This window comes from Chenopodium album, chromosome 5, assembly GCF_948465745.1.
Source record: "Chenopodium album chromosome 5, dcCheAlbu1.1, whole genome shotgun sequence".
In the NCBI taxonomy this organism is placed as follows: Eukaryota; Viridiplantae; Streptophyta; class Magnoliopsida; order Caryophyllales; family Amaranthaceae; genus Chenopodium; species Chenopodium album.
The window spans coordinates 19058647-19130735 of NC_137838.1; the positions used below are offsets into that span (position 1 = coordinate 19058647).

The window sequence follows — 72089 nt, forward strand, 5'->3', positions numbered from 1 at the left end:
TATGATTTAAACCTATTTTTCTGTTTTTTGCTTTTTTATTTTTTTGGCATTTTCTCTCTCTTCTTCAACATTATTTCTCTTTCAATCACTTTTTTTTCCTCTTATTTATGGATGAATAATTGATTGGAGATGTTGATTGTGATAATGAAGTGCTACATTCTTCGATTGCCGAATTTGGTCGTGACTGTGAAGTTATTTGTCTCTGATTGGAGTTGTTCAATTTGATCAATTTTGTCTCTGATTTCGATAAGTGCTTGCTGGTCAATTGTTTGATTCAACTTTGTTAGCTGTTTTGTTTTAAATTATTTGCTGATTTATTCGATTTTTCAAGTTTTTTTATAATCATTTTAGCCTCTATTTTAGTTCAATTTGGTTTGGTGTTATAATTCAAGTGAATTGAAGTTTTTATTTTAATAAATTTTGTCTCTTATTTCGATTAGTATGATTTATGATTTAAGTTTGTTTGCTGTTTTTAGTTTAATGATTGCTGATTGTGATTTGTTTTCTATGAGTGATTAGATTTTTTTATATACGTTTTCGTGGTTTTTTTTAGTAGTTTTACAATTTTGATCAATTTCATAATTCTAAATGATCACTATGATTCAAACTAATGTTCTGTTATAGATGTTTTAATTATTTTTAAATATTTAGTAATTTATTTTAGTTTATTATTTTGATCAAATTGATAATGCTAAATGATCATTTATATATGTACTGTTTTGTATTTGTACATATCTGTCATTGATTATGTTCATTTTTAAAACTTATGCAGCGGGTGCTAGTGATGAAATTTTGTATGAAGAAGCAACTAAATCAGAGTTACTTTTTACATATTTTAATTCTGAACAAGAAATTTATGGCAGGTACAATGAATATGCTTTTAAGAAAGAATTTAGTATTGTCCAAGTGCATGCTCCAAGAAAAGGCCAAGTTCATTCAAGTGCTCCAAGTGATGTCCAAGTTTCTTTAAGTGTGCCAAGAAAAAAGGTTCAATTACGTCCAAGTGTTCCAAGAAATTTTCAAGTTCCTTCAAGTGTTCCAAGAGATGTTCAAAGTGTTCAACGTGGTAGCTAATCAACATATTTCTTCTAAGTAAGATAGGTTGTTAGCTTTTTCGTTTTTACACTAATGTAGCGAATAGGTTGGCAAATAATAATAAGTAAGAATTTGGATTGAAACAACATATATTTGTTCCAGCTTATTTTATTTTATTTTTTTTCTGATAAGTGATATGTAACGGAACATGTTTTGTTTTGACACTGAACATTTGCCTTTTTGGTTACGAACATTTTATTGTATTTCGTTATAACTGTTACGTAATTGAACATATAACTTCTTGATAATGAACATTTTATTGTATTTCGTTAATTTCTTGATAGATATATATATATATATATATATATATATATATATATATATATATATATATATATATATATATATATATATATATATAACAAGCACTAATGAATTAAAAAAAAATATATGTGAATATTAATGTACTCGATCATTTAGAAATCCATAAATGATCAAATAACCGAAAGAATAATATTTGTAGTAATATAAGCTTCCATAAATCTTCTTGCTCCTTTTCTATTGCCTCCTGTTTAATCCAAATAGCATCAATTGAGCAATGTATTGTATTCTCAGCTTCTTGATTTGGTGTATCTGTAAGTCAAAAAAATTACAATGTCAATGTGTGTATTCATTGTTATGAAAATGAACATTATGCTATATGTCAAATTAACTTACTTGTGGTTCAACATGCTTTTATCAAAATATGATTCCTACATATTACTATGTTGTTCATTTTTATCTTTCAATATAATTGATGGCATTATCTCCTTATAAATTTAGGCTCATAGTTTTCATCTCTAAATTATTGCAACGTGTGTTTCACTCTATATAGAACATAACTACAATATATATTGTGTTTGTAAATCAATATATATGCATAAACATTATATTGATATTACAAATTTAATAAATGTTCAATTTGCAAAACAAAAATGTACATTCTGTTTTATATAAATGAACAAATTATCACAAATAACATGAGCATATATATATCACAAATAATGTAAGTGACAATATGTGATTTATTTTTGAACATATTTTAAAATAGAATCATATTTTAAAATAGAATCATCAAAGGTTTATGATGAATGAGCAATATGTAATTTATTTTTGAACATTTTTAGACATGTGAATGAACATACATTAACATATGTGTGAATAATATACACATATCCAAATGAACATCTATGTATCAAATTCGAATAAGCATCTATCAATATTTGAGTGAAAATGTATGTAGTATAACATTCAAATGATGCTCATGAGCATATAATTAAATATGAAGTTAAACATCTATTATTATAATCTATGTAGATATTTTCAACATGAGAATGAAAATGTACGTAATTACATTCAAATAAACATATGTTTAAATACCAGTAAACATTCATCAATATGTAAAGATCATAAACAAAATTAGAGTAATATTCTCTCAAGAATGAACCCTAGTAGATGTAAGGTAAGAATATAAATGATCATATACTAGTATCATAATGAACATCTATCAAATTGAAAATGAACATTTACTGAAAATGAACATTTTTCAGCAATCGTCTTCTCCGACGGAACCTTCGAAGTATTCTTCTCTGTTTCGCTTTTACTACTTAAAAATACCACCAAATATAGTATATTTTAGTCTATTTTGCACAAAATAAGTGTAATTATAGTAGAGTTTGCTTTAGAATATCAAAACGCAAAAAAATATATATATAAAATCTAGGGTTTACATTCAAAATTCTACTTAAATGAACAAATTCTTACTCTTCTTTTTCGGAATTTATTTGCGATTGACAAACTTCATCTCGAATGTTAGACATTTTTAGATGTTTTGATGCAATTTGCAGTAATTTTGAAGATTTTTTTTCTTGAATTGTAGCGATTTTGAGTATTTGAAGAAAGAGAATATGGTGTTGAAGAGAAATGGAGAATTGACAGCAAGTTCTAACTAGTGCGGTTAGTGGGGGTAAGGGTTTTACGGTAATTTCAGGGGGGGAGTAGGTATTAATGGCTAAAGGGGGGTGTAGTGAATAGGAATTAATATTGAGGAAGTTATGGCCAATTTACCAAACTGGGCCCGGTTTGAGCTTTATGTACGGCCCAATGATCTTGGGGAGGGCCTAATATGATTTATCATTCCTAATGCAATTAGGAATGGTTTTAGTCTTCTAGAATCTTCTAGAAGGTTCTTTTCATTCCTAATTCAATTAGCATTGATAAGTTGACTTTGTTGACTTTTCAGAGTTTTAATCAAAATCAAATAGCATTTTCGAAGAAATTATATTATTTTATCCTCCAGTACGGTAAACTTATCAGATTTTTGAAAACGCGTTGAAATCAAGCTTGGCGTCCAACCCCAGGCCTTGGCGCCTGGCGCTAGCCATTGGTGCCTGGCGCCAGCTAGCCAGGGTTGGCGCCAACCTCGTTTCCTGAGCGTCAGACTCTGTTTTGTTAAATTATCTTTTTTGGCTGATTTTCTCTATAAATATCGTATCAAAAACACCGTTTTGATTCACCTACAATCAAGAATCATCAACAACAAGTTTAATTAGCATTCTTTAAAACATTCATCTTTCTTTCTTACTTTGTTTTCATACAAAATTCCGCATTCACAAGATCTAGAAACACCTAGCCATATTCGAAGTTGCCTTCGCCCTAGACGTGAAGGTTTTAATTTCTGAGGGTTTGGTCCCAAATCTCTATTTCAATTATTTAATTTAATTGTTTGTTTAATATTTTCCTTGAAGTTACTAACGTGTGTATTTTGTTATTAGAAAGAGATACGAGGCATCAAAGTAAGTTCTTTAATGGTTTTAATTGATGTTATGATGTAGATATCATGTTTACATTGTTATTATGATATTCCTAGTATCATGTCTAGGGTATTTTTAATATTAAACATGATTTCTATGATGTCTTTTGTTCTCTTCCTAATATTTATGATTGTTAGTATCATGTTAGGGTTAAAGATTTGATTTTTATTGCTTAGTGACATGCTAGGGTTTGCTATTAATCTTGTTAGTATCATGCCTAGGATCTTGCTATTATTATTATGCTTTAATATTGACATGAACATGATTATGATTATAATTGTTATAATTTATTATGATTATTTTTATTATGATTAATATAATTATAATTTATTTATGATTATTATGTTGCTTGATACATTATTTATTGTTATTGCTTGATCGCCTTTTATGCATGTTTAAAGGGAATTTGTACTTGTAATCACGCTTAATAAGATATTTAATAATCTTGTTTAGGGTTAATGTGATTATAATTCAAGTGATCGCCAATAATAGTTTATTTGTGCATTAATATTCAACCAACATAGATAAACAGGTTTAGGTTAATCCTATTGATTGCATGTTAGTCAAAAAGCGCACATGAATACGATCAGAATAAAGTAGAGGCCTATTATTAGGGCAGGTTCAATCTCTTTTAGGTTGGATTTGTACCTTCATCCCCGAACCCTTATTTGGTTCTAGACCTTATGGAGTTTACGATCTCTTGGATCGTTAAGGGGTGTAACCTTCACCTCGTGAACGGTTTACAAGTTCCTTAAAAACTTGTTGGCGACTCTTTTGCTCTATCTTCTTCCCTTTTGGACGCCACCGTACTTTAGTGTATGATCACAGTGGGGTTCAAGCTAATGGGATTTTAAAGGCTTGAAATTATTCCCTACACAAACCCTTTTTAACGGTTTACAATAATTCATGTGGTCTTTCACTGTATGACCAATAGCATCTTCTCCACCAGCTTCATTTGACATGTAATTAAAGGATTCCATAGGTCTTAGTCCAGATTCTTGCATGGCCTCAATTACTTGCCCTTTAATTCCAGTCATTGCACACTCTGAACGGTGGAAATGGTTCCATTGTGGTCTAGTGAGTGGATGATTGTGCACCAACACATGCTGAACTATCTCAAATTGCCCTTCCTCATTAAATTTTGCTATTATCAAAGCATTACAGTTTGTCCTTGTTATTGGAACTCTCCTACTTTGTCTTGTTTTTTTTAACTGAAGAACTTTCCTCTGTCAAGAGTTCTTCTGCAATTTTTTCCTTCTTTTTACCAGAATTTCTTAACCCTGCTGCAGAACATACAAAGAACTTTTTGGTGATGATATCTTTAGTTCCAATTTTGCTTGTTTGTTTTGCTTTTCTAACACTAAAACCAACTGCAGCAGCATGTTGACAATACAATTCATGTATTTCCGCAAGTGTTGCTCGAGTTTCTCCTACTAACCAACCACTAATCTCATCGTTATTACTTGCACCTGTTATTTTAAAAAATAGATCACTATACTATCACTAAAGGCAACTATGTTACTTAAAAGTGGCTTTGCATGTCAGAAAAGTTTTAACAAGCATCATATAAGTACAATGTATTTATTTTTAAAAATATATTACTATACTATTACTAAAGGCAACTATATTACTTAAAAGTTGCTTAATTATGCATAATCGCTTAATTTTCAATCAACATCAATTACACTTAATCGCTTAACTTTCACAATTACGCATAACTGCTTAATTCACAATTACGCATAATTCAATAAACATAAATTACGCATAATTACTTAATTTTCAATCAACATAAATATGCATAATCGCTTAATTCACAATTGCATAATATAATCGCCTAATTCAAATTATCAAATTAAAACCTAAATGTCTAATTTAATCTTCAAATCAAACAATTGCATAATCGTTTAATTCACATTATCAAATTCTAATATGAATTGCATATAAATATATCGTATAATACCTTGAGGTTTCATTAGAGATTGATTTTCGTCATGAACTTCATTATCATCCTCAGCTTCAATAATAGCTTGTTCTTCATCTTCAACAGCTTCATTCAGATCGAAATTGATGACATTAATATCGAAGTTTTCTATAGTGTCCTGTATACTTCGATTTAGATCCATTTCAATTGATTGTATAGAAGAATTCTCCATGAAATTTGAAGAAATTGATTGATTAAGTAGAAAATAAAACCTAGAATTCAGTAGAATTAGAAGGAGAGAGATGAAAATTCGAGCTCTATTTTAGTTGTTAATGGCGTCGAACTGGAAGGAAATTAGTAGGTTGTGGCAGAAGAAATGGCTTGTGAAACAAGTTAGTGGACTAGGCTGTGAAATAAGTTAGTAGGATGGGTTGTTCAGTGGCACGTGAGACCCTAAGGTCCACAATAAATTTATTGTGGACCAGGTCCACCCAAGAATTTTTGCCTGATATGTATGAGAATTCAATTGGGCTATATTGTTAAGTATTTATTATCAAATTCCAAATTCAAATGCCAAGGGTGAAAAGGGTTTATTTTTAAGTAGATTTATTTGATTTTTTGTGATTGAAATTTTATTATCTTTCAACTACCACTTTGATAAATTTTAATTTCTTATGGGAGGTAGCTAGATCTTTGAACTTAGATGTATAGGTTGCCCATTCTATATTCCCTGAGGAGGGAGTATGAGTACCACCATACCTTTTTTCATTAAAATTCTTGATCCTTTTCTGTATTGACATTATTACTAGACTAGTGTTGACCGGCGCCATCCAGTACTAATTGTTAAGATACTTGTTCCTTTGTACTACTTTTATTCTATTGTTCATTTGTCAAGAATGCTGCAACTAAGTGATGCAAAGTTATATATAGTGTAGGAAAAACAGCTTAATCAAACTCCAATTAGCTTAGCATGTGATGGACATAGTGCACAATTCTATTTATCATCTATATTGTTCGATTTTTTTTGGAGCATAATGTGAAAGGGTAGAAATTATCAGCTAGAAAAATGTAGCTATGATATTTCATTAAATGTACAGGGTCGTATTTTTTGTTATATGTCCTTTTACTAATAGTGATAATATATTTGTTTTGGATAAGATATTATAATGTCTTTTTAGCTACATATTGTCACTTGATGAACAACTATATTGTCTTTTTAGCTACAGGGTGAGGTTGTGGAGTGATAGGTTGTATTAGTGTATTATGTTGCCAAGATAACTTGAATCAAGTTCAATTTATAATTTTGCTTCCCATGTGATTTCTGTATATGTTGGGAGTATAATTCTTCATGCTTCTACTTAGTATTTACATAAGAAGTTTGTGAGGTCTAGATTTGTAATACTAATAAATGACAAATTCTAGATTTTTTAGAAATTGTCTCCTCAATGTTGTTTCTTGTTTTCCTTCAGAAGCCCATCTTTCTTAAGTTGTAGGTATGACACAATATTCATCTTATTTTACTTTCTGTTATGACTTGTGAGTTGTAATTATGGCCTCTTGCTTTTTTGTTATACTAGTATATTTTGTTAGTATTAATTATTGTTGTATCGAATATTAATGTTATTTATATTGTTCCTTATACTCTAGCTACTATTGGAACTCGCTCAGCTTATTATTTTTTTTTTATCTTTCTTGTTGATGATATATTTATGCCTCTAAACTCTTCTCTAAAACAAGGCAGAAGAATTTGACAACTTGATGTATTGCGGAAGTGTGAAAGAAAGAATATTTGAGCCATGGAGGAATTTGTTGAAAAGCAATTGGTGAATTTTACTAAGGCAGAGGAGTTACATATTTCTTCTTTAGTGAAGATCAGGTTGTATATCAAAAGTACTTTGCGGGATTGACAGAATAAAGGCTGATGCAGTTATCTTGATTGTTGGTATCTCTAACCTATTAGAAATCATACAAAAAAGGTCTATTATATACTCCCATCATCTGTGCTCATCAAATACACATGCTGAAAAATTTCATTATGGATGGAGAATGAAGCTGTGAAGCGCAACATAAGGAAGTTTTGATTGATCATCAACATTTAGCCTTCATGATAAATTGCTTCTCTGATCCCGACCTTTTGAAATAGTCACTGATTTTACTTTCCATCATTTGAGAATAGAAGATAGAGAGCTCTCATTTCTGTCTTAATTTTATTTTTAGATTAGTCTACTCTTTTGAGGTTATATAGCTTTGTTTTTTTCCTTAGTTAATATAAGTAGTAAATTAGTGATATTAGATTTTGTAAGCTCCATAAGGGCAACAATTTACAAACCTTCAATTTATGTATATGCACCGTGGCATTAGGTATAGGGTATAGGAAAGTGTGACACTAGGTATTATAGCTAATGCCTCAGCAAAAATATTGCTTGTTGCATCAAGTATTGATCTAACGCAACGGATCATTGATGTCATGGCATTAAGTGACATATGTCATTGCATTAGACCTATTGCAACGCCAACAGACGGCCATGGTGGTCGTGGCATTAGGCCTAATGCAACGGAATTTGATGTCTAATGCAATGAATTTAGGGGTTGCAATAGATCAAAAATGTAGTAGTGTGCGCGGTTTTTGCGGTGGGGTAGAGAGGAGTGGTGGCTGAGGGCCTAAGGCAAGGTAAGGGGGTGGTTGCTGGGTAGGGGGGCTTTATAAATTACTGTATTTGTAATTTGTTTGGAACGTTTATATGTTGACACGTATCAAGTAACCTACAATAACAAGTTTTTGTTTGGAATGAGATTGTTAGAAGAAAATGGAGGTGAAAGTTGAGATTATAATAGAAGACAATTCGAGATTGCTTTCAAGGTTGGTTCATCAAAAGTTGAGATTATTTAAAGTATATTAGGCAAAGTTAAGATTATTTAAAAGTATATTGGGCAAAGTTGAGGTTATTAGAAGTTTTTTTTCTTCTAATTTTTATACGTTACTAAAAACGATGATAAATGCTAGTATATATTAATAGTACTTCATCCAAACCACAAATGAATAAGTCTTGTGTACAACGCGTGTACATTAATTTTATTATAAAACGGTCACTTTGAGTGTAACTTTAACTATTTTTATGGTAACTTTAACCACTTAAAGGACAACTTTTAATTTGTTGTTAGTTAGAATTTTATATATGTGTAATTTCTTATAGATACGTGATCACATACTATAAAAACTAATATGATTAATTTAATACATTAGAAGTTTTTTGTCAGATAAAATTTATTACTTCCTCCGCACCCAAAACTTCGACCCTTTTGGCCTAATTTTAGTCCCAAAATGATCGACTCATTTGCATTAAAATACCCACCAATTTACAACAATATTTGTGCAAAATTAGCTTCCCGTATAAAATTTTGTTTTTTCATGTACTTTTAATACTTTATCTCTCTACTATTTTACAAACTCCATGTAAATTTATCTTTTCAATATGTTTTTATTCTTTTTTATTTAAGTTTCTTAATAACCGCAAAATTAACCCAAAAGGGTCGAAGTTTTGGGGACGGATGGAGTAATAGATAATAATAACGTTTACAATATAAAGGGTAACTTTAAGTACTTTTAACATAACTACAACTCGTTTTATCATAATTAAACGCACACCCGCCTTTTTGGAGAAATGTGTCAATAATATTGCAACAATTACCATTTTAGGAAGTTTAACTAATATTACTTTAATAATATTACAACATTTTTCTATTTGCACATGTTTTTCTCTCTTTCGACTCCATCCGTCCCACATTATAGTTCTTGTTTTTCTATTTTGAAGACCTATAAAATGTTGTTCCCATTTCTATTTTTAGATAGTATGTAAAGACTATTGTACCCTCATTTTTTTAAACTTTATTTATTGTACTTCCTAAATTATCCTTAAATGTTCCACTTGTCTAGTACTTTTTTTCCATTTTCTCTCTTTAACTTTTGTCTATAATTGTATTTTTCTATGTACTTCATCCACCTTTTCCCTCCATTTTATAAAAAGCGTGAAAAAACACAAACATGAACTATAAACGGCCTAGGGCGGAGGGAGTATATTTTTATTCCTGTCTATCGCTCTTTATGACGTGGGTCTTTATCTTTATTCCTCTTTATCTTTCCTCTTCTCAAAATTCGTGCCCGTGCCCATATGCAATATTAGAGGCATTTTAAAGGGAGGAAAGTTATGTACCTATTGGTATATATCAGGGGCATAATGGTAACTTAGTACAACAAAAAGGTGATGGGACCACATATTATCACTTTGATTTTCAGGTTTAATTGTACCATTATAGTCATTTTGATACCATTACAACTACTTTATACCATTACACTCCAATGACATAATTTCACAACGAACCTAGTGGTACATGTATTAGCTTCAAAAGTATACTATTGTAACAATCTTTAGTGTAATTTTAACAATTTACAGTACTGTTGTAATAACAATGATACATTTCGCATCTCACTGGTACTAATGTTAATTTTTAAAATATTTATGAATTGTCATGTTATGTACTAACAAATACATAAAATTCCTCCCTTTAAAATTGTCATGTTTCTACTTCCTCGCAAAATTAGAGGATGGGAGTTGAACTGGCAATCTTGACCCGACCTGTGACTCGATATTGACCCAAAAACGTAGACTCGAAATTGACTCGAACACAAAGCTAACCCGACTCGACCATACCCGACCCGAAGTGGAGTTGACCCGAAGTTGACCCGACACCCGAATTAACCCGACCCGAAGTTGACCCGACCCGATATCCGAAGTGACCCAACCCGATTTTGACTCGAATTGATTGACCAGAATGGATCGGAAACTGAACCGACCCGAACTATACCCGAAATGACCCGATCCAACATTAACAAATACTCAAAATGACCTAACCGATTAAGGGCTTAATTACTTTAACCAAATAATCAATTATTGAAATTAACCTAAATTAAACAGTAGATATAGTAGGAAAATTTGTCAAAAATAACACCACCTTTAAGTGGTCTTCCCTAAATAACACCACCTTTTGATTATTCCACAATAACACCACCTTTGATACACATCTGCCAAAAATAAAACATGACCGGTTGGTAACCTATTTAAAAGGTTACCTGTGACTAGGGATGTCAGTGGGGCGGGTCAAGTAGAAGACCCGCCCCATCCCCGCCCTAGTGGGGCGGGGATGGGTCTTGGTTTGGTGGGTGGTGGGGCGGAGATGGGGATAAAAATCATACCCGCCATGGATGATGGGGTGGGGGTGGATTTTACATTGTACCCACCCCATCCCCACCCCGCTCCACCCGCCCACTTCGTACCCGCCTTATCCCCACCTTACACCCACATCTATATATTTTATATAACAAAATTATATACTTTTATACTATTTTATATATATATATATAATATGTAAAATAAAATAGTAGAGATATAATAATTTGTAATACACTAATTTTATAACTAAAAAATGTGTGTAATATTAATAATAATTTTATTTGTTGTAATTTATACGTAGTATTAAATATGTTGGATTGTTTATTGGGAGGTGGGTCTTAGGTGGGGATTATGCGGGTCTTAGGTGGGGATTAAGTGGGATGGATATCCAAGTGGAGGGTGGGGCGGGGATGGCTTTGGAATTGTACCCGCTGGGGCGGGGATGAAGAAGAATTTTGGACCCGCCGCGGGGATGGGGATGAAAATTTTAGGTGGGGATGGGGATGAGAAGATCAACATCCGCCCCGACCCGCCCCATTGACATCCCTACCTGTGGCACGTGTCACACTATCAATAGTTAATTTTTTTGACTTTTTTTTTCTTAAAAAAAAACCTTAATTTTTTTTTAAAAAAAAAACATTAAAATTAAAAAAAAAACACTAAAAAAAAAAAATCCCTCCCACCACCGCACCTGCCAGGCTGCCACCACCGCCGGCGCCTGAAACTCGTCCCCTGTGCCGGCTTAACCAATTCGTCGGTCATCTGCACCCCCTTCCCCTCCTTAACCCACTGATATGTCCAATTTATATAGTGTTTTACCCCCGTCCTATGGTCATAATTAGTGGTGTTTTTTGCTCTTTAGGGCCACTTTTATTACTAATTTGTGTTTTCTAGTGTTTTTGTAGTTTTGCTTGAGTTTTGTAGGAAATTGCACACTTGGAGCTTTTTCCGGGTTTTTCACGAAGCAACTACGAGCATTAGGAGGACATGACCATCCTTGAAGCCCAGGACCGGTGAGAGTCGGTGATTTAGGGCTCGGCACGTGATACCTGGGCAATTGGATCGAGTAATCAAGACCCGAAGAGGAAATTCGGATTGGGCCGAGGAATCGAGCCCAATCGAAATCCAAGCCTCGAAAAAGAAGCTGGGCCCGATCGGGCAAGCATACGCCCGATCGGGCGGGCGCGCGCAAAGCAGCATCAAGAGAAAAGGCGCGCCCGATCGGGTGAGCATAGGCTCGATCAGGCGCAGCACACCAACAAGGGCGTAGAAAAAAAAGGCGGGCGCGTGTTTTTTAGGGACCTGATTAGTGTTCGTTTAAGGTTTTGTTTTAGGGATGTTTAAGTACGATTTTTGTACGTAATTTTGATTACCTTCTCTTTTAGATTTTCTCTCTCTACTTAGAATATTTTCTCTCTCTTAAAACTCTCTCAACATTGTTCTTAATTACATTTATTAATCCAGATTTCTTTTGGTAACAATTTCTTCTTTTTTTATTTCAGTTATTTTATTTAATTCTTTCATTATGTCTTGCTTTATTGATTTGATTAGTTTAGATTTAATTATGCTTGAGTAGTTTTATTTCTAGGGTTTATGGGGATCTAATAAATAATATGAAGGGGTAAATTTGTGATTGTTGATTATCAATGCTGGATTAATTTCCTATTGATTGATTTAATGCTATGCAATTAGGTTTGGCCAGATTTAATTGTATGAGTTTAGCAATATTAATTTGAGATTCGACAGATGAGAATTGATGTTTAGTCTTAGTTTCAATAGGCGGACTAATTTATAAATGGTTAAGTCGAGATTCGACAGATGAGATTTAATACCGGTAAATTAACTCTGTGATTATAATACGTAGCTGTAGGCGTCGTTCGAAGTGCGCCTACGTTAAAGCATGTTGTGAATATGCTTGACACTCATAGGAAGTGGGAATTGACATATACGATTAGGGACAAGGAAAGTAGGGAGCCGCCAACAAGTTTTTAAGGAACTTGTAAACCGTTAACGGATCATAAAAAGGCAACCACGATAAGGGACAACGATAGGCAACAGCGATTGACCCGTGAAGGTTACACCCCATTCATAATCCATGAGATTACTAACTCCATATGGTTCGGAACCACGAAAGGAGGATCGGGGATGATGGTACGAAGTGAGTCATGGAGTCACATTCGCCCGTATTGGCCTCTACTCGATTCTTTTAGTGAAAAGTGATTCCTGCGATCTCAAAGGCATACAAACAAAGATTCAATTTGCTCCAAACTATCGTTAAGCTAAATTGGTTTAATATTAATGCAACACATAATTCTAAAATATTGTGATCACTTGATTAAATAACAAGATTAAAAAGGATCCTAAACCGGTTGTCCAAATTATCTTATTAGGCGTGATTTTCAATTACATATTCCCTTTAAACATGCAATATGGTGATCATAAATAGAATAGCAGTAATAGTAAAACCAATTTAATCACAATTCCAACAACATAAAATCGTTAGAAAAATAATAAAAATAAAAGGAGCATGATCCTTACTTTGAGTCTATTTGTTTGCAACTACAAAATAATAAACGAGTTAGTAACTTCAAGGAAACAAATAAACAATAATGAAATTAAATTAAATAAAGTATAGTTGATTTTGGAGCCAAACCCTCAAACAGTTCTACCTTTCACGCCTTGGCTTAAGGATAGAACCACGAGTAAAGTATGGACTCCTTTGAGTACTTGAAAAAGTAATTTTGAAGTAGAAAAGGGTAGGCTAGTGTTTAGGCTAAAGCATAGAAGAGAGAAAATAAAATAAGAGAATTACTCGGTGCCCCGTTCATCAGAAATGAGGGGGGTATTTATAGGAAAAATGTGCTGAGGGATCACACGGAACCCTAAAATGATAAAAACCCTAAAAAAGTATCCCGTGACACGGTCAAACTGTACCGTGACACGGGAAGCTCCACCGTCAGACGGTACACTTTCCTATGACACGGTACACTTTTGGCGTGACGCGGGAAATTTTCAGAAAACGGGATAGAAAACACGTCAAGGGTTTACGCGGAAAAGACATGGAATGTCCCGTGTCACGGTAGGTACCTGCCGTGGCGCGGGAAATTCCTGCCTGTTTTTCCGTCTAAATACATTTTTAACCCTAATTTCCTTCGGCATCTTAAGTGCCGATTGACAATTTCGGGCCTTTTCTGACTTTTTATTATTCGGGCTAAAATAAGAAAATAATTAAATTAAAATAAATAAAGGGTTTGGGCCAAAAATAAATAATAAAACAATAAAATAAAAAAGGCTTGGGCTAAAAATTAATTAATAAGTTTGGGCTGAAATTAAAACTATGCTTTTACCAAACATCAAGACTAATCCATGGACTGTTCAAAAATATGAATTTAATAAAATACGATTTTTTAAGCACTCTCGGGATTAAATACTAAACCCGACCAATAGTGGCGGTGAAAGGTTGTTCATCATCGGGTTTGGTTTTGGGGAGACATATTTAGGTGTCTACAGTAGTGAAAGCCCTTTATAATCTGATTAATTGATGCTTGATGATTGCTTATTATGATTTGCCCTGGAATATTGTTTATTAGTGAACTTATGCCCTAAGTTTCCCTTTATTGATTTATACCCTTTTTATTCCTTTCCTGCTCATACTTTTTGTATTTAATTACCTTTTTACAATAAATTGTTACTTGATAATTTAGATTGCATTTAATTAATTAGGAGTAAATTGACTTGTTTCCCTGTGGTTCGACCCTTCTTCCCTATCTACATAGTTAGTAGATTTAGGTTTATTTTTTATTAGGTGAATACGACTTGAGCATGTCACCCACCACCAAAAGGTCGAAAACCCTATAACCCTAAAACCACTCGATTTTGGGGTTTTAGGGTTTTTGGATGGTGGTTCAAAGGGGAAAAGAGGTGGAGACGGCCGGTGGGGGGGCGAAGTGGTTTTGCTGGCACAGGGGAGGGGGTTTGGTTGGCAGCCGGTGAGGGGAGGGGGGGTTTTCGAGGGGAGGGAGAAGGGTTTTAGGGTGGAGGAAGGTGGTTCAGGGGAAGAGGAGGGGCTGGGTGGTCGGGCACTCAAGCTAGGTGGTCACTAGGGGTGAGCAAATCGGGTACCCGATCAAAATTTTAGGACCCGGAGTTGGAATTGGTTGGAACCGGGTCCTAAAATTTGGATCCGGAATTGGATTGGTTCATCCAGGTCCTAAAATTTAGAAATTGGTATTGGAACCACCGGGTACCGGTTCCGGTTCCGGGTACCCACTTATGTAGGTAATTGTTAAAATATAATACAAATTATAATTCTTATTTTAGTTAGGTTCATTTTTAGCGTTTAATACTTATATTTATATATGCATTAAGCTATTTGTATTTATGTTAGGTATTAATAATACATTTTTAATTTACAAATTAGATACATTCAACATATTTTTATTATTTAAAATTTATTTAGTTAGCATGTATTAGGTAACCGGGTACCCAACCGGTTCCGGTTCCAAAAAGTTGATAATTGGAATTGGTTATAACCGGGTCCTTAATTCATTACCCGGAATTGGAACCACTGGGTCCAATTCCAGTTCCGGACCCGCCGGTTCCTAACCGGTTCCGGTTCCAATTCCTGGTACCCGGATTTTTTGCTCACCCCTAGTGGTCACGCTGGTACCGCCGGTAATGATCTCTGGTCGTCGGCAGCCCTGGCAGGTAGTTGTGGGGTTGCTATCGTTAAACGGGAGGAGTTTTCCTTTTTTTTTAAAAAAAAAAAAAAAATTAGATTTTTAAAAGTTTTTTAATTTAAGTTTTTTTAAAAAAAAAAATTAACCAATCACACATGTGACATGTGTCAATTGTAACCTGTAAAACAGGTTACAAGTTTTTTGTTCTTTTTTTGGCAGATGCGTATCAAAAGTCGTTCTATTTTGGAATAATCCAAATGTCGTTTTATTCTCGGAAGATCGATGAAAGGTGGTGTTATTTTTGACAAATTTTCCTATATAGTATTGTGTGTATAATACATTAATATTGTTGAAAGGTGCGTGTACTTTAGTACTCGTAATTCATAAAGAGTTCCATTTGATTAAGAACACTAGTTATTGTTATTATTACTATTACTCTTATCTTCTTCTTTTAAGGGCCTGTTCATATTTACTGAAATGAGCTGAACTAAACCAAACTGAACTAAACAAAACTGAACTAATTGGAGCTGAGCTGAATTGAACTAAATAGAGCTGAAATGAATATTTGATGAGATAAGGAAATTAGGTGCTGAACTAAACTGAATTTTGACCAATTCACTGATAGTGATCATACATAAGAAACAATACAGTCATGTACTGTGTATATAATATTGTTGGAATTGTCTAATGAATATATTATTAATATTCAATTGTTATACTTTATCCTTATTGATAATTATAATATATAATTGGTCAAATTTCTACATCAACACAGACGAAGATTGAACTGACCCGAATGGACTCGATTCGAACTCAACCCGGCCTGAATTTGACCCGACCTAAACTTGACCTGATAATTGTACTCGAAGACTGACCCGACTAGAAGTCGACCCCAAGTGTTGACCAGATACCCGACCCGATCCGAATTACCATTGATCCGAAACTGACCTGACACTCGAATTGACTTGACCTGAACTCGACTCGAATATTGATTGACCCGACCCGTATCCGACCCAAACGACCCGTTTGCTAGCTCTAGATGGGAGAAAGTATAAACAATACTCCCTCCATTTTTATATACTTGGTTCACTTTCCTTTTTCGGGTGTTTTTAAATACTTACTCCATTTCCTTATTTGGAAAACTTTTATAATATTTAATTCATTTCTCTCACCTAATGGACCCAACATAAATTATATTTTATTAATTTCATATTTTCTCTCCACCAATTTTTTCTCCTACTTTTTTTTACAATTTTTTATTCTTCCACCCATCCCACTACCGCCATATTTTTTTTTCAAGAATCTTTCAAGTCTCATCCACTCATCTTAATTAAATACCGATCACTCAAATCGATAAATAATCAAGAATCCTCCCCAGTGGAGTCGCCAAATTGTAGGCGTCGCTCGAAGTGCGCCTACGTTAAAAGCATGTGGTGAATATGCTTGACACTCATAGGAAGTGGGAATTGACATATACGATTAGGGACAAGGAAAGTAGGGAGCCGCCAACAAGTTTTTAAGGAACTTGTAAACCGTTCACGGATCATAAAAGACAACCACGATAAGGGACAACGATAGGCAACAACGATTGACCCGTGAAGGTTACACCCCATTCATAATCCATGAGATTACTAACTCCATATGGTTCGGAACCACGAAAGGAGGATCGGGGATGATGGTACGAAGTGAGTCATGGAGTCACATTCGCCCGTATTGGCCTCTACTCGATTCTTATAGTGAAAAGCATTCCTGTGATCTCAAAGGCATACAAACAATAATTCAATTCGCTCCAAACTATTATTTAACTAAATTGGTTGAATATTAATGCAACACATAATTCTAAAATATTGTGATCACTTGAATTAATAACAAGATTAAAAAGGAACCTAAAGCGGTTGTCCAAATTATCTTATTAGGCGTGATTTTCAATTACATATTCCCTTTAAACATGCAATATAGTGATCATAAAATAATAGAACAACGTTAATATCAAAACCAAATTAATCACAATTCCAACAACATAAAATCGTTAGAAAAATAATAAAAATAAAAGGAGCATGACTCTTACTTCGATTCTGTTTGTTTGCAACTACAAAATAATAAACGAGTTAGTAACTTCAAGGAAATAATAAAACGATGATTAAATTAAATTAAATAAAGTAAAATTGATTTTGGGGCTAAACCCTCAAACAATTCTACCTTTCACGTCTTGGCTTAAGGATAGAACCACGAGTAAAGTATGGACTCCTTTGAGTACTTGAAGAAGGAATTTTGAAATAAAAAGGGGTAGGCTAGTGTTTAGGCTAAAGCATAGAAGAGAGAAAATAAAATAATATAATTAATCCGTGCCCCGTTCATCAGAAATGAGGGGGTATTTATAGGGAAAATGTGCTGAGGGAGCACACGGAACCCTAAAATGATAAAAACCCTAAAAAAGTATCCCGTGACACGGTCATACTGTACCGTGACACGGGAAGCTCCACCGTTAGACGGTACATTTTCCCGTGACACGGTACATTTTTGACGTGACGCGGGAAATTTTCAGACAACGGGATAAAAAACGCGTTAAGGGTTTACGCGGAAAAGACACGGAATGTCCCGTGTCACGGCAGACCTCCCGTGTCACGGGAAGACCCACCATCAGACGGGAAGGATTCCCGTGACACGGTGGCAGTCTGCCGTGGCGCGGGAATTTCCAGTCCATTTTCCGTCTAAATACATTTTTAACCCTAATTTCCTTCGGCTTTTTAAGTGCCGATTGATAATTTCGGAATTTTTCTGACTTTTATTATTCGGGCTAAAATAAGAAAATAATTAAATAAAAATAAATAAAATGTTTGGGCCAAAAATAAATAATAAAACAATAAAAGGTTTGGGCTTAAAATTAATTAATAAGTTTGGGCTGAAATTAAAACTATGTTTTTACCAGACATCAAGACTAATCCGTGGACTGTTCAAAAATATGAATTTAATAAAATACGATTTTTAAAGCACTCTCGAGATTAAATACTAAACCCGACCAATAGTGGCGGTGAAAGGTTGTTCATCATCGGGTTTGGTTTTGGGGAGACATTTTTAGGTGTCTACAGAAGCCCCCACTTTGACTGAGTTTGTAGAAACGTCAGTTTCGAAAACGATAGTAAAAGTAGCCGATAGGGACGGAGAATGATTTAAGACGTTCGGCGATCCTAAATCATTACGTATACGCCGATACCTGCAGAAAAATGTTAATTCCACAGATAAAAGAGTAAAGGGATAGAATGCTTATCTAACACCAGTGTATTGGTGGCAAATGAGCTTGGTAGCTTCCTATGCTTGAAGGAATCCACCGGATGACGTCTTGTTGAAACGCTTTCCATGCCTGAGGAAAGCCGACTGAGGAGTTTGGTAGTTTTCTAAGCCTGAAGAAACCTACCGGATAATACTTTCCATGCTTGAGGAAAGTCGACGTATGAATTTGGTGTCATTCTATGCTTGAAGAAATCCACCGATGATGCTTTCCATGCTTGAGGAAAGCCGACAAATGAATTTGGCGGTTTTCTATACTTGAAGAAAAATCCACCGATAACGCTTTCCAAGCTTGAGGAAAGCCGACTTGGCGGTTTTCTATACTTGAAGAAAATCCACCGATAACGCTTTCCAAGCCCGAGGAAAGCCGACTGATGAATATGGTGTCATTCTATGCTTGAAGAATTCCACCGATAATGCCTTCCATGCTTGAGGAAAGCCGATTTGGCGGTTTTCTATACTTGAAGAAAAATCCACCGGATAATACTTTCCATGCTTGAGGAAAGTCGAAAGATGATGAGATTGCAAGTCTCTGTGTATCGAGAACCTTGCGCCATGAAATGATGGTGGTCCGCTTGTCCCCGGACGTGGGCTGTAAATGGTCCGTTTGTCCCCGGACGTGGGATGTAGATGGTCCGCTTGTCCCCGGACGTGGGCTGTAGATGGTCCGCTTGTCCCCGGACGTGGGCTGTAGATGGTCCGCTTGTCCCCGGACGTGGGCTGGTTGTAAATGGTCCGCTTGTCCCCGGAAGTGGGCTGTAGATGGTCCTTTTGTCCCCGGACGTGGGCTGTAGATGGTCCGCTTGTCCCCGGACGTGGGCTGTAGATGGTCCGCTTGACCCCGGGCGTGGGCTGTACATGGTCCGCTTGACCCCGGACGTGGGCTGTAAATGGTCCGCTTGACCCCGGACGTGGGCTGTAAATGGTCCGCTTGACCCCGGACGTGGGCTGTAAATTAATTAATAAGTTTGGGCTGAAATTAAAACTATGCTTTTACCAGACATCAAGACTAATCCATGGACCGTTCAAAAATATGAATTTAATAAAATACGATTTTTTAAGCACTCTCGAGATTAAATACTAAACCCGACCAATAGTGGCAGTGAAAGGTTATTCATCATCGGGTTTGGTTTTGGGGAGACATTTTTAGGTGTCTACAACACCCGTGATTTTGACTTTTCCCATTGACACACTCCTAAATTTTTGCCTTCCCATCGGTACACCCATGGTTTAGTCTTTTTCCCAACCGTGACTAACACCGTTAAAAACTATCTCATTAAGTTAAAATAATTAAGGAAAAGATTATAATACCCCTTTTAAACATCTAATGTCTCAATTTACGTGTCGAAAATTGTTCGGTTAGAGTTTTGGGAGTCATGTTAGGCCTTACAAAACCAAATTAACCTCGAAATTAGCAAAAAAAAAAAAAAACGCAAATGTCTCATATGCGTGTCAAAAATGTCTCGATTTGCACGCCGTTACTTTTTTGTGATAATTATTGTTTGGTTAAGGTTTTAGGGGTCATTTTGACTCTTTATGGGTCTAAATCAAACTCAAAATTGTCAAAAAATTAAATTAACGAAAATATCTCATTGTGCATGTCATGATATTTCTTATTTTTTTTGTCATGACATGCAAAACGAGACATTTTCGTTAATTTTTTTTGACAATTCTGAGTTCGATTTAGGTCCATAAAGGATCAAAATGACCCCTAAAACCTTAACCGAACAATTACTATCACAAAAAAAGTAACGGCACGCAAACCTAGATATTTTTTTACACGCATATGAGACATTTACGTTATTTTTTTTGCTAATTTTGAGGTTAGTTTGGATCATTATGGACTAACATGACTCCCAAAACTTTAATCGAATAATATTCGATACGAAAATCGAGACATTAGATTTTTAAAAAGGGTATTACAGTCTTTTCCTTAATTATTTTAAATTAATGAAACACTTTTTAACGGTGTTAGTCACGGTTGGGAAAAAGACCAAACCATAGGTATATCGATGGGAAGGCAAAAATTTAAGAGTGTATCAATAGGAAAAGTTAAAACCACGGGTACCAATGGAAATTTCCAAATAAAAAATGGGTAGGATTTGAACTTATGCAATACCGTATGTAGGGGTGAACATGGTCTGGTTTGGTGCAGTTTGAGTCTAAACCAAACCAAACCGCAAAATACGGTTTGGTCAATTTCCAAACCAAACCAAACCATATTAGTATTGAAACCAAACCAAACCAAACCGTAATGATGCGGTTTGGTACAGTTTGGTTTGCGGTTTATGATGAGACGACATTTTTTCCTAAAAATTGTCAAATATTAATAAACTTATAATAAAGTTCAAATAATTAGCCCAAAGGGATTGAATTATACTACAAATTTTTAATAAAAATAACAACCGCTAAGTGCTAACACAATAACACATAATAAAAAATAATACATAACAAATAACAGTGGAAAAAAACATAATACATTTGTCCAAAAAAATAATTCATACTACATTATAGTTATATGATCTATTGAATTTTAAGTATTGATATTTGAGATTGAGTATAGTAGTATACTGACCTTATAGTCTTCTAATAATTTTTCATTTTTTTGTTTTTTATTTTTTTATAATATATAATAACTATTTTAATTTATTTAAAAATTATATAAATATTAAAATGCGGTTTACTGGTTTATGGTTTGATTTATAATTTTTGAAAAACCAAACCAAACCGCAAACCGTATTTCCCAAAAAATCAAAACCAAACCGTAAACCAAATCAAACCGCTAAAATGCAGTTTGGTCTGGTTTGATTACGGTCCAGACCAAACTGTGTACAGCCTTAACGGTATGCAATTTGTAATTTCTTATGCGGTGTTTGCAGGTAATTATTTTTTCTGAAGTGTAGGACTACTCGTCTACTCCCACTTCCCACTTCCCAATTCCCAAAATCTTCCTCTAAATCGTAAAATTCCCCTTAATGGGAAATTTAATTAAAATATTTATACTCCAAATTTTATTTTTTCTTCCATGTACACAAGTTATCCAGGCTGCTTCATACAATATCATTAAATCTATACCAGGATTTCCTGGCATTCTCCCATTTCACTTTGAAACCGGGTTATTCATCTTGTCCAATTTTTCAATTTTGTTTCTATTATAGAAGTTAATTTATTCTATAATTTTTTTTTTTTTTGGTAAACAGAGTCGTAAAGAGTAATGATATAGACGAGATCATGGAATTGTTTAATTATGGAATTTGACATAAAAGATTGAATTGCATGCAGGTATGTTGGGGTCGGAGAAAATGAAGAAGTGCAATTATTTTATTACTTTGTTAAGTCGGAAAAAGATCCTGAAAATGACCCGCTAATTCTGTGGCTCACCGGAGGTCCTGGTTGCTCTGGTCTTTCAGGAGTTATCTTAGAAGTTGGTATGTTCATCATTTACTTTCCAATGTTTAATACTCTATTTCCTTCAATTTACTTGTCATGTAACTATATTCACAAGATTTTATGCAAATTAAAATGTTAGAGAAATTGTTAGGTGAATAAGTTTGGACGTGTGGTTTCTTAGGAAACACCTCTATCTGTCCCACCATAAAATGAGTGGTTTTGTGTAAACTGTACTGTTGCATGTATATTTCATGCTCTAATAACATTTTCATAATTGTAGGCCATTGGAAGTGGGTCAATCATTAAAAATTACCAAAGAAGAAAAAGTACCTCATCCGTTTTTGAATAGTTACACTACACACTTTATCACGATATTTAAGAAAAGAAGACCTCGCATGATATAATCTGTTTCTTTATCAATTATCCCGCATTATATAATTGTATAATTTTCACCATAAAAACCTTCCTTTAATAGTGTATTGTAACATATCCATTTTAGAAAAGTATTACAAGTATAAAGAAACGGAGGAAGTATATCAATTATTTTAAGCAATATCTCTTAAAATAGAAATCGGACCAGACCATAAGACACTAGAAAACAAAATATGAGAAGTAAAATTCTTCCTCCGTTCTTATTTACTTCATCTAGTTTGACTTTTGCACTATTTACATCCTCTTCTTCGACCGTTTATTATGATTTATGTAAACGAAAAAAGCATAATTGTGTAGAATTTTGTTATAATCATCTCAAAAAAAGTATAACAACCATATCTAATTTTTATAATTTTTCCTCATTGAGAATCAAAGATTTTAATAGTTAAAGTTATGCGTTGGCAAACGTGATAAATTAACAATTTAAGTAAAAAACAAATGCTACTTAATTTGAACTTTTGGCATTGTTTTTTTTGTTTCCTTTTTTTCAAAAACAAAAAACCAAAAATAGAAAATAAGAAAAAGGTGTTTTTACTTTTCTGTTGTCAATTTTCAAAATTATTATGATTTTAATAAGTTTAATTAGCCTTTGATTCGTTATATGACATATATTATGTGATTTTGAAAAACAAAGAACCAAAAAACACAAAACCACTGTGATACCAAACAAAACCTATATAAAAAATTAATAAGTTATAAGTTTTGTTCATACATAGTTCATTGATTATCAAACTTAACAAACTAGTCTTATGCGCTTAAGGTGTTTGCTTCTAGCCTAACACTTTGATATTATATCATATTTATAATACAACTTAATAGATATTTAGATATTACAAAGTAGTGCAGTATAATAACCTACGGGTGGATTAGATATGGATGTAGAATGAGTCAAGTGTGGCCGATAGAGGTGATTTGAGCACTTATCGATTCAACTTGATCCTTGCCACTCTTAGGTACTTAAGAGTAGGTTGTTCAAATTGCAATTTATTTCCAATACCAACTATTAGAATATTAGTAAATTACTACTTCTAGGTCCTTTTTTTTTTGACCCATTTCTTATTGTGAAGTTCTCAAAAGATTTTTCCTTCCACCCTTTAAATTACCTATTTTAGTTGAGCTGAGGAGCATTGTAACGTGCATAAGATGAATGTGGCGGAGATGCATATGTTGCGATGGATATGTGGCCATACAAAGAAAGGATCGATTGAGTAATGAAATAATTAGGAAAAAAAGTAGGGGTTACATCAATTGAATACAAGATGAGGGAGAATCACCTAAAGTAATGTGTCCATGTAAAAAGGAGACGTATCGAGGATCCAATAAGGAGGCTTAAAGAGTGGCCTTGGGATCGTGAGGGGTAGGAAAGACTTTGGAGCAGGGGTGATTGAGAGTAATGTGAGTGCTTTGGGGATTGAGGAAAATATGATGCTGGATAGGTTGGAGTGGAGGGAGAAATTGGGATTGCGAAGTAGGGAAACCTTGGAGGAGGGGTGATTGAGAGTAATGTGAGTGCTTTAGGGATGAAGGAAAAGGTGATGTTGGATAGGGCCGAGTGGAGGGAGAAAATTCATGTTAAGAATGTGTCATGATTCCCTCTATATATATTTGTGTGTTGTAAACTTTACTTATTTCCTTCCCGTTAAAAAAAAAAAAAAATCCTTATTTCCTTTACCAATGTTTTGACAAACTTTTATATTTTTACTCACATGTTTTTCCTCTCCTTTATATCCCCTTACTACTCTTTTGAAACTCTTGTAAATTTTACATGTATACTCTTTCTGTTTTTCACTTTACACACTTATTTTCCAACTTTTATTTCATTTGATTATTTTGCTATGCTCTTTTTACTTTTTGGATGGTACCTTATGATGATTCATGTTAGCCAACCCCAAATCATTTTTGGGACTAAGGCTTTGTTATTAATGTATTTATTTAGATAATGTAATTGACCAAATTAACCTCATCTGAATTTGGGTATGAGAGACCTAAATCAACTCGACTTGAATCTGAATGACTTGATTGCCATGCTAGCTTAAATAGGTGCACTGCGCACCACAAACTACACTCTTAGGTGCAATTCGTGACTTAAGTAGTCAGTTTCTTGGTCATCATTTATTTCATAGCATTTAGCAATGCATTTTGTGCATCCAAGCCACAGTTAGTGTAATTGAGCCCAATTGAATATGTTTGTTTTTCTAATGAAAATTGAATTCACATCGCAGGACCTTTGATTTTCAATACTTCAGCTTGCAATTGGCACTCGAAAGCACCAACATATCAGTTAAATCCGTTTTCTTGGACAAAGGTACAAGAATTATTTTCTATAGTTTATAATCTTTATGTTTTTTCATGTCAAATTAGATAAATTTTCTCGGATTCAGATTTAGTAGCTCTTAAGAAGGCAATGACAATGAAAGTTCATCTAGAATTGGCAGACAATTGAGTAGCGACTATCGTATAATATATATCTATTCTGTTTGATCTTCAGGTGGCTAATATAATATTTGTGGATTCACCTGTTGGTGCTGGATTCTCATATGCAACAAATCCAAAAGGTTACTACACTGATGATCTTTTGTCATCAAGACATGTACATCAATTTTTGAGAAAGGTAAGGAAAAACTGTAAACTATCCACTTCTTTAACTGAAAGTTTGAATGACACAGACTCACAATTGAAGAGCTCTTGCCTGTTTGCCAAATGCATTGTCCTTGCCCTATAAATACAAAGTACTGTAGGCAACCAGTTATGTTTAATATAGGACCACTAAGCTGGTGAGTCTAGATTTATACAACTTACAAGTACATGTGACAAAGTACTGTTGTGCATCCTTTGCTCCAACAATCTCATACTAAATGCTTACCTCAGGAATTATCAAACTAATACTTCACTTCCTTATTTTTTCAAGATTAGATCTTTTTATATTTTTATCATTAGAGGCACTTAGGGAACAAGAAAACTTGGGAAATAATTGCTATAGAAAGTAGTATAAAAAATAGCCTAAATAGACAGCATATGAATACAGACGGCATAGAGCTATCCTAAATGTCATGCTATGTTCTTTCGCGTTAACAAAGAAAATAATGATCATAAAAAAAAGAATATCAAAAAGCCCCTTGTCGTCTACCAGTAAAAGGACGGAGGCATAAGAAAGGACCAAGCTTTTGAGACTGCTTCATTCAGAGAAACCGATGCACGTAGTGACGTAGGTGCTTTCCTCACCTTGTTTTTTTCCTATTACATGCTCACTGTATAGGTCAATAGTTGATTCATTTTCACAAAGAATATTGGTTGGAGCCTCTTACAGTTGCATGTTCTTATAAGAGAAACACACTTGGGGAGTTGGGATAACATTTCAACTTGTATCAATATTCAGCTGTAATAAAATTTTCAGCTTGCAAAGTTGTTTGTTTTCGTTAGTTTGGTAGACAAGGATTTCTCAACAAAAATTATCTCTTTCTATATGATGCTTGTTTCTGCTTCATGTGATGAACCAACAATGAGAGACAATTTGCAAACTCAGAAAAAGGAAGGGACAGCTATGCACTAGGAGACTAATGCAATTAACATTCCACTAGGAGAGGACGCAACATGAAATAGCAGAGATACTCCAATATAATGGGGCCAAAATACATTAATGTTAGGGTTATGGTAGTGCTTGAGTATATAAGAGAAGTAGGGTAGCAGTAGGAAGTTAGGCAGAAATTGAGTGATAATTTTGAATGTGAGACTAGTAGCCTCAAGCTATCATTGAGAGTTATAGCCTAAATCTATATTTATCTTTGTAACCTTTTGGTAGTTTCAATCAAAAAGACTCAAGTTTTCTTTATAAATCTTATAATCAAGTTACAATATTTACAGCAGCAAACCTAGTCTATAACACTTCATTCCTACAACACAATTTTAAAATTAGGTAAGATCCAATCAAAACTTACTTCAATGTAGGTAAGATCCAATCAAAACTTACTTCAATATAGTCTATAACACTTCATTCCTACAACACGATTTCTGATTTGATTGGAGAGGAAGTCTTGTTTCTTTAGACAACTCTAAGGTATGCATTATATATTATTGATTGTTTGATGTTTTTATTTTGCAAACTTTTTAATTCTGTTTATTATTTGAAGACAGGAGTTTATGGTTACAAATACTGTTATAACTAACCAGTATATTTTACTTATTCTTATTTAATCTCTGTTATATGTCTTTTCTTGCATATAGTGGCTAGTGGATCATGATGGATTCATTAGTAACCCGCTTTATGTTTCCGGGGAATCCTATTGCGGCATGACTGTCCCTATTATTGTCCAAGAGATAATTAATGGTAAAAATATCAAATTTTCCATAAATTCTTATTTTTTTACACTAATAATGTTATACCGTAGAGTTAAAAATTCCACTTTTATTTTAGGAACTAAAATTCCTAGCTTATGTCTTCATGCGGCCAAAATAAAATAATAGATAAAGTTTGTCATTTAATGCAGCCATTGTTATGTTGAAGATTAAGCCGTCAAACATTAAGAGGAATTGGCGTAACAATAACTTTTAATGGAGCTAGTGAAATCAGTCTAACAGTGGGGTTCAAGAACAAAAGCAGAAATGATATAGAAAGACTGAAGAAGTGAATAAGAATATAAATTCTAGAGGGAAAGAGAGAAAGATTGATGTTATTTCATTTGATGATCATGAAAAGGGAAGATTTTAATATTTTTAAAACTTGCATTCGGAATTTCAGCATTTTCAGTTGTTTTTAACTTCTGGGTTCAGTTGTTGTGTAGGAAAAGGGATAGTTCTGAATTTTGAGTAAAGAGACAGATAGTTTCAGTTTCCGTGATGAACATTATATTGAAGGCTTGTTAATTTGATATAAGACAAACTCTTTTTCTACCAAAATAGGCTTGAATGTCCTCACTAAAACCTTACAAATTATTCTTGAAGACTTGAAGTAGGCTTGAATGTCCTCACAAACTTATATATTTACACAAACTTTCAAGAAGGTATGAATCTGGCAGACTAAGCTTTTATTGCAGCATAAATGACTTTTAAGTTCATAAAACCAGCTGAATAAGCCTTAATAATTTCAGATTTGTAAAATTTGTTGAGATTATCAACAATAAATGCGGAGTATTGCCCCGGTGTCATCCTTAAACTTTGCATACAATCCAATCATAAAGTGAGCTTATCAACCCAACTTTTAGCCTTGTCAAACATTTGTTGTGAAGCTAGTTCTTATCTTTCGTTTTCAGGAATGCCAGTAGGTGTGTAGCAATTTCAAAATTCTCCAAGAGTGTCACAAATTCCAATATACTTGCTTCATACTTTTATCCAGTTCGTAGAATTTGAACCAAATAGCTTAAGAAATTCAGGCTTAGGTACATACCAAAAAGTCCAGTTGGATTGGTCTCTAAATAAGTGTAACTTATTAACTGGAATTTCATCTTGAACCTTCTTTTTCCTTTAACCTTCGAAACATCTCCTCAATAAATTGTATACTTTGCAAGAAGTGTTCTTCTATTGTGTCAACATCAGTAGTTTCATGCTCAATAGTTGCTTTACAGGTTAAACCCAAATTAATGTATGAGATGAAGTTTAGGACCGACATTCTAGACATTTCTTTATCATTTGACATTATAATAAATCTTCATTGGGTCAAATCAAGCCTATGTCGAAATATAGTCTAACTACATATAGGCCCTTGTAGGAATAAATTAAAACAAATTGGTTTTGGGGTATAACTTCTTTGTGAGTGGATCTAATTATCTTAATTGAACACTTTTTCAGTGAATCTTTGTATGTTTTGACTTTCAAAAAAGTAGTTACTTGGTGTGGTTGTGCTACATAGCATCAATTTCAAACATTACACTCAAAATGAATTAAGAAATCTAACAACTTTCCTTGCCATCAGGATATTGTTTGTTTGAGGCCAAGGTATGATTAAAATGTAGTGCCTTTATTAAGAACAAGATTTCCCAATGTGTATCTATTCCATTCTAGCCGATATTGATTTAACAAAAGCAGTATACATATTTCCCAATAACTCAATACTATTGTCAGTAAATATATGATTCTATCCATATAACGAAATCAAGTGATTGCCTCTTTCTCTTTCATTTAACGGTCATACAATTGATAATGGAGGCTGTTTGTTACTTTGTTTCTTATCTAGTTTACTTTGTATTCAGGATTTGTGTACATAATGATCTTATCTCCATTTATCTGCTTTTAAATCTTTATGAGAAATTGAGAATGCAACAATGCAAGTCTTTACTTCCTAGCAATTTTAGTAAATTTCTTAATTTTTGTAACCTTCATCCTTTGACTTGTTGAATTATTCATGGTGCATAGGGAATAAAGTTGGAATTCAACCTATTTTGAATCTCCAGGTAATTGTGAGAAGGTAACCTTATGTAAATAGCTACCTTGTTTATGTTGCTTATTACAACCCTTCGTATTTAAGTTTTACATTTTAATTGACTCATAGTTTTAGAAAATTGAAATTACCTTTTAAAACATTAGAGGCAAGTGGGTGTATTTGGGGTATTAATAGCGTAAAGGATGAGGTAAGAAATGTGAGATAAATCGCAAGACTTTCCTTTTAGATTCATTTTATAATAATTGCAACAATTCCTTGTTTGGTAAAGGTCCATTACTATTTTATTATTTCTCTCCTACCAACCTCACATACACTATTTTTTATTTTATTTTATTGTTTCTCTCTCCTACTAACAAATAAATATATCTCCACTAACTATACTTTATATTATAAAATTTTCCTTTTGGTCCCCACCTTATAGTTTTCTTAAAACTTTGTGCAACACCTAGTGTTGCGATTATTAGTGGGTATAAGTGGGGACGGACCATAACAAGAGAGTGATATAACATTATACTATATTGATTTGCAAAAAAAGAAGTGAAACATTTTTGTTTATTTTAAAATGGCTGGTTAAGGAATTTTTCGCTTAAAAATTGAGGGTGTAGCGTAAGTTGTTTTTTATGGAACCTTAAGCTTTCATTACAATTTTTTTATAGGGATATATTCTTGGAAATCCAACAACGTGGAAGGAGGATTCAACGAAATCAAGATATGACTTTGCTCACCGTGTATCTCTCTTATCCGATGAACTCTATGCGGTAACGTTCTAACTTACATAACTTTGGATGATATATTTTGGTTTTCATGAGAAAACTACAAAAGAATTACCATGACTTTGGATGCTCGTCACTTCAAGCGTACAAGAAAGAGAAGCCTGCATCTTAATAATATATCTGCTTGCCAATTTACATTTAAATTTGAAAACCACTTTTTACTCTATCTATTATTGATTAGTGTTATAGTTAGACTAGGTATTTTAATTTTTTCTATGCAAAAGTTGTAACTTTGTTCTTCGTTGATGTGGATCTCTAACTTATTGTTTCACTCTCATTTTGCAGTCAACCAAAGCAAGCTGCTATGGTACTTACAAGGATGTGATTATGGATGGAATTAATTGCACACAGAATCTTCAAGCCATATTAAATGTGAGTTTGGAAAGCTTTTACTTGTGAAGAACATAAAATCTGCACAACGGAGAGTATGAAATGACTTGATTGGTTAACGAATGTGATCTAATGATAAAACTCTTAGGTATAGGTTTAGTGAGCCATGACCTATAACTCAAAACTAAAATCTGCACAATTAATCTTAATTTTTGTATCTATGGATGGATTTAAATGTATTTTGATGATAGCTATTAGAGAAGTCATTATCATCATGCCTTAGTAGTTTTATATTATTTATTTGTTTTAATATGAGCTGGTTGTTTCTATGCAGAATCTTGATCCAGTGTATACTAACCATGTCTTACAACCTCGTTGCGTTTCCAATCAAACATGTCAGGTATTCTCAAAGCATGAGTGTTATATACTCCCCCGTTTCATAATGTTAGTAAACAAAATCTCATATGACTATGTTTATTCTTATATGTAAAGAAAATTTTAGAAGATTTCCTCATACTTTTAACAGTCAAGAGTAGCTAAATGGGACTAATATAATTAAACGGAGGGAGTATTTTCTATTTCTTTGGTAGTCTAAAATATTTCTTATCTAAAAATATTTTGGTCCCCTGTCATAGTTAGGTGAAAATCATATACATCGCTATAACAATCAATCTTCTTATGTTGATATAGCCAAGGAAATATTATGCAACTTTCTTTAGAATCAGATTAGGGGGATACTATTATAATGATCCTTAGCTTCTCTGTATAAGTCTTTCCCTAATTTTTTTCTCTATATAATTCTTTCCCCAATGTTTTCTCTATATAACTCTTTCAAAACTTTTTTTCTCTCGAAGCTTATATACTTTGTGTGATTTTTTTGGATACTATTACAATGATCCATATCAACTAATATATGTGCTTTTGTTTTTCCTAAACTAGTGGGTGAATTTAAGTAAATAACCAAGCACCTCATATTATTAGCTTTCCTCTAATTCATCGTTAATCTTACAAAGGATGATATTAATGTTATAGACCCACTCAGACGGCCGGAAATTATGGCGATTCAAATAACAATTAAGACTTAAGACTTAAGAGAAGGAAGGATGAATGCTTGATTAATAATAGCAGGAGGATTACAAGAAGCTTGAGGCTACTAATCTCACCAATGTGTTTACACTCAATTTCTGGATAATCTTCCCTTAACACTACTCATACTACTTATACTACAATGGTCAAGAATGACCTTAAGGCTTAACATGAGAGACTTAACTAATTCAGAAAATCATAAATAAACAACATAGAACTAGGCTGCTTTCTTTCCTTCTTCTCTTCTTAATTAAATTTGTCTTCTTCTTAATTTTAGTTGTCTAAGGCAGTAAGGCTTGGGATTGTTCTCAGTTGCTGACCTTGGTTGTCCTTGATTGACCTTCTTCTTGCATAAACCTTCATGGGTGGTTAACCCGAATTAGGACAACTAACTGGATCCATGACAATTAATCATATAATTTTCTTTTACTAAAACAAAGAATGGTCTTCATTCCTTCAACAATCTCCTACTTGAAGCTAGATTTTAATCTATTGTCACACCTTGCTCCATGCAGCACAACTTTCGCGTGTGTAACTCATGTAGACCAACTAAAGTTGAACACAACTTCAACTTGTCAATAGTTGCCGTCTTTGTTAATATATTTACCATATTCTTAGTTCCTTGAATTTTCTAACCTTTCATACTTAATCTTTTAATAGAGATCTTATGAAATGATATCAAAGTTTGATATGCTTAGTTCTAGAGTGAAATGCTGATTTCTTTGCCAAATATATTGCGCTTTGACTTTCACTATATAAAACATTATTCTCCCTAAATCCTATTGCCACATAGTGGATAGAGCAACAATTGTGACATCCAACCGATCGTCGTATTTCCAACCATGAATATATAACCCGTGGTTCTTTTACGACAATTACAAGTTCAAAGTCAACTTTACCAAAATGCAAACACATCTCTGTCAAAGATATCTCAAAATCCACTTCACTACTTCTAATTAACTTTTCCTAAACTTGCAAACAACTCACACTGCATGTCTAATATCTGGTCTTGTACAAATCATTGCGTACATTAAACTTCTGATGCCCAAGGCATAAGGAATTATAGCCATATATTCTATGTCTTCCTCCTCCGAGGAGATTGACCATTGGATAATCGAAAGTGACTTGCCAAGGGGCATAACTCATATCAAATCTATGTAAAACATGTTTGATGTATTTGATTGGGATAATTGCAAAGTACTTTTATGTTTTTCTCTTGTATTTGCATTTTTAGAATCTTCTTTGTTGGACCCAAGTCCTTCATGTCAAACTTCTTTGACAATTGCTGCTTCAACCTTCTTATATAATCCATATTCGAACCTGCTACTAACATATCACCGACATAAAGTAGTAGAATAATATAACTGGATTGGTATCTCTTAAAGTAGTCATTGCACTTTTGGAAATCTTCCTTGGTTATAAAGCTATCAAACTTTCGTACTACTGTTTTGGGGCTTGTTTTAGGCCATACAACACCATATTTTCTTTCCCAATTTCAAAGAAACCTTGTGGTTGATGCATGAACATCTCTTCATCCAAATCTCCATGAAGAAATGCATTCTTCACATTTAATCGCTCAAGATGAAGATCTCATCGCAGTCAACTCCCTTATATTGGAATCCTTTATTTGTTAATCAAGCTTTTGTGATAAACTCATGCTTGCTAGACCATCACACACACCATTAACATAGAATACGGAGGCAAAAGCTGAAATCTTTGATTGAAAATATTGAAGTGCAATGATTTGTACAAGCTAGAAACTTTAGGATGTCAATCTCTATTAGTGACTTTAGGTCATAACTCTCAAATCGTGACTTGAGGTCATAACTCTCAAAAGGATTCGCTCTAAACCTCTACCTACCCGTTTCTTTTCCCTCTCTCTGTATTTATAGTAAGGACTATTAACCTAGTTAAGTAATTACTAGAATACCCATACTACCCCTTCTTAGGTTAGTTTATTGTAGCTTTGTATCTCTTGGACTCCTTGTTCCATAAACCGGTCGCTAGTTGATCTGATCGGACTCCGGACACGTGAGAGCCCAGCCCGGGAGGAGTGCATGGTTCCCCCAGGCTCCCTCCCCCTCTAATCTAACCCTACACCTCACTCGCCCAGCCCGCTGCACAATAAGAGAATGAGGTAGCTAATCTGCTTTCTTGTGCAAGCGAGGACCGATTCGCTAGGGTGCGCCAGAGGAGCTTCCATTGACTTGTTAGGGCTGTCAAAGGCTCAAAGCTCTGCCCTTTCCTTAGCGTCGTGCTGTCTCTCACCAATTGCCAGCCATAAAGACTTTTTTCTTGCTTGTCTTTCTTACAAGTGTAAACACCATAAAAAAGGGCGATTTAGGACTAGGCTCGTTCCGGGGAGATACTACTTTAAAAAATACAGCAAAAGGAACGCGAGTACTTGAGTCTTTTTAGAGATAATATTCATCTACAAACATGGGCCCAAAACTCCGGTGGCTTCAGTTTTGTGTCTATCCTTATACCATGACTCTTTCTCTAATACGAGATCACCTTTTTTTTATACATTATCCCAGATGTCTCGTCCACGCCATAGCACATGAAAGTACATTTCTTAGAATTAGGATCAAATCTTGGAGTGAGACACTTTATCTCTTTTCTGCGCCATACCTCCTTTGGTATTTTGTATTCTAATGGAGTTGATTGCCCTTGATTAATTGAGGAAGCTTCCATGTTGATTTCCCTTCTATAAACATGATTGCGTACGAATGCTTCCGGCCAGTTTGTATTCATACGCTCTGTTACACCATTATGTTTAGGAGTACCGACTACCCGACGCGGTATTCTCCATCTTGATACCATGCTTATAGCAAAACTTCTTAAATGTGGTGTCTTCAAGCGGTTTTGTACTTTTTAGTTTTTGGACCTGGTTCATTTTCCACCATAGCTTTCTATCGCTTGAAAGCTTCAAACACTTTGGATTATTGATTTTAGAAGTAAACACATACCTTTCAGAGTGATTATAGTATAAGTGAAAAAGTAGTGTTTTCCGATGGATGAAGTAGTTGTTGGTCCCCAAACATCTTAGTGAACCTTTTCTTCTTTGGGTTCCACCACTAATTTAGCTTTCTAAGTACGCATTTGTCACACATGTCCATATCAACTAATTCTATAACCTAGGAGTTTCCCTTTAGAATGCATTAGTTTCATCTCTTTTTCACTCTATTAGCCAAGTCTTAGGTCACAATTTGGAATTTTCATTTCCTAGTGCAACTGCAATTGAATTTCCACGTTCGTTTCTTTTAATTGAATTTCTTCCTCTTGACTTGTATGTAGAATTGAAGGATGATTCACCCGACTCTCTTCACTAAGAACTAGATTATGAACGTCGTCAAATGTCAACTTCCTTCTTTACAAGAGCTATGCTAGTTGCATTCAGTAATGAAGCCCAAAAGTATCAGCTCTCGAACTTCATTTTCAAAATCAATTTCAAATAAACTCAATTTTATGATAGAAGATCCTTGAAATGAGAATTAATATAAACTAAGGGCGAGTTCTGATTTACCGTAGTGGACCGGAATGGAGTGGTCCTAAGGTCAATGTTATTTTATCTTTCTTCCTCCAAAACCCTAAAAAGATTTGTTGGGGTTACCATCAACCTAGCACCAATGTTTTACTAGTTTTTAAATCATGCTCATAATAAACCTCCATCCTCTCCATTAAAGAGTTTTTTTTATGTTAAACCTATTCGTATATTAGGTTTTATTTCTCTCATTGTGAGATTTTGGGGCTATATGTTTCGGTTCCTTAAGAAAAATTGGTTTTTTATGAGGATTTGTGTAATGCTGCAGTAGATGTCAATTTTATACCTGCAATCGATTGCATCAAATTTTAAAACTCTAATAAATCAAAAGATCCCCTCGTGGAAGACTATATTAAAAAAGCGAAGTTAAAGAGGATATTCATTAATGTCGGGTCTAATCTATAACGATCGTGGTTTTGCCTAATTTAAATATTATTGATTTCATTTTTCGTATTTGCTAGTTTTGATTTATATTGTGGATGCTCTTTCTTTTTACACTTTATTCACCTTTTTTCAAACTCTTTCAATTGATTATCTTGTTATGTCCCTTTCTTTATATTGTACTGCTCTTTATGAAGATTAATGTTAGCCGATCCTAAATTATTACGGGGTTGACCCTTGTTATCTTTTAATACTAATTAGTATAATTACAAAAAGTTAATATTCGGAAATTACATTGAGACAATACAAACAAATACCACATGACTATTTGATATGTTGCATAATGCTTAAATGGAGGTCAAGTGGTTTATGTGAACATTGGCCATTTATTTCTGAAACGGACGCTCAAGTCCTCCATAGTTAATAAAAGTTGACTTTTACTTGGGGTCATGACAATCTAAGATCAGATCATGGTTATGTATTCTGCATTACAAGTTTTAAATCAAAATCCTGTAAAAAACCTTATCATTGTTCTTTTTTCATTTTTCAAAGCCATAAAGACTTAAACTAATCACAAACCAATGAAAAATAGTTGATATCTTAGCCATATACTAGTCCAAGCAGCTCATTTGCCAATTGCCATTCATGAGTTTCTCGTATGAGACAAAGGAACTTTGATACTATTTCTTGCCTCTTGTTATTGTAGTCAAGCATGTACCAGCTCTTAAGCTATTGGGCTGATGACACTCAAGTTCGAGCAGTGCTTCACATTCAAAAGGTATACAAAGTACAAAGTCAAATAGGTTGATTTCAAGTTATATATAGTCTTCGTAGCCAATTTCTTATGCTTTCTAGTAATCTGATTGAGTAAATTTTAGTATTTACATGTTTAGGGTACTAAAGGTCCCTGGGTCAGATGTAATTATAGTACAGCATATACAAAAAATGTTGGCAGCACCATTGATTACCATCAAAATTTTACTCAAGAACACATTCGTGCCCTAATCTTCAGGTAATAAACTACTCTCATTGTTACACTTTTTTATTTACACACGACTTTACAGCTTTTTGCTTAGTGAGCTATTTTATGTCAAATTTTTTTGGGATAATCTCCCCAAATCCCAATTAATCAAATATCATTATAAATAGTTATATAGTTGTGAAAAAAAACAATTAAAAAGAACAAAAAGAATAAAAACGAAATTGGCGAAGGGGTTTTTTGCATTTAAGGTGGACTAGAAGTCGAACTTTGATGAGGGTTGTAAATGAGTAGAACTAAATTGTATTTTGTCTATGTGGGGAAAAATAAAACTATTGTTAAGGTTAATAAGTGTTGTCTAATATTGAAATTGTAGTGGTTGTCATTGTATTCCCGAAGATATTGATGATGAAGTTTTTACGTCACAAGAGATAGTTAAGGATCATGGATTTTCCCTTTATTATTAGGAATTTAGAGGTGGGTTTTCCACGTAAAGTTCTTATAAGTCTCATGTTTTTATTCGGATATTTTTTTTTTTCTTCTCGATATTGTGTTTCTTTGTTGTTTCAATCCTAATAATTATCAATTTGTCCATAAAAAAAAAAAAAACTTATCAATTTGTTCTTTGGAATTGTGGGAAATATTTAAGTGCCTATGTGGAACGAATTCATATTTTCTTGCATATTAGCTTAGCCAAAATTGTGCCCCACATCTGTAATGACATATTTTCAAACAAAAATGGATTCCCCGTCTTACACTTTAAAAAGCAGATCCTATTATAGCTTAATAATTTGTTGGGAAACATGGATTTCTGTAGTTTGGACAATATTAAAACCATCATTATCACCTCTTAAGACAACGCTGGCTAAAAAAATGAGACCAAAGTGAGATTGAGGGAATTAAGGTAACAAATTTTCACTATAAATTCTTTCCCAAATGGTACAATTAAAAAAACGGAGAAAGTAAAATGTATAAGAGAGATAATAAAGTCCTTATTCCACTATCGAATCACTTGTACCACTAGCGAGGAGATTGCTTCAATCCATAAAGTGATTTCCTGTGACAACATACCTTTATCCTCAACCGTAAATTCCTCATGTTGAAACATATAGATTTCCTCATCCAAGTCATCATGTATAAAGGTTATCTTCACATCGAGCAGTTCCAGGTACAAGACTCAACATCACTCGAATAGAAGTATGTTTTACTATCGGAGAAAAAATCTCATTGTAAACAACACCTTCTTTGCAAATCCCTTGGCCGCTAACCTAGCCTTATACCTTATTTATCTAACTTGGAAGCTTAGTTTTAAAAAGCGCGAGGCGCACTGAGGCGCAAAGGGTCCTGGAGCCTAGGCGCAAAACGAAAGCTCACGCCTCTTGGATATGAGGCGCACTTTTTATTTATTATTTATTTAAAAGTCACAAAGAGGAGCAGGCTTTAGTTATCAATTTAAAAAAAAAATGAAAATGTTATAAAGAAAAAAAAATTATATTGTAAGTGGGAAGATAACGCAGTGGAGAGAGAGTAAGAAGAAGCAGAAAATGAAAGAATGGAGAAAAGAAAAGATCGAAACCTACCTTGGTTGCTTCACCGATGTTGGCCGCCGGTATATATGCTGTTGGAAATTACCGGGGATTGATCTCCAGCAAAGTTTGCCGTAGTGGAACCCACCAAATTTTCAATTGCAAAGCAACCCACGATTAGGTTTTTTAAAAAAATTAGGGTTTTTAAACTATGGTCAAATTAAAGTGATTTTGTGCAATTACCAAGGGGCCTTTGCTCAAATTATCACTCTAAAGACCGGGTAAGCTTCAATTTGGAAGAGAAATGTTTTTTTTTTTTTTTTAAGTAAATTAATCCAAATCCCCTTTTCTCACGCTTTTTAACATAAGGCGACTGAGGCGGTGCGCCTTACACCTTGGTAGAGCCGGTTTGGAATGCACGCCGCCTAAGAGGGCCGAGGTGTTTTGGCCTGCGCCTCGCGTCACCTTGCGCCTCAACAACTCCCTTAGGCGCACTTTTTAAAAGTAATCTTGGAAGGATCCTCTTTTCTTTTATACACCTACTTACAACCTATTGCAGTCTTTCCCACGGGCAATGGGACTACCTCATATGTCTTGTTTTTATGAAGAGATTGCATTTTCTTCTTCCATAGCAACTAACCAACTTTCGCTATCCTTGTATATCTTTGATGGCTTGTTTGAAGGTGACCGACTCATCATCCTCGACTCATTATCCTCCATCCTAGGGTGAATATTCTACCAAGTTTACCTACCCATAATGCCTCATAGGTTTGTTTAACCTAAACTTCTGAACTAATTTATTATTCCTCTTTGGCTTAGTGGATGCCAAAGAATTATATTGCTGCTGTTGTAGTAAATGTGCATTTTCCTACAGAATCTCCTCATGATCACCCTCCTCTTCATCTTGAGTAACACTATTTGTAGTTATTCCAACATCACCATCATTAGGCACCATAGCTTTTGATAAAGCTACCATAGATCTTTCATCAAAGGTCTCATCCCTGCCAATTACAAATTTAGAATCCTTTACACTCCAAGCCCCTCTTGGATATCCTAAAAAGATTGCTTTCTTGGCTCTTCCATCAAGCTTGTTATCTTGAACATGATAATAAGCCATGCATCCGAATACTTTAAGCCTCTCGTAATTTGCATTTTCCCGTGACTTAAGGCGTGGCCACCATCTAAATAACAATGCGGGGATCGATTTACAATATAACAGGTTGTAGCAACCGACTCCGCCCACCATTCTTTGCCTAATCCAGAATTAGAGTGCATACACCTTACTTTTTCAAGTAGTGTACGATTCATTCTTTCCGTGACTCCATTTTGTTGTGGTGTGTCTCTAAATGTCGAATGTCTCATAATGCCTTCCCGATCACAAAACTCTTTGAAAGCTCTTTCTGTGTATTCAGTACCATATCAGTTTCATTATCAGACCGTACAGTTTTTAGTTTTCAACCTATACTGTTCTCAACCATTGCTCTCCACCACTTGAAAATGTCGAATACCTCATTCTTATGCCTAAGAAAATAAATCCAAGCATATCTAAAATGACATCAACAAATGTAACAAAATACTTAGAATCACCTTTGGAAGCAAATTTAGCCGGATCTAAACATTCGTATGCACATAGTCTAACAACTCTCTGCTCTTGGGCTTGCTTGTAGAGAACTTCACCCTATGTGCTTTTCTATACACACAATGCTCACAAAATTCCATTTGTGGTGCTTCATGTTCTTCAACAAACCTTGTCCACTATAGACCCTTTTCCGACATATGCCAAGGTGCATGTGCTATATCCTCATGCATTCTTTTTGGTCTTTACTTCTACCGATTCCAACTGCTAAATCACTTGTAACAGTTGTCCCCAAAAGAGGATTAAGATTACCATGATGAATTCCCTTCATCACTACCAAGAAACCACAAACACCTTCAAAACTTCATTCTCCAACACTATTTTGTAACCATATTTCTTTAATTGTCTAAGAGAAATAAGTTTCTTTTGCAAATTTGGGATGTGTCTCACATCCTTGAAGATTATTATTGTTCCATCATTCCATCATCCTAGGATAGTACCTAACCCGACAGTCTTACAAGCATGACCGTTTCCCATTAAAACAATACCGCCATCCAAACACTGGTAAGTTGTAAACCACTTCTTATATGGGCACATATGGTGAGATGCACCCAAATCAAGCATCCATTTACTAGATATCTCATTACATTGTTCTAAAACTAAATCAAGCCCAAGAGAAATCTAGCTTCTTGTTTTTATGTTGTTTTCCTTTGTAGTTGTCAATGTTATTCTTCTTGAATATTACCCTCTTATTTGGGCAATTACCTTTAAAATGACCAAGCTCACTACATTTGAAACATGTCTTTTCCACAAGAGGTCTAGATTTTGATCTAAACTTTTCTCCCTTGCCTCGCCCTCTTTCATTCAATAGCTTGTTTGTTGTGTTCTGTACCATTAATAGACATCATTCCACTTGTAGCAACTTTTCGAAGGTCATGTTCTAGTCTCATCCATGGTTAGAGTATCAGGTTATCACCCACAAACATTAATGTTTGAACTAGATTTTCATAGGATTTTGGTTTTAAAAGCAATAACATGAGTGCTTGGTCTTTCTAATCTACCTTCATATCATTATTTTTCAAATCTGATATAATTCTATGTACTCCTGGATTGGCCTTGTTCCATCTTGCATGTATACAATTTGGATTTTAAGTAGCTTGTTTGTTGTTTCTTCATTTACCTTGAATGCAACATCCCTCTCAAGGCATAAGATTATAGCCGCTTGTGCTTCAAGATCTAACTCTTCCTAATCCTCATCCTTCATCTCCTCGGGTTTTTATTCCTTTCCCGCTAATGCCTTATGCAACTTTTGTGATATAAACAAATTTTTCATTTGCATCCTTCAATAGAAAAAATCATTTTTACCATTGAAATTTTCAATTGCATATTTTCCAATTTTAATCGTTCCACTAGTAGATGCCATTATAATTAGGAAATGTTGACTTTTACCACATCAGAAAAACATAAAAATTGCTTTTACCACCTCCATATCCAAAAGTTTTATTTTACCACCTCATAAAAAAAATAAAGATAGATTTTACCACCACAACCTAACTCCGGTGACAGAAAGTTGCCGTGGGCCCCACTATTTTTCATTTCCCTCCACATTAAAGGGTAAAAACCCGATTTCCCTCTCTCTCTTCCTTTTCTCACTTTCCCCATTGAATTTTCTTGAAATCTTACCATCAATTTCTCACCTTCCTCCATTTAATTTTTTGAAATCTTACCTTTCTCCTCTCATTTTCTGTAAAAGTAAAACCCTAAGTCTCAAAATTCATCACTAGCCTTGCCATTGGTAATCCACATTGATATATTTTCTCTTTTGATGGTGTTATACTTATGGTGGACATTTCTTGCTGCAATTGACAAACACCAGCATCAACATTACTTCTAATTGAACACAATTATTATTCCCAAACCCTAATCACATTAACCAATTGTTATTTTAAAAAACCCCAAATTAATTGATACTAACATGAACCCTAATTTTTAAAATCTGAAATTAGGGCTCAATTCATAAGTCATATCAACAATTCCAATGATACATAACAATTGGAACATAATCATGACATGAATTGTGAAAATATACATAATAATCTATGGTATTTGCGATTGAAGTGAAATTCGTACTTTCTTCAAATTTCCCTCTCAAAGGACGTTGTTAAATGAGCACAAATTTGGAACAATTGGATGCTAGGATTGAAAGGATAGAGCGAATTTGAGGATTTGGGAAGAAATTCGCAAAAAAAAAAAACCCTGATTTCATGGATTTTTTTTGACGAAAAGTGGTACCTGGGTTATTTATACAAGATAATCGAGGAAGATTGAGCTAAATTTGAAAAAATAGCTGTTAGTGTGGGGCCCACAACAACTTTCCGTCACCGGAGTTAGGTTGTGGTGGTAAAATCTATCTTTTTTTTTTATGAGATGGTAAAATAAAACTTTTGGATGTGGAGGTGGTAAAAGCAATTTTTGTATTTTTGTGAGGTAGTAAAAGTCAAAATTACCTTACAATTAATTTCAAAATAAAAAAAATTTACCACTTAAGATTTTGACATTGGCTTTAATACCAATTGTTAGAGCTCTCGCAGTGGAAATATGGCTTGTATTAGTTAATAATTTCTACCTTGCAAATAAATTATAATATTTTGGGATAAACAAACAACCACTATGAAGGCAATAATATATATAAGAAACTAAACTTTCTTAATGCAAATAACCTTTTTGACATGAATAATAATTGAAATGTTAATACTACGTTACAACCTAAAGAATATATATTTCCATGCTCTAAATAAAGAATGGCTCAATTTCTTTTACTAAAGAAAACAACGGAGCATAATTTCTTTTCTCTTATCTCTCCTACAAATTATCTTCTCCTTTCAATTAATTTAACCTTTAATTAGATATAATTAATTTAGAACCAATTATATCCATATATTCCCACACCATCCAAGTTGATCACCCCTACCTTATTGTTTCCCACACCGCTAAACTTACATTCCAACAAGACGCGGGACTCCATAGTTCGTCTCTACAATTCCAACTTGCTTTTCACGCTTTCTTTCGTGAACAACCATCATGCACCATGGTATATCATCTTGAATCGAACTTGTCAATTCGTCCATGACTATAAAAAAAGAAAAGGACTAGGTTTAGATACTTGATTCCAATTGTAATTAAAAACTCTTCAGTCTTCCTAACAATGGTCCGTACACTGGTGCTAACTCTTTCATACATGTCCTTAATGATGTCAATATATTTCTGCGAAACGACTTTCCTTGTAAAAGCCCACCAAAGAATCTCCCTTAGTCATGGTGTAAGAATGCTGTTTCGGTCACGATCGCGGGAATGGTCGCGGTAATGCGGTAACGGAGATGATGCGTTGATCGCGGACCGAGTATCGGTCATCGCGGTAGAATTTTTGTGTAAGAGTTTTTTTAATTTTATTTTAAAAAGAAAGTTTAAATTGTAAATTAATTGTCATCTATCTAATTATTATTTATATTTGGATAATTATGAAACAATTTAAACGGAAACTAAAAGTAAGATGTAAACGTAAGTAAAGCAATGGAATTTTAAAAAATGAAAAAGAATATTGAAATCCCCTAGATCATCATGTGACTTCTTCTTTAGTGGGGTCAAAAAGTCGAGAAATAAATAAAAGAAACCACAAAATGTGGCCAGCTGTCCCAGCCAACTCCCCCTCCACCTACCCTAGTATTTTAGTCTTTAATTTTGTCCCTTTTTCTCTCTCTCTTTGGCGTCTGCAACAAGCTAACAATGGAGTCTTTGCAAAATCGCAACCATGGAAGCTGCAATACATGTTCAATTAAATGATTAAACTTGCAAAGTCAAGCTATATGCCTATATCTCGCGCGATTCGGAGGTGTATCGGCCGTATTGGTAAAAAATTTGACGTTTTTTAATACCCCGTTACAAAACGCTAAATCTCGGTTCGGTAACTTCAAATTCCGTTACATCTCGGGCGAAACGCGACATCACGGCCGAGTTTTTATATTATACCCTTAGTACCTTATCATAAGTCTTCTCCAAATCTATAAGAGAACCATCTGTAAATCCTTCTTCTTATCCCGATAGATCTCTATTGAATAGATTATTTAAGTAAGATCTACATCTTTCCTCTATCTCCTTGTCTCTATCAAGAACTCTTTGGTCAATATCCTCCTTCACACACTTGACCTCTTTGATGTCCCGCGTCTTCCAATCTCTGCCCTTTTTTTTCCTTCCTTTGTATCCAAGGTTGCGTAAAGGTCTCGATTCACTTACGTTCTTGCATCCCATACAAATTTCTTCACTTCTTTTCTAGCTTCTTTATACTTCTCATAATTTTCATCACTACTTCATTTTTCCCCAACATCTTATAGCATTTTTTGTTGTTCTTTATCGCATGTTGCACTTCTTCATCCACAAAGATGTTTCCTTTCTCGGTGGCATGCTTCCTTTGGTTTCTCTTAGGATTTCTTTCTCCAATTCCTTAATGATATGATCCATTTTACTCCACATTATATCTACATCCAAATCATTGCTACCGGACCAAATTCCTACATCTTCATTTTTCGTACAAATATTTGTTGGTTCTCCTATTGAATTTTCTACCACTTGATCTTAGGCTCCACTTGTGGTCTCCGAGTCCTTACCTATCTACGACCCTCGAAAATCAACAAGTCTGTTGAGTTACTATACTCTCAGTAGGGACCATCTTACAATCAACGTAACTCTTCCTCCAAGCATTCCTTATAAAAAAGAAATCACTTTGACTATTTTTCCCTTACTCCTATAAGTCAACCGGTGAGAGATTGACAAGGGTTGGAACTAGGTCGTTATCTAATTCTCCCTAAGTCGAACTATATTTGTAAACACTTAACAAACCTTGTACGAGTATAGGGCAAGCTAAGGATCGAACCCAAAGGAATGAATCAAAACCATGTTATAGTATAACGTTAAGCTATTTCGAAGAATTGTCAAAGGTTGAGTATGGTAATTAGGATAACAAGAATCAAGAATTCAATCAAATTGCTAAACACTAGGGATATAGGTTCCACATGCAAGCTTAACAATCATGCTAGTTGATAGATCACCCGATTGACTCAAACGTTGCAAAGGACAAACATAAATCGCAATCAAAGGAATTCAAGGGTTATCTCCTATAAACCAAACTAGGGTTCACTATGAATGATTAACAAGGAGAATCACAATCAAATTCAATCAATTAAAGCAATTCCCAAATCAATTGTTCGTATCATTGGGATTTGCAATGCAATCTAGATTAATCTTATAGGTTGATCACTCCTAGTCTAGTTAATCACATGCACAACTATGTCAACCAATTTAATTGCAACAATCAATCAATCAAGGATCATCAACTAACAATAATCATTAATCAAGCATGCTTCCCCTTCTCCCCTTCTCCCTAGCAACTAATCTACTTACTAATCATGGTGAAATCTAAAACTAGAACAAATTGAATCTCAAACATATTCATCTCAAGCTAAATAAAAAAGAAATACAATCAATCAACAAATTCTCAAAACTAAATCAAATTCCAAACCAAACATTCAAGCATAAGAGTAAATTGCAATTAAAGTAAATTCAAGGGAAATAAATCTTACTAACTTTGATTGAATATTGAAGAAGAATCACAAACTTGATTGAAGAAACAAATGTTGAGTTACAATTCAAATCCAAAGATTACAAACTCTACTTTCTCTTTAACTTCTCTCTAGTTTCTCTCTCTAAAAACTAAGCAAATGAAATATTATCTAAAAGTTAGCCTTCAAAAGGATTTACAAGAGTATATATAGGCAAAGAACAAAAGCTGATCGCCTGCGCCCTCTCCTCGAAGACCCCGCGGCCGCGGAGAAATGGGTACGGAACCCATAACTACCTCCGCAGGCAGTCTGGGCAAAACCCGCGCCTGCGGGTACTGTAGCCCGTGTCCGCGTTATAGCACCCGCGCCCGCGGCACAGGGCGCGACAAAATACCCTCTTCCTAAACAAGCAGGGGGTCGTGGTCTCTCTGATCCAGAGCGCCCTCTCCAACATCTCCGCGCCCGCGGGTAGACCGCAGGTAGGGCGCGGAGTGTTCCTGCCAAAAATCCCCTAAAAGTGCACCAAAACCCGCGCCCGTGACCCTTGGGTCCCGCGCCCGCGGCTCTGAGAAAAAGAGGAAAGCTCTCTCTGAGCCCTCTCAAGCCCTCTCCATGAGACTTGATGCTCCTTTGCTTGACTCTTTTTGCTCCTCTTGAATCCTTTGCAAAGCTAAGTCTTTAGGCACCTACAAGAGAAACCAAGGAGAGAAAATAGAAGAGAAAAAGAGCAATATAAAAGGAAAACACGAAGAAATGCACATAAAGGAAAGTAAAACACAAGAGAAGAAGAAATAGAGAAACTAGAGGAGAAATGATCAAAAGGGTAAAAGAAAAGCATGAAAAGCATAATGAAAATATCCTAAAACACTACCCTATGATCCTGTTGCACCACTTCTTTGAAGGCGTCTCAAATTTCTTGTCTAATAGAGGCATTTAATCCTATTTGTGGTGTATAAGCACTTATAATAGTTACAATTTCATCACCTATCGCAAGATTAACACTCATAATTTGATCACTCCTTATATAGACACCTCAACCACATCATTAACATCAACAAATTTCTGGTCAATGAGGATACCTACTCCATTCCTACCCTTATCTTTACCCGCATACCAAAGCTTATAATCTCATGGAGCTATTTCCTTTGCCTTGTGTCCAACCCACTTAGTGTCTTGTAGGCACATTATGTCATTTCTCTTCCTCTTCATAACCTCTACTAATTTAACTAATCTCGCAGTCAAAGAGCCAACATTCCAAGTCCCAAAATGCATCCTACTACCCTTACTATTTCCATATACTAGCTTGCTTCTTTACTTGCATTTGTTCGTCATGCGGGAACCCTTGAATACTTTGACCATCCGCGGGTGCTGGGATGGCATGTCACTTTAGGTGACAACCTAGCAACCCTTGCATATTTTCACTACACCCAGGCCTATGAAATGCAGCGCGTCTCTGAGTAGGGAACGCCCACACGATATCCAAATTTCGATTCGTGTCCATAAGATGAGACTATGTTTTATGATAGCCGTCACATACCAACCACAACTCTTTTCCTTTATCCAGGCTTGAGACCGACGCTAAATTGTGGCATTCACCGGCAAAGTTACCGTATGGGCTTAAACAAATAAGCTTAAATTCGTAAACCTTAAAAGAAAATAAAAGTTAAAACAAATAGACATAAACTCAAAAAAAAATAAAATAAAGAACATGTAATTTAAACGCAAAAAAAATGTAGCTTAAACACAAAGCACATGTTCATTTTTAACTCATAAATTAAAAGAGCATGTCGTATAGAAAAAAGTAAAAATTAAAAGATATTACTTAGGGCCTGTTCTCTTCGGTTCAATTCAGTTCCAATCAGTTCAGTTCCTAATTTCCTTCTCTCATAAACAATTCAACTCACCTTAATTCAACTTAGCTCAGTTCAATCAGTTCAGAACAATTTAAAACCGAAGATTATAAAGTTCAAAATTAAAGAACATATGATGTTATTATGACTTGGTGTATCATGAGCACTATGCACCAGGTTGCAGTAAGGTGAGCATGGGACGAGTACCTGTACCGTTAGTACTAACGATTCGGGTACCCGATAACCAAAATCACTAAAAGTGATATCCATAACCGAAACCGATAAGTTCAGGTACCCGGATTTTCGGATCGGTTATCGGGTACCCAATAAGATATCCAATAATGATAATTAAACTTAATTATGTAGTTATTATGATATAATTTACAACTAATTAAAAACAATACCATATGATCTTGACCAAATTATTAATAATATTACTAATCATTGATATTATAAAGTGATTATGAAATAAAGTAAAAGTTTAGATTTATATTAATAGATTTAAGTAGGGAAAAAAAGCAAAAAAATTGCTTATCAGATTGGATCGGGTAACCGTTAATTTTAAAATGATACCCATAACCATACCCGATAACAAATTATCGGAGCGGGTACCCGAACCGTTATGGTTATCGGATCGGGTACCCTAATTTTCGGAACGGTTACTGATCGGTTTTTCGGGTAGTTTTGCTCAGCCTAGGTTGCACCATATAATTTGCTCGCAAGTGTTATTGTCTATATAGCTAATAAAATTATGTTTTTCTTACAAAGAGTTTGCATTAAGTAAATATCAATTTGCCTTATTTAAAAACTAGACTAGATTCCATACTTTTATTGTTAAGTTGCAAGTGTGAGTTGTTGTCCCACATGGAAAAATTAAACAAAGAGCAACTAGTTTAAAACCTAAGTGAGCTACTCCTTCTATTGCCATATGGTTTTGGAATGGAACCTCACTTGGGCTTATGTGTGGGATATTCTCTCCTCCTTGACTTAGAAGGTCGTAGGTTCGACCCGTACCTGACGCGCCAATTGTTAGAAATCGGGGGAAAGATCCTGCCTGATTGCTTCTATGCAAATGCTTTTTTTTTGTGTGATGGTTTGCTAGATAATTTTATATTTAAACATTGTTTTTAAGTTATGTTAATACTCGTGAGAATATTATTGCAATGTCATCTGCTAAACCAAGTATATCTCGGTTATCATGATAATTGATAATCAGTTAAAGGGAATTGAGAGCAATTATTTGGACAACGTCTTGATATATGTTTCCGTGGGTATTTATACCTTTCTAAGGGAGCAGTCCTTGGTTTCATAACCTATAATGGTGTTCTCTATTTGGCAGCCCAATATGTGAGTGACACGCGTGCTGGGTATCTATCCTGTTGCTCTTTTATTAGCCTTCTAGACAGACTTAGGTTTGAATTCGACTTAGTTTTGATTCTTTTGAATCAAGAACAACAGCGAGTAGCACATCTATTGTGATAATATCATGGTGGAAGTAGTGAAATCAAAACAATATGAGTGTACATATAGCAAACACTCGCCACTAGATCTTGAGTCAACTTAGTTGTCATGGATTGAGATGTAGGAAATATGACTAATAGCAAATAATTTAAATTAAGCTTTGTTGCACACACGGACTCTTAGCAATCAACCTCCTGGGATACACGACTCTTATCTTCGACTAGGTTAGGTCCCGTGCCATGCACGGTTTTTCACTCTCTGTCCTCTCTCCCTTGGAGGAAAAATCAAATTGATCATTTTTTGAAGCATACGATTTGGAGTTGGAAGTCTTAGAATTAACTCCTACATAAGATTATCTGTATAATTATTTTAATGGTAGTAGTGACATCTGATCTGCAGTTTCTTTTCAATGGCAGTGGTGACCAAGACATGATTGTACCATATGTGTCAACTTTGAAATGGATTGAGATGCTAAATGTCCCAATTACTGAAGCTTGGAGGCCATGGTTTTTCAATGGTCAAGTTGCTGGGTGAGGCGCTAAATCCCTAAATGAAATCAACCGCATACTAAACTAGTTTTTAGTTGTCTAATGGTCAAATATACGTTAAATCCTTCCTAACTTCTCAAATTTTGAGTTGAATGTGCAGGTATACTACAAAGTATTCAAATGACATTTATAATTTAACATATGCTACTGTAAAGGTAAAACATTTATTTTCAAGCATGTATATTATTTGGTTTGAAAGTGTAACATGGCCAAGCATGTATTGTTAACTTGCAGGGGGCAGGGCATACTTCTCCTGAGTATAATCGCCCAGAATGCTTTGTGATGGTCAAGAAATGGTTTGAAATGCATCCTCTATAGTACGAAAGGGTACCGGGACAACCGTGAGGCTTGTGCTATATGTCAATTGTATAGGAGGGGCAAGTAGTTTTCTCCAACATGTGAGGTTCACTTCTTAAAATAGTCTATTGTAAAAGTGTAAAACAAAGACTACTAGGACAGGATTGGTAACATGGTTGACCTTTTATTTAACATTCTTCTATAGTCTATGTGTATGATGCATGAGATCTTGAAAACCGGAGACAGTGCTAAATGTTAGACATAGGTCGTTATTCCTTGTATATATAAGAGCATTTACGTGTTAATAAGGTAGAGGAGGGTGAGGGATCCTTTGTTTTTTTTTTGGTAATTTGGATGTGAATCGCCGAGGCCTCAACAGATGTGAAAACAAGTTGAAGTAACATTTTAGTGTTTAAAAAATAAAATACCTGTTTTATGCATAGATTTGAATAGCTGCAGATTGTCTAGTAGCAGTGTAGCACACAAGCATGAGAATGACCTCCAATCACACCTCATGCTTATTAAACAGACAAAAACTGATACGAAGCACATTTTTGTGTAATATACTTGGGAGGTTTTCAAGTTAGTGAATCTCTGAAATAACCGAAGCATGTGGAATCCTTCATATAGGCTGTGTAGTTAGTTCTGTTGCTCAAGAAAGGTTAAGAGACTGAGTAGTTTGAGATCAGCAGACGAGATGACTCATTTTTGATTCGTGTATGCCACAGTTTTGATTCTGTGATTGTATGCAGGAAGAACTGATTTTCGTGTTTGTCTTAATTTTGCTGAGATTGCTAACAAGGGCATGGGTCACCCAAAAATGATAGAATTGCTCATTCCATATTTCAAATTTGAATTTTCTGAACCACATATTGTGTTTTAGAACCCTCCCATGGATTTTGTAACTCAAATCTTAGTCAACAAAATGAGCAAAGCAAAGGTGATAGGAGAAGAAACTTTTATAATGTATAGATTAAAAAATGAGCAAAGCAAAGCCGAATTCATCTTTGAACAGAAGCCATAGAAGGCCCCCTCCCAAAAGAGAGAGCAAAGGAAGAAATATAGGGATGACAGGAAAAGGAAGACCTTGAGAAAATTTTATCTAGCAGAAGAACTCAATAACAGAAAGGAACGCGATATAGTGAGCTGACAAATCATACATGGTGCGGTGTTGGACCTCACTTGACAATGCCTAGAGGAACAGAGCAATATGTTCATACAGATAAAGGACGTAAATTGGTAAGAAATGTCTGCCTAAGTAGAGGAGATGAGTCATGTTCACTGGGTTCAAAGAGCACCCTTCCTAAACAGACCTTATATTGCAGCTCAGTAGTAATGTCTTCGTAAATACTATGAGATTCTTGCACTTATGCAATGTCATTATCAACAATTTGTCACCTAAAAAATGAAATAGGTGTTGATGCATACGACAAGTGAAAACCGCAACAGATACTGGAAAGATCGGCTGAAGAGGGAATAAACTATACTATAAACGAATAAAAAAGGAAACTTAGTTTATCAAACTATAAGAAAGATTGCTGTAGATCTAGACTTGTGTAGGGGCTCCTACACATTGGAATAATAAGTAATACATGCCATCTTTGCATTGCCGTTTGGGCAAACAACTTCTTCTGATATTTACACCATCATATTACCTACCAGAATTTCTGATAGTAGCATTCTTGGAGGACAGCAAAATATGTGTGACAAACTAACTATTCTTGTAGATATGTTAGAATAAAATACTTAGTTTATTGCCTGTTTATGTACTTCTATATAAGCTAACCACTTATAATTTTTGCAGAGCTTTGATGATGTTCCTTCAACCTTCTTTATACCTTATTAGGACCATTATAATACAGAGGTCCGACTAACCCGTTTAACTAACATTCTTGTAGCTTTAAACTTCTCTTGAACATCAAAAATATAAGCAGATGTTCAGAGAAGATCCATCTTCATTTGATCATTCAAGAACAAGGGAATCGACGAGTGGGCAATTGCCGGATGATCAGCAGATGGGAGCTACTACTGAATCAATGACTGGAACTGATTATTGGAAGTTTACCAGCTTGTGCTTCTTACCTAGGGGATTAAATCTGAATCCAGCTCGCATTGTATGTCTACATTATGTAGTCTAATGGTCTTATTTCGTTCTACAATTTCAGACATAAAAATGTAGCATCTTCTGTATGCATTGATACATGATCTTTTTTTACATTTATGCTGCAGGCATTAGCAGAAGGTCTCGGTACGTTCATATTGATGTTCAGCATATGTGGGATAATGGGGAGTATGCAATTGTTAGGGAACCAAGTGGGTCTATTGGAGTATGCAACTACAGCTGGTACAGCCATAGTTGTCATTATTTTCACTTTGGGGGAAACCTCAGGTGCTCATGTCAATCCTGCTGTCACAATTGCCTTTGCTGTTTTCGGTCATTTTCCATGGAAAAAGGTACGTGTGATTCATGTTTTTGTTTCCATTTCATTGTTATTCAGCAATGAAATCAGAAAGTATAACATTTGGTTGGTATATGCCACCATCCAGATACTCAAAATCTTAATATGATCTTGTGAGACAATGAATTTTACCATGTATTAATGCAAGAAATCACCTGCTCCTACAGTTTTAAGACTGATAAACCATTAAAATTTGGCCAGTGGTTAAACATTTAGCCTAGTTAAGATTGAAGCATAGGCCTACATATATCAGCTACATGATTTCGAATATTAGTAGCTTAGTGTACTTATTTAGTTATATTATTTACATATTTTGCCTTTCTTCAGTCCGAAAATTTTTAAAAATTGGGCTTGTTGCGACCTTATGTAATTGATTTCAACAGAATGCTAACTAACGTATACATTAGATGTAACAATCTAACAAACTGGTGCAAGGCTAAGTTTTTACTCTCGTTGATCTGACTTCTACCGTCTGAAGCTAATTTCTGATTTTGTCTTGTGCTTGGGCCTTAACCTATAATGCTCTTATGGCATTCAGTTGTCATTGTACAACAATTGATAACGCAAAGCTTGTAATGCATATAGGTACCTTTTTATGTGATTGCACAATTGTTGGGCTCCTTATTGGCAACGTATGTTGGGCAGCTTGTCTTCAAAGTTAATCCAGAAGTTATTATGACCGTACCTTTAAAAGATCACACGTTTGCAGCCTTCGTAGCTGAATTCATTGCCACCTTTATCGTTACATTTCTTGCTGCATCTCTAGCAAGAGATGCAAAATCTGTAAGTAAAGAGCAGAGCTGCCATTTCTGAAACTCTTAAACATACAATTTATGACTAATGAGCCAATGTGTCATTTCACAGGTTGGTAATCTAGCTGGTTTTGTGATGGGCATAGCCATTGCACTTGCAGTCTTAATTACTGGGTATGTGTCTCCTTGGTCTAACCCAAATTACACGCTTACTTATTCATCATCCTTGTGTCAAAAATTAATTGTCACGTTACATTTCATTGTTGACCCTGAGCAGGCCACTTTCTGGAGGATCATTGAACCCAGCAAGATCAATAGGACCAGCAATTCTTGCTTGGAAACTTGATCAAATATGGATTTATTTCATCGCCCCGGTTGCTGGTGCAATTCTTGGAGTTTTAATGGTTCATGCTTTGTGTCTTCATCATCAGCTTCCTCAAAGTCATAATTTATCTGCTGCAAGGAGTGTTTTGCCATAGATTTTTAAGTTTACCTTTCTTTTTAGAAGAAATTATTACTTCTTTACATGTTCTTGATTAGTTGTGATTGAGAGACAATGCTGGAAAAGTTGTTGGGTTAGAGAAATGTTAGGGTGTTGCTAGTGAAATCAGTGGCAGGAGAAGACTAATTCACCTCCAAAGCTGACTTATTGCAGCTCAGGTATTGTATTAACAATAGAGATAACATGAATGAGAAATTGAGAATGTAATTGTTATATTACAACCCACAATTAATGTATAATAAGTCTACTAACACCCTCCCTCAAGTTGGAGCATGAAAATCACAAATTTGCAACTTGTTGAGTTTGTACAAAAACAATGCCATTTACATCAAGCCTTAATAAAGATATCTACAAGCTTTTTTTTTTTTTTGGTTGATGCATGTTTAGTTCAAATGACACCTTCTTGGATCACATCTGCTTGGACTTAACTCAGGGTTTAAGCCCAATCATCGACACAATGACAAAAATACCCTTCTTAAGGATCAAGCTTTTATATATATATATATATATATATATATATATATATATATATATATATATATATATATATATATATATATATATATATATATATAATATTTTACGAGATGGATCAAGCTTATTTACAATCAAACTTATTATCTCTATATCAGCTCACACGATTTCGTTCATGAAGTATAATTTTATCACCTCTAAGTACAATTATAAAACTAAACCTGTGATTAGTATAGGTATCTTTTTCTAATCTCTTTTTCTCTCTCTTTCTTCCCCCACCTTCTCTCTCTAGAAAGTACATTTCTAACTTAGCATTTGAGCATTAAAGGGGCTTTTCTTTTCAATAGGTAATCACCGTGATAATGTACCTAATGGGTTTAATTAAATTATCACGGTTATTTTATTTTCATCATATGAGTAAAAGTGATGGAAGATCAATATATTCAAAAATATTTTACATTACTTTTAATTTTGATTTGAATTTAATTATTAAGTGCGGGTTTTTTCTAATTAACAAAAGAGAGACAAAAAAAAAGTGTAAATTTTGTAGAGAAATTTACATTGCAACTTTTGAATCATACAAAATCTAATTTTTTTTTTTAAGTACATCAGTTCTTTTAAAAAAACATTTTTTTTTCTAGCGGAGTATATAGGAATTATTCACTTTTTTTTTTTTTTTTTTTTTTTTTTGAGGAAAGCCATGAATTATTCACATTTGTGTCATAAAAAAAGTAAGGAGAAAAATTGTATTGAATAAATAAAGCACAAGGCAAATACAGAATTTCTAAAAAAAAAAAAAAAGGCTTTATTATCATAAGAGCATCTTATAAATAGGTTGGCCTTGAGAAAAGGAAAAAAATGGGGTAAGGTCACATGCATGCAGTGACTCACAAAAAATCAATAACACAATGGTAAAACAGACACTAGGAATGACACATGTCATTTCCTGGTGCTGCATTTTCCCTCCAAAATGTTTTTTATACCAACGAAGATATTTATTCAATATTTAGTTAACATATGAATTCCATATTTTTTATTTCATATCTTTTATACCTTTAATATAAGGTAATTCATTATTATTGTCCAAACCATGTGTGGATCAAAGTTTGTCAACTAATTAAATTGGTGTCTTTGTTAAATTAAGAACAATATAAAATTAAGTAATTTTGTTTATGTTAAACAAACTATAACTCTCTCTTTTGTGTAAATTATTGTTCAAGTATAACTTTTCAAAGATTGTAATAATACATAATAAAATTTTGTTAAAATACACGGGATCTAATTTAGTGTAAAAATAAGATAGTGTTACTGTGTTACACAAATATATTAGTAATAAATCCAAAGAAAATAAGTGAAAAAATTATTTGGGATGGATAGTCTCAAAGTTTATGTATATAAAAATTATCATATAAATAAATACATTATACACCATAGGAAACTTATCAAACATTTCCTAAAAGAAAGAAGTGTATTAACTAGTTGATCACAATAATAAGGTAACATATCAACAATAATTTTTATTAACTTTGATACTAGTATGAATGCATTTAGTAATTTAATTATTAAAAGAAAAATAATCACAAGACCATCCATGTGTTTGTTTTGTTTGTTACAAGATAATTGGTCAATGACAACAGGTCTTGTTACAATACTTGGACAAGTATATATATATACATACAACTATAATATGGTTCCATAATCAACCAAAATAATCTTATACTATACATCTTTTTTTTTTTTTTTTTTTTTTTTTTGTTTTTTTAAATGAAGGGAGGGAGTAGTCAAGTCTTAATTTTCTTTAGCTTTATTACCCATCTTATAATTCTATTACATGCTCAAAATACTACCTTGATCACCCAAACATGCAATCAAACACCCGACTATAATCTTTGTGTTTCAACATTAAAGTCAGATCCTAATTCAGGTAACGCAAAAGATATGAGGGATCTAGCCATCATCATGATGGCTCATGTCAATGACACCGCAATCACAACAGAGAATCATATTGTTGGTCTTCTAAAAAATCGAGAAATCATCGGTCCAGTGAGACAACTCCTTGACAAATGCGATCATACATATTTCTCAATTATAAGGAGTTCAATTATTGAAACCATAGATGGATTAAATGGCAAAGACTTTGAATATGCTCGAGGTATCATGGAAAGTGTACCAATAAATGTTGAAAATTGCGAGGAGGGCTTCAAGGCACCAGTCAAGTCTCCTATATCGAATGATAGCAAGGCAATGCTAGATCTTTCTAATGTTGCTTATGCGATTATAGCTTACATAAGTATGCATCCACCTTTTTAAATGTTTTTTATTTTGCTCCAGCCGTACTCAAATAAAAATTATGTTTTTTTTTTCAAGCGTTTTTAAATTTGTTGGGTATGATTAATAAGAAATGCACAATAAAATAATGGCTATGCCTAGTATTATTTGATTTGGGTAAAAGAAAATGGGGAATCGTCCAAGTGTCTTATGGAAAAGAAATAACAAATAAAAATGTTTTGGCATTTTTGCCTTCTTAGTGTATAATTGTATATGTATAATTACTAGTTTTATATGCACACGATATGATGTGTGTAGATCAATATATTCATATACCCCGTCGGATATTTTTCTTGCTTCCCATTTACTATTATGAGGGCAAAATTATGATAAAATTGACCTTATTTACCATGTAAAAATTACACTTAATTAATTGCCTTAGAAACTAAATAAGGTAAAAAGTTACCCTCATATAAAATTCTAATTTAGTCTTATGACTTTCGGCTACCACAATTTTTTTTTTAAATGGACGTCTGAGATTATTTGTTTTTTTTATTTATTTTTATTAGTTATTTTAAATAGAAATAATTTTTTAATAATTTTATATATTTTTTATTTCAAGATTTTGAAAACAATAAAAAATAATTTTTGGAAGATAAAATTATATTCAAAATAATTAAAAAATTATTTTTAATTAAAATTACTTATAAAAATAAAAAAAAATTAATCTCACCCGTCCATTTTAAAAAATTGTGGTAGTCAAGAGTCATATGAATATATTGGAATCAATTGTTGGGTGTAATAATAAAAAGTTCTTAATAATAATAAAAAGTTGAGAATAATAATAAAAAACAAATTTTGATTTTTAACACCACAAAAAGGCCAAAAAAATGGCTTTTAACACTACCCAAAAAAAAAAAAAAAAAAAAAAGAAAAGGAAAAAAAACCCTTTTTATTTTAACACCATTTTAAAAAATAAAATTTAGAAATTATCACCAGATAACGATTTCCGTCACAGAAAAAGTTTGTGGATCCCACAGTTATGTTTTACCTCCAAACATCAACCTTCAATTTACGATTTCACTTCCTTCATTAGTTCCTTCATTAATTTCTCACCCACCTTCTGTAATAAATATAATTGAATTTCTTCATTTACTAAAAAAAGCTTCTACAAAAATCAAATCTAACTTAATTTGTGTGGTTGAGGAGTGAAATTGAGAGGTGAGAATTCAAGATCGTACGAAAACAACAAGTCAACCATTTGTGTCATCATCTTCCTCAAAGAAAAAGGCGAAAGTTGTTGTTTTACTGACAAAGACTGGCGGAAGATTCCAAATTAGGTATTTTTTTAACCTTTAACTGCTTTTTGGGGTGTAATTGATGACAAAGTTGCAAATTGTTGTTGAATATTGGGGCAATTTTGGAAATAGGACATAAAACCCTAAATGTTACTGCTCGAATTAGGGTTTGCAGAATTTTTTTTACTGGTTTTATTGATTAATTATTTATGTTGTTAGTGCACTGTGTGTTGGAGTTGTTGATTTTGCTGCCTTTAAATTATAATTTGTTACTTAATATGTTGTGTTTTAATGTTGTTATTCAAAGATATTGGAACTTGTGGGGATGATGTGAAATAGGAGAAAAAAATAATCTTAGTTTGATAAGTTTAAGATGCTAATGTAATTGTTAATTGAGTATTGACTTGTACTATTTTTTTATTGGTTCAGTAGTTGGTAGACAATGGATAACAACAGTGATGATATAATTGATCTTTGTCAGAGAGTTGGGGGAGGGTTTGTCCCCAAAAGAGTCAGCAAAAATAGGCAGTTGCTTGTGTGGTGTGGGGGGTGGTGTTATTGGAGGAGGGAGGTGAAGGTGTCTAAGTTGGATGTTAATTTGATAAAGGAGGTTATTGTCCATGGATTTGTGAAGTATGACATGCAAGTGTCTATGCTTTATAGCCTTTGGTATAGGTAGAAGGGTAAAACATTTAACACGGGAAAGAGGAGAATAGAGGACATTGTGGATATAAGGGGGCTGTTAGAGTCAGTAAATGATGAAGGATATGTGGAAGTTTTTATTACAATAGGAAAGCAGATTAGGCCTAACAATGAGCAGGCCCAATGTACTCCTGTTAAGCCCAAGGAAAAGAAGAGTTCAGTTATGTCAATTAGGAAGAGTCCTAGGTTAAATCCAGTACAAACTAAAGTAGTTGAAGAGGACAACAGTCCACAACCTAGGACCAAACATCTCACAAAGAAAGGGAGGGAATATCTTGCTAAGTTTGGAGTATATGCATCTGGAAGTGGTGGGAAGCAAAAGGGGAAAGCTACCACAAAGGGGAAAGGGAAAGCTTTGGTATCTGAGGATGATCCTGAAGATGAAGGCAGTGGTTCTGAGTACTCAAGTTCAGAGCACAGTGAAGATGATTTGAATTGGGAGCCTGGAGAAGAAGAATTTGATAAAGAGTGATTTATTTAGAATTCAGGCCAGATTCTGGATAAGGTGAATAAAAGTTTGTCAAAGGGTCTTGGGACTGATACATATCAGGGGAAACAAAAAGCTCCAACCTCAGAATTGATTGAGGATCTGCATGTAGGCCAGATCCAGTTAAAAGAAGAAAAAGGTGAGGCTGATTCTGATGATTCCAGAAGTGTGGCTGGTTCAGATGATGAAATTGACTATGCACCTTGGTTTGATGCAACCGTGGACTTCAGCAAGTCTGTAGATCTAAAGTTGAAATAGAAGTTCAATAATTCTTCAATTTGATAAAGGCATTAAGGTTGCATGCTGTGTAGAATAGGTATCAATTTTACTATTTGTATAATGATAGCACTAGGATTATAATGCAGTGTAGGTCTAGATGTGATTGTGAGTTCAATAGCTATACATGTAGGATGCCTACATGCACTTGTGTGGATGGAGTAAAGTGTCATTTTAAGATTCATGCTAGGAAACTGGTTAAACAAAAAACCTGGCAAATTAAAAGCTTGAAACTAAAACACACCTGCATTAGGGTAAATAAAAACAAGATGATAACAGCTGAGTACATGGCAGAGAGATATTTTGAGGATTTTAGAAGTAATCCTGGTTGGAGAGTGAAACAAACCAGGGACATGATGTTGCTTGACTTTGGGATAGAAGTTAGTTAATTCAAGGCTTGGTTAGCAAGGTGCAGGGCTAAGCTGCTTATTTTTTGGTCAGCTAGGGAACAATATGCCAGGGTCTGGGACTATAGCAAAGCAATCATCAAGAATAACCCTGGCTCTGGCTGTAATGTGGTTGTTGAGGGTCTTAACAGGCCTGAGCCACCTCTTTTTCTAAGGATGTGTGTATGTTTGAGTCCTTAGAGAGATGGGTTTTTGAGGGGTTGTAGGCCAGTTATTGGTGTAGATGGTGCCACCTAAAAGGTGCATATCCTGGTCAGATTTTGGTAGCTGTGGCCAAGGATGGAAATAACAGCCTATTCCTAATAGCATGAGCTACAGTGGAGATAAAATAAAAAGAAACTTGGGTGTGGTTCCTTGAGTCTTTGTTGGAAATGCTTGGTGGGGATCAAGGAGCTGGCTTCACCTTCATGTCTGATAGACAGAAGGTATGGTTTTCTTTTCTTACTCTCAGTTTATTTTTAAGAATATCAAACAACTGTGTTCTAACATATGTGATTTTTATGTGGCAAGGTTTGGTTGAAGCCATTGCTGAAGTCGTGCCAAAGGCTGAGGTTAGTTTTTGTGTAAGACACATTTGGGCTAACTTTAAGCTTAAGTTCAGTGGGACAGTGTTTAAGGAACTGTTTTGGAGTGCAACAAGGGCTACAACTTATGTAAGTTTCCACTTTAGTATGTTCCATTATTCTATGTGTGTCTTTCTGTTTGAGTTTGATCTTTTTTCAATTACAATGTTGGATGTTAAATAAGTGTATATGTGGTAGGCTTGGTTGTTTGAGTTTAAATAAGTTTATGTGTTTGGCTTGGTTGTTAAATAAGTGCTTTTAGATTATCTCTGGTTGTTGTTGATTGTTTGTGTATGCTACCAATTTGATTTTAAGATACAAATGGAGTCAATCAAAATCACTTCTGAAGAGGCTTATGAGTATTTGCAAAACATCCCAACACATCATTGGTGTAGACATGCTTTCACACCAAACTGCAAGTCTAACATGTTGTTAAACAACATGTGTGAGACTTTCAACGCAGTGATAAGGGATGCAAGGGACAAGCCTATCCTCACCCAGATGGAATGGATGAGGAGATACATGATGCACAGAAAAAAGGACAAGTGGGAGAATTCAAAAGATACTATTGGGAACTTGGTGCCATATGTGAGAAGGCTGTTGGAGAGGATTGATTATGTAGCTAGATCATGTGTAGTGAATCCATCTAGGGGGGATACTTATGAGGTGCAGCTCAAAGATGATCAGGTGTTAGTTGACTTAGGGAAAGACACTTGCAGCTGTTACCATTGGGATTTAACTAGAATCCCATGTGTGCATGCTTATGCTTGCACATTGGACAACAGGGCAAACATTGAAGCCTATGTGCATAGCTACTACAGTTTGGAAAAGTACAGGGAAGCATATGAACCAGCTCTCCAGCCTATGCCTGGACCAAAACATTGGGATATGGTTAAGATAAGGGAATCACAGCCACCTCCAATCAAGGTTCAGCTAGGCAGACCAAAGAGTAAGAAGAGAAAACTAGAACCTGGGGAGGGATCTTATGCTGGGCGAAGCACAAGTAAAAGGAAAAACCAATGCAAGAATTGTGGTGGCTTTGGCCATTGTGCAAAGATATGCAAGCTCCCTACTCAACCAGATACAGAAATCCCAAAGCCAGCGGGCAGACCAGCTGTTATCACAGCTTGGATGGAAGAGCAGATAAAGGTGAAAGAGCTAAGGGCTGCTAAAAAGGTATAGCTATTGAACTCACATTTGTGTTTATGTTTTCTCCCCTAAACTACTTTTAACATTTCCTGGCCTTATGCATGGTTTTGACAGGCTACAGTTGGAGCAGGACCAAATAGCATAGGCAATAAGAAGTTCCCCCAAGAGCAGCCAGGTTGCCTACCTCAGAGCAAACAAGTTGCTGCTGTAGAACAGTCAAGTCAGCCACTGAAAGAGCCTTTATCTAAACAGAGAAAAGCTAAAGCAACCACCAAAACACCATCAAGTCAACCACCACCAACTGCTACACCAAGTGGTCTTGTTACTAGAGCAAAGCTCCAAACTAGGAGCAAGATGAGTCTGACTTAGTGATGTTGTGTTAAATTTAGTGCTTAGAACAATATTATCATTTTTTGTAAGGCAATGAATGCCAATTAACACATGCTTTTGAAGAACAGTAGTTTAATTGCATAGTTTTTGAACATTTGCACAACACTACTTTTTGTAAGGTATTGAATGCCACTATAATTGATATATTTAAAGGGAAAATGTTGTTTGAACAAACTGCTTTAATTTATTGGTTAATACTTTATGCAATTCAAAGCTTCAAAGTTCAAGTACACATACATTGCATTGTTCTAAGCAAATAAAACAGAGTACATAGATTAAACAACCCTTAAATTCATTACAACTTCCAACTAAATTAAACACTAAACACCCTTGAGTACTACACTTAGCCCATAGACTCCCATTGCCACAACAATAATGATGCTAACAGAAACAAGGCACCCAATGGAGGACCTCTTTCCTTGCTTCACTTCTCTGTTCATTTTCTTCCTGTCAGCAGTTAAAGCCTTACGCCTCATGTTGAGATTGTCAATTTTGTTCAGCAAGCACCTCCTTTGTCCACTGATATCATCAACCTCCCTTTTTAATTCATTTACTTCAGCCTTCAACAGCTTCTTGTCCAAAAACAGGTTGTTAATAACCTGTGTTTACCACTCTGTTCTATCAGGTTGATCAACCCATTGAAACACCTTGCACCCCATTGTTTCTTTAATTGGATCATAAAACTTACATGACCTGAACTTCCTCCCTAAATTCTCCTTTGTCCAGCTAGTTAGCTTGCCCATAGGAACACCACATTGGCATTTTGGTTCCTTTGAAGGGGATGAACTTATAATTGACATAATCTGCAATCGTTTCACACAAAAAAAAACACATTTAATGATGTATATATGAACTAATTAAAAGTCTACAACACTAATTTTGACAATAATTTAGTAATACAAAAATCCCCAATTTTGAATTTACATGAACCTTAATTCTGAAATTGTGCAAATTCACTAATATATGCAGTAATTAATTTCAATCAAATTATTTGCATACATACCTAATACCAGACACAATCTCGATTGCTAGGTTGAATTATCCTCTTTGGATTGTTGCAATTTTCGTAAGAACTTCATATTCGATGGCAAGATGAAGCGCAAAAAGGAAGAAGAAAAGAAGAATATTGTGACTACTTATAACAGAAATAAAAAAGTATCTGTTGGAGTGGGCCCTTGTAAATATTCCGTTAACGGAACTTGGATATAGGTGATAATTTCTAAATTTTATTTTTTAAGTGGTGTTAAAATAAAAGTTTTTTTTGTAGTGTTAAAAGCCATTTTTTTACCTTTTTGAGGTGTTAAAAATCAATATTTCCTTATTATTATTGTTATTGCTTGATCACGCCTTTTATGAATGTTTAAAGGGAATTTGTACTTGTAATCACGCTTAATAAGATAATTAATAATCTTGTTTAGGTTAATATGATTATAATTTAAGTGATCGCCAATAATAGATTTGTTTATGCATTAATATTCAACCAACATAGATTAAACATGTTTAGGGTTAACCTATTGATTGTATGTTAGTCAAAAAGCGCACATGAATATGAGAAGAATAAAGTAAAGACCTATTTTTAGGGCAAGTTCAATCTCTTTTAGGTTGGATTTGTACCTTCATCCCCGAATATCCAGTCATGGTTTCAGACCACTATGGAGTTAGCGATCTCATGGATCGTGAAGGGGTGTAACCTTCACCCCGTGAACGGTTTACAAGTTCCTAAAACTTGTTGGCGACTCTTTTGCTCTAGCCTCCTTCCCCTTGAATGCCACCATGCTTAAGTGTATGATCACAGTGGGGCTCAAGTGTGGGATGCTTGAAATATTCCCTATAGTACCGAAAGCCCTTTTATGATATGATTAATTGATGCATCGATAATTGATTATTATGTTTTACCCTGGAATATTGTTTATTGGTGAACCTATACCCTAGGCTTTTATTTATTGATTTCTCCCTACTTTCATCTCCCTTAGTTTATTTCATCATATCTATAATTTAGTTACTCTATAATTTAGATTATATTAAGTAATTAGGAATAGGAAGACTTGTTTCCTTGTGGTTCGACCCTTCTTCCCTATCTGCATAGTTAGAGGAACTTAGGAATTATTTTTGACTAGGTGATATGACTTTATCCTGTCATATGTTTCGACTGGTCATCAGTTGGCAGATATTCTCACCAAGGCTCTTAGACGTCAGCAGTTTGGTTTTCTGTTACGCAAGTTAGGCATTCGTGATTTGCATTCTCCAACTTGAGGGGAGTATTAGAGTCGATTTGGTGTATTTATGTTATGCTTGTATATTTGAAAAGTTTATCTTGTTAGGAGTTTTTAGGCAAGTTTGTGTATTATGTATATATATGTGATTAATATCAATACAAAAGGGGAAGCCGTTTTCTCCAGATCTTCTCAACTTTAACACACACCATATTCATGTTTCGATTAGACAAAAGATGCATCACACTTCAAACAAAATTTACCAACACACACTTCTTTTCACTAAATTATATTTCCTCTAATATTTAATTAGTGCCACAACAAAATTTAGCATATATGTCGACATAGAGCTTTTTATTTATTTATTATTTTTAAAAATAAATGTCGATCGACAAAGAGTTTCGATAAACATTTTAAATTTTAATAGCTTTAATTTACTCTTTGTATGGTTTAAATTATAATACTAGCTACAAAACATGCCCATTAATAAGTACACTTTCTAAAACGGGTATGCGAGGCAACTGGGGCACGTACTAGTATATATATAAAAGGGAGTTTTTTCCCAAGTTTAAAGAGTACCATATAGGATATTAATTTTTTAAAAATTATCAGAGCGCCACTTGTAATACCCCGTATATTCATACGTATTTTTTAAATTAATTATTTCATAAAAAGGGTATTTTAGTAAATTAGCTTACTATTTGAATTTTGGAGTCAAAATGATATATGAATTTTGGCGCCAAAAATATTTTAAAATCTAACTATTATTTTTAGATTTTAGATAAGATTTATTATCCTTTTATTTCACTTTAAAAAAGCCGGATTATTTATATATTTTCGGATATCTTAATTAAAATAAAAACTATATTTTATTAATTATTTTAAAAGGTCCGAATATTCCCCTGATGTAGCTGAGAATTTCATATTTTCTATGCATAGAAAATCTGATTTTCTTAGTTATGTAATTGGTGAATAATTGGTATTTATTTAATTATTGATTTTATACAATAAATATTATTTACACGGTTATTTTTAATTCTTAAAATCGAGCAAAAATCTTCCCTAGATACAACTATATGATCTGAAAATTTTGAGCTTCGTTCAAAATTTTCGGCCACTTGGTTGGATTTTTGAGTGATTTATTTTGAAAAATTGTATTTTTAATTATCTCCTTAAAATCTCTTATATTTCTTAATTCTATTTTTCCATCTCCTAATTATTTGATCATCTTATTTTTCTATCTTATACTTCCCTTGATTATTCCCCAAGTAATCTCTCTTACCATATTATTTTTCATGACAACACACCTTCCATATTTTTATTATGCACAATCTCCTTATTATCAAAACTTTCCACATTTCTTTATTCACTTCTCCAAGTAATTCCTTAACTATTCTTGTTATAATTCTTCCTACATTTTCCTACCATAATTCATGTCTAAGCTAGCCTATAAATACCCCTTTATTTCATGACCAAACACTCACACAAATTCACTTAATTCTCTCTTATTTTCTTTTCTTTTTCTCCTCCTTTTGTGCGCCACCACCACCGGCCACCTCGACTATTGCCGGCTGACACCTGCGCCAACCGCCACCCCCACCGACAGCCACCAACCGCCACCCTTGCCTCCACATCTCCTCCTCTTTCCTTTGGTTTTCTACCTTTTCATCTTTTCTTCTCTTATTTAATTAATTATTATTATTATGAGGGATTTATAAAAATTATTATGACTAGTTTTAATTAAATAAAATCTGATTTTTAATGATGTTTATGAGAAAATAATTTAAAAGGTTCATGTACATATAGTTGGGGGTTTTTAATTTAATTGTTGTGATTATTTAATTAAGGTTATATTTATTAAGGTTATAATAAAATCTTATATTAAATAAGGTTATATTTATTTGTAGGGTGTGTTCAATCAAGGTTCTTGAGGTTCTTTTTGTGTGGTTTTTCTAGCAAGGATCAAGGTACGTTTAGATGGCTAGACACCTTTGAAAGTGATTGGTTGAATAACATGTTTTATATGATTTTTATTTGTGATTGAATTAAATTGATTTGAATTATGATTTATGAAATAAAATATGATTTTAATATATGTTTTAATAAATTGATCTTGATATTATGTCTTGAATAATAGAGTTGTGATTTGTGAAATAAAAGCGTGTTTAAATAATTGTTTTTAAAAAAATAAGTTGAGGATTAATTTTATATCATGTCTTGATTAATTAAAATTATTGAACATGTTTTAAAGGTTGGATTTTGAAAGCATGTGGAATTAAATAAAAAGGAGTTTGGATTATATTGGAATTATTGAAAAGGAGTTATTGAATTATTGAATTGTTATCAAAGTTTTACAAGCATGTTAGTAATCCCACTATGCGGATTTGGTATGATAAGGCCTTGGGCTTTGTACGACCGGGTCTTTCCTCAAGAATATCCTTGCAATATAAGGAGACTAGCTTGGGGGTGTGTCATTTGGGTGAGGAATTGATTTTAATAATTATTATTGAGTTATTGGAATGGTTTGAAATATTGGAATTGGTTTTGAATCAAATTGGAATTATTGGATTATATTGGAATTGATTTTAAAAGCATGTTTGCTACTAAATTGAGTTTAATTATCTTGCACTTATTGTACTTAGCATATTTTGCTAATCCCTATTCTCTATTTGTTTTGGTTCGCCATGTTTACCTTAATGGTAAGCAGTGTTGACTAATTTCAGGTGAAGTCAATATGAGATCATATGAAGTCCCAGGAATGTTTTCATCTAGATTAGGAATGTTGGTTCTTGTCTTTAATTTATGAGTACTCATGACAATGGTTACTGTAGGCGTTGTTCAAAGCGCGCCTACGTAAACATGTTGTGAATATGCTTGACACTCTTAGGAAGTGGGAATTGACATATTCAATTAGGGACAACGATTAGGGACAAGGAAAGTAGGGAGCCGCCAACAAGTTTTTGAGGAACTTGTAAACCGTTCACAGATCATAAAAGGCAACCACCATAAAGGGACAACAAAAGGCATCAACAATTGACTCGTGAAGGTTACCCCATTCATAATCCATAAGATTACTAACTCCATATGGTTAGAAGCCACGAAAGGAGGATCGGGGATGATGGTACGACGTGAGTCATGGAGTCACATTCGCCCGTATTGGCCTCTACTAGATTCTTATAGTGAAAAGTGATTTATGTTATCTCAAAGGCATACAAACAAATATTCAATTCGCTCTAAACTATAATTATGCTAAATGAAGGAGTTATGTCTTCGACAAGTGCAATTACTAGATATATCAAGGATCACAATTATGGAGATAATTAGTTCATTCTATAGGGTCATTAATGTTTGGTGATAGATATGACAATTGATCTTTGGGCTAGTTGAGTAGTCCAAAGCCTTGTAGAATGGATCCTATGAGGTCACACACAAGAGTATTGGGTCAAACAATTTAGAGGCCCATTATTGGGCCTCATAAGTTTATGACATGCCACATTGATTGTTGGGCTAGACTAGTTAGAAGAGCTTAATGTGTATTGGGATTGACATAGATTTATTTAGAGATGTAATCTATAAATATAATACATGCCTAGGGTTGTATGAGATAACAATTAACAGTTAATTATGAATCAAGCAACAAACTCCCAAAACCCTAATTCTCTCTATCTCTCCACTCGGCCCTCTCTCTATCTCTTCCCTGTCCGTACGGCCCCCTTCCTTGGGTGGCGCGTGTGGAGGTTGTTTGGGTGGTTCGTGGTGTGCTCGTGACTCACATCTCCGTCAAAGGTTGATTGAAGTGTTCGATCATAACTAACTAGCATTAGTGGAGGTTTGATCCGTGCTCATGGACTTAGTAGAGGAATCACACGTGGGGTTCTTATTCTCTTTATTGTTCTTGCTCAATCATAAGTGGAATCACACTACAAAGGTATTAATTCTAATTCCTTATGTTTTATGCATGATCTTGGGATTAGGTGCTATATGAATGTTCCGCAATACGTACCTATAAACTCCTACTGTGGTATCAGTTAGCCTATGCATGTACATATATTGAATATTAATTCTTTGATAGTCCATGATTTTAATACAATTAGGAGGGAGAATAATTTAATTATGGATCAATTATTATTTTAAATGTGATTTAACAATATATATAGAATCATTAAAAGTTGTTTAATTCACTCGAAAATTTCGACCCCCCATACCCTAATTTAAAAAATTTTGAAACCCTAAACCCTAATTTGTAAAATTTGTGTTTTGGTTTTGATTTAATTCGATTGCTATATGTTTAATGAATTTAATCTATTTGATTTCATTCTAAATTGTGAATTTTCATGATCAAATTATTTAATTTAAGAGTTAAATTAAATTGGGGATTAATTTCATGAAGAACCCTAATTTCAAGATTGAATATGATTTAATTTTGAAATTAATTGGACCACATTCAGGTTAATTTAATTTTAACAAAAATTGTTTTGTTTTTATTTAAATTAAAAAAAAAGTTTTTATCAGCGGCAACCGCGGCTGGGTGGCACAGCCACAGTGGCTGCCACTGTAGGTGGTCCGAAGGGAGGTCGGGGCGGGGCAACAGGCGGGTCAGGGAGGTGCAACAAAAACAGCACCGTGCAAAGTTTGTGCGGCACTACTGCTGTTGTTGTGCCGCTGCAAGAAGCGTTCACCTCACAATGTACGGCCACCGTGGCCAGCTTTGGCTGGCCACACCACGGTGGCTGGTGCAAGGCTTTCAAAAAATTTATTTTTTATTTTAATAAAAATCAGATTTCAAAATTAAAAATTTAAAAGATAAGTTTTGATTTTGAAAGGATAATTAACAAAGTTAAAGTTGTTAATTTTGTTAAGTTTAGATAATTATGGAGCAAAAGATTCTATTTGGATAATAATTGATTTAATGAGATTATCCCATAATTAATTCTAGATAATAATTGATTTAAAATTATGTGATTGGCTAGACAATTAGGATAGAATCTCCTAAATTAGTTAGGATAATCATGGAAAATAAATATGATTTATCTTCCATAATTAAAATATGATTTGATTCTATATCTTACCTAAAATAAAATATATGATATTTTATGGTTGGTTAGAATTTATATGTGATATTATCTAATTGCAGTAATAAATTAAAATATGAGATATTTAGAGACATGTTTCCTTAACTGTGAACATTCGATGTTGTAGTTTAGGAAAGCATGATGAGTGATTTATTATGTGGCACTTTATAATATATGATATTATTTATTGTTATATATAGACTAGTTTGGCCCATAGATTCTAAATACGATTTGTGCATCATTTCGTATTTTTGTAATCTAAATACGGTCTGCATACCGTTAAGTATTTTTGTAATTTATTTTATTTTATTTAAGTAGTAGATAGAATAGAATAATATTACAGGTTACAGTTGATCCAATAAGCCAATGGAGTGGATGCCCAAAGGAATAAGATGGATGAGATCCATGAAGATTCAAGTGGGAGCATTTTCTGCTTTATTAGTTTTCTTAGGATTAAGGGTCCATACTATGTCATGTTTTATTTATGTATTAGTAGATTTTGCATGTTAGATTTATTTTATGTTGTGTGATGATGCACTAGGGTTCACTTTATTAAAATCACAAACATAATGAATCTAGGTCCTGGTAATATTGAGGTTGCTTTTCCAATTAAAAACCCGATAAACCTTCGATATTTATGCCAAAGCTGGGTGTCATATTATATCTTGGGAGAGTTGGGGTAAATCAAGTTTTACAATTTTAATTGGTTATACTAAACGAGGTTACCTAAAGAGTTTAGAACCTTGAAGCTAAGGGTAATAATTAAACATGTGATGATTAATTATTCAACCAAGAATTAAAAGAGTTGTAATCAGTAAAGAGTTTACTCACTTTGAAAATGTAATGGTTGATGGTAGGGCCAAATTCCTGTCAATTATTACACAAATAAAGGGTCCTAGAATCACTTTATTCAAATTGGGATCATTTAATTGAATATAGTGCTTTAAAGTTACCAAATTTAAATCGTTTCTGGTACTTTAAATTTATTAAACATAATTATTGAACTTTGCCTCGTTTTGTTTTTGTTTGTAGATGAATAACCTTTACGACAACACAATTTTGCTAAACAAATTGAAATTAAGGCTGAATCTCATAAACTTCATGGAATGGGAAAACGAGCTGAGAAATGTTCTCAGAAGTCAAAGGGTTGAGGCTCGTTTATACATACCCATTGAGAGCAGATACACTATTGGTTTTACTCCTGAAAGGCATGCGAAAGATGTTTCGGATGCTGAGAAAATCAGGAATCGCATTTTAGAATCTATTCCAACTTGTTGGAAAAGAAGGTTCAGGCACTATGAGTTGACCAATCTGCATGAACGTCTTCGTGCCATCTGTCGTGGTGGCATTAGGGCATTAGGAAGTGTAGGCATCAACGACCACAATGTAAGAGAGGTCGTTAATTAGATCCCTCAGATTTACTACTCTTGGACTGACATTGTAAGGTTTGAGACTTCACAGTATCCACTGTAAGATTATGGCTAAGAAACTCATGTCTGGTCAGTCAGTTAGGACCCATGTCAATGAACTGATTGGATTACTCAATCAGATGGATATCCTAGGGAGGTCGTTTGATGATGACTCTGCGCATGACACTATCTTGTTCTCGCTCCATGATGGATTTAATCTATTCAAGCTTATTCATGATGATGAAGGCTCGACAGTGACATTAGTCAACCTCTTGGTCAACCATTCAGAGGAGTACTTGAAAAGGGAGGGAAGCTAGTGCTTCTATCGCGGTTGGTGGTCTTGCAACGTACTTGGGTGTCCCCATTACACCAGTGAAAACAGAAGGTAAAGAGTTACCGACCTAAAGTTTTTGTTGTAGAAATTAATCTTACTTCTTCTTCAACTTGGGTATTGAATACCGGTTGTGGTGCTCACATTGTTAATAACATGCAGGGCCTAGAAGGAAGTAAGACGTTAGAAAAAGGGGAAGTCACACTTCGAGTAGGAAATGGAGCAAACGTTGCTGCACTTGCTATTGGAAACTATCATTTGAGACTTCCGTCTAGTCTTATTTTGGTGCTTAATAACTGTTATTATGTCCCAACTATTACCAAGAACATTATTTCAGTTCCTGTTTTAGATACTGAAGGTTTTTCTTTTGAAATAAGAGACAAGTGTTGTTTTATTTCTAAAGAGAATATGTTATATTCTAACGCCAAATTGATTAATGGTTTGTATGTCTTAGATTATACAACTCATGTTTACAACATTGATCGAAAAAAGCGTAAAACAGATGAATCAAACCAAACCTATTTATGGCATTGTAGGTTAGGTCATATAAACCAATCGCGTATCTAGAAATTACATAAGGATGGACTCCTAACTTCATTTGATTATGAGTCATTTGAGAATTGTTAGTCATGCTTGCTAGGTAAAATGACCAAGTCACCTTTTACTGGAAAAAGGTGAAAAAGCTAGTGACCTTTTGGGCCTCATACATACAGATGTATGTGGACCAATGAGTTCAAAAGCTAGAGGTGGTTATAACTACTTCATTACCTTCACTGATGATTTAAGTAGGTATGGTTATATCTATTTAATGAAACACAAGTCGGAATCCTTTGAAAAGTTCAAGGAATTCCAGAAATGAGGTACAAAACCAACTTGGGAAGAACAATTAAGGCATTACGATCTGGTAGTGGTGGTAAATATTTAACCCAAGAATTTGATGAACAACTTATCAATTGTGGAATACTTTCACAGTTAACCCCTCCAGGGATGCCACAGTTAAATGGGGTGTCAGAAAGGAGGAATAGGACCTTACTAGATATGGTTCGGTCCATGATGAGCTTTACTGATCTTCACATATCGTTCTGGGGATATGCACTAGAAGCAGCTGCGAACATACTAAACAGAAGCCTGTCTAAAGCAGTTGAGAAGACACCATATGAGTTATGGACTGGAAGAGTTCCAAGGTTGTCTTATCTCAAGGTTTGGGGTTGTGAGGTCTATGTAAAATGTTTACAAAGCGACAAACTAAGCCCTAAATCAGACAAATGTTTCTTTGTGGGTTATCCCAAAGAAACAAAAGGGTATTATACTACAATTGCGAAGATAACAAAGTGTTTGTTGCTCGCGATGGTGTCTTTCTAGAAAAGGAATTCCTCTCTAGAAAGACAAGTGGGAGTAAAGTATTTCTCAAAGAAATTCAAGATGAGCAACAAATGGAAGTGGAGGACACCACATCAGAGGCGAGGGCGCATAATCATGCGTTGGAGCAAGCTAATTCGACTAGAGTTGAAGAGAACATTTCTATTGTTGCTCCTACCCCACGTAGGTTTGCCAAAATCAGAAACAAACAGTTTGTTGAAGTTCTGTTAACTGAGGATTCTGAAATCTTCTTATTAGAGAATGAGGAAGCTACAAACTACAAGCAAGCTTTGGCGAGCCCCAACTCAAATGAATGGCTTGAGGCCATGAAATCCGAAAATGGAATCGATGTCTGAAAATGTTGTGTGGACCCTGGTGGACTTGCCTAATGGGGTAAAACCTATTGGTTGCAAGTGGTTTTACAAGATTAAAACAGACAATGATGGAAATGCCTACATCTATAAAACAAGACTGGTTGTAAAAGGGTACAGACAGATTCATGGTATTGACTATGATGAAACCTTTTCTCCAGTAGCAATGCTTAAGTCCATTCGGATTCTTCTAGCGATTGCTGCATTTTTCAATTGTGAAATTTGGCAGATGGATGTCAAAATCGCCTTCTTGAATGGGTTCTTGTGATGGAGGAAGTGTATATGACACAACCTGAGGGTTTTGAAGATCCAAAAAATCCTAGAAAGGTATGCAAGCTTCATAAATCCATTTATGGATTGAAGCAAGCATCAAGGAGTTGGAAACTTCGTTTTGATGAAGCGATCAAACAGTTTGATTTTCTCAAAAGCAAAGAGGAACCTTGTGT

At 34.3% G+C, this 72089-nt stretch overlaps 2 protein-coding genes across 3 annotated transcripts; both read left to right on the plus strand.

Moving 5' to 3' along the window:
• The first annotated feature begins 21902 nt into the window (after nt 1–21902).
• Nucleotides 21903–49442, plus strand: LOC145632003 (serine carboxypeptidase-like 15). 2 transcript variants are annotated; one of them, XM_081684252.1, is made up of 14 exons: nt 21903–22118; nt 22286–22431; nt 25048–25130; nt 25314–25436; nt 27047–27149; nt 29171–29208; nt 29855–29956; nt 30257–30343; nt 30636–30701; nt 36019–36090; nt 36206–36324; nt 48733–48846; nt 48965–49019; nt 49099–49442. In XM_081684252.1, the coding sequence occupies exons 1-14, from the start codon at nt 21979–21981 to the stop codon at nt 49180–49182; spliced, it is 1332 nt and encodes a 443-aa protein (XP_081540378.1). In that variant the 5' UTR covers nt 21903–21978; the 3' UTR covers nt 49183–49442. The 2 variants fall into 2 exon arrangements, 1 of the variants encoding a protein (XP_081540378.1); XR_014112441.1 differs by lacking the exon at nt 49099–49442 and having other exon boundaries at nt 48716–48846.
• A 1623-nt stretch (nt 49443–51065) lies between these two features.
• LOC145630558 (putative aquaporin NIP7-1) lies at nt 51066–53190 on the plus strand. Its single transcript, XM_081682800.1, has 5 exons — nt 51066–51275; nt 51391–51615; nt 52206–52403; nt 52485–52546; nt 52650–53190. Exons 1-5 carry the CDS (start codon nt 51096–51098, stop codon nt 52849–52851), a joined length of 867 nt encoding a protein of 288 aa, XP_081538926.1. The 5' UTR covers nt 51066–51095; the 3' UTR covers nt 52852–53190.
• Nucleotides 53191–72089: the final 18899 nt, after the last annotated feature.

Coding starts and splice junctions, on each gene's coding strand:
- LOC145632003 (XM_081684252.1), top strand. CDS start 21,979: ATGGGAAATTTAATTAAAATATTTATACTCCAAATTTTATTTTTTCTT. Junction 29,209..29,854: donor AACCTATTTTGAATCTCCAG/GTAATTGTGAGA, acceptor ATTTTTTTATAG/GGATATATTCTTGGAAATCC. Junction 49,020..49,098: donor TAACATATGCTACTGTAAAG/GTAAAACATTTA, acceptor GTTAACTTGCAG/GGGGCAGGGCATACTTCTCC.
- LOC145630558 (XM_081682800.1), top strand. CDS start 51,096: ATGTTCAGAGAAGATCCATCTTCATTTGATCATTCAAGAACAAGGGAA. Junction 52,404..52,484: donor TAGCAAGAGATGCAAAATCT/GTAAGTAAAGAG, acceptor GTCATTTCACAG/GTTGGTAATCTAGCTGGTTT. Junction 52,547..52,649: donor CTTGCAGTCTTAATTACTGG/GTATGTGTCTCC, acceptor GACCCTGAGCAG/GCCACTTTCTGGAGGATCAT.